Raw genomic sequence first — 72,089 nt, 5'->3', positions numbered from 1 at the left:
CTGTTTCACTTCTTTTCACCTATAATATGACTGAACTTTGAAATCATATTTGCTCTTATATCTTTTTGAGGAACTCTATCATTTTTGTGGCCTTTATTAACAAAATTAAATATTTTTATTACAAGCTTTGAAATATGAACTCTCTTCAGGGTTGTATCAGGTTTCATTCTGGAGAGAAGTAGTGATAATACTGGCAAAAAATTGTTCCAAAAGATATCTGATATGAGATTAGATAAACTTTTCTTATCATAGTGCATTTACTTAAAGCAAATTATATTTTTCAAGATGTTTGATCCCAGCTTCTCTACAAAGGACCTTTGGACAGAAAAGTTCATGCCATATTATGGTGAGTGAAAAACAAGATGAGGCTCTGCCACCAAAAAAAAAAATTATACCAAGCAGTGAAACTGTTGTTTCACATATACAAAATGTAGCCTTTCAACAAACAATTAGCACAATAAAACTAAGAGTTGTGGTAAACAATAGAAATGCAATGATCAACATAAGGAGCAAAGACCCCCTTTCCCAGCTGACACCAAAAAACCACAAGGTTTTGTTTACTATGAACATTCTCAGCAAGGTTGAATGTGGCATTTCTTTAGCTATCACTCAAGTAATCTCTTTGTTTGAGACCTGCTAGTAGAAACAGGAAATGATTATTCAAAATCATCAACACAAACTGAAAATACATTCTCTTCAATGAGAAAAAATCTACCCAGCAAATAAACACGTCTTCATTTTCTAAGTAAAATCAGTTGAGAGGCATAATTTCTCTGAAAAGGGCTGTTTTCCTTCCTTCAAAATACAAAAGTTGCTTAAGCTCTACTTCCATTTCAAAACTCTATTATCTTGTGTACATTTTTGTTTGTTTTCGTTGCTATGTTCCTCTCCTAAGAGATTAGTTTCACTGATCTTCAAAGAATTTCATAACAGCAAAATCCATTATTTTACACACAATTTCAAAAATGGTAGCTTTGAGCTTAAATTTTATGCAGCCCATCCCAATTTAGGATATTGAAGATGCACTTGCCAGAGTGTTGCAGCATGCACAAACATTCTTTCAAGCACAATTACCTCTGAAGTATGTATGACTGCACAAATACTTCATTAATTAGAAAAAACTGTTGCTCTTACAGAGTTTAAAAAATTTACTTTGAAAGACAAAAGTTGTCCTCAATTGATTTGGGGGGGAATTTTTTGCCTTTCTGGAAAGACAATTTTTTAGATTGTTCAGTTCTATTCTAAGGTAAAGGTAAAATCACACTACTAGAGAAAACCTCCTAAATCTAAACTAGTGGTGGAATTTCAGATGCTGAACATGTTTCTTAAAATCCTCTTATTCAGACACTTATACCTAGAATATATGTACTAGCTGCTTGCTTTCTAGATTGCTTGCTGAACTAACTAGGCCTTTGTCATAATTTAAGAATTTAATGTATCTTCCTGTAAGTGCTCAACCAGGTCCTTTAAACAGAGAAAAACATATTAAAAAACTAGAAACCATTACATATGGGTCCAGCTACCTGTATCAACATCCCAGCCACTCTCTGGAACATGAGCTAACCAACTAGTGCAGAATCCCTTAAAACTTCTGAGAAGTTTTATCATACAGGGGTTTTTTTCTGGTTCAGGCATCTGTAGAAGAACCATTTTCTACTTCGATGGTTGATGTCATCAGATGCTTTACACACAACCACTTCTTCTGAATACTAGCAGAGAGGTCAAAAGGGTCACAAGTTTTCTTTTTCCCAGTACAGCTTAACGGCTGTTCAGCGGTAACATTTTAATAATGGTTATCTCTGAGAACAATGCAAAACACTATATATTCTTTCCTTATCTTCTGCATTTTTAATTTGCTTTGCAGAATAAGTTGGTAAATGACCCAGGCAGGACTCAAGGGTATTATCCTGACCTACAGAGGCCATGTTTATCCCAGTAGCAAAGTATATGCAAACAATCTCAGTTATAGTTTTCTCCTCCAGCTCCAAAAAAGAGGTTACATTTGTCAGACAGTCTTGTTAGACACCAACAGCACTGACTTCCAAGCAAGGGCTTGGAAGAAAACAGCAAATGGATAAAGATAGCTCTTGGAGTGGAAAATTATTCTATTGAAGAGCCAGAGGACTCTTAAAATCCTTGATGTCTTGATATCATCCTCTTGCACGAATACATTGGATACACATGGGTTTATGGAAGATAGAAGGATATACATAAGGTTAAGACATCCACATCTTCTATCCACAGCTGCTGTGTAACCCAAATTTTCATAATTCCTTGGTTTATTGCAATCCCTTGCAGCATGTCATGATATGAAACAATCTTCTACCAAAAGGCTATACACAGCTGAGAGGAGCAGTCCACTTGCTCAGCATCACATATCACAGAGAATACACAGCTCGTGTTGTTCTCACTCTGCAAAGAGCACAGTCAAATCAGAAACCTTTGTAGATACTCACCTACATGAGTATCCCTGTTTACAGCCCTGTCCTTACCACTCCAGAGCAAAGAAGCTGCTAGCCTTGAGAGAGAAACACGTTTCTTGAACATAGGGAACTAGTACATGAAGCTGAAGTCCACGTCTGGAAGAGATCAAAGACACAGTACAACCTCAGACACAGCTTCCCACCTGTGTACTCTGAGGTCTATGTCTCACTGATTTGGTAAGGAATCGGGGAACAAGACAAAGAGAAAATACTTCTTAACACATATTCTTCCTAGTCTAGGAACTCATTAGGATACTCTGGAAGACTCCCTAAGAGCCTCAGGGAAGGTAGGTGGAAATTTCAATATGCTCAGTCTAATAATTGTCCTCAAGAGGTATTTCTTATAACTGAAGTTGTAACGTATTATTAGTTTTTTAGTTTGTCTGTTTCGGGAGGATACGGGAGTTGCTATTTTTGAAGTGCTAGTTGACCACATAGTGTACAATGAAAGTAGTTGAGTTTGCTAATTTGAAATGAGTCCTAAAGACTTTAATATTCCTTGCACTATAGCAACGCAGAAAGTCATTCCTGTTTAATTAGTTAGGCCAAAGTATTTGCAAAACAATTAAGAATGTAATTTAATTTTGGTGTTTGGTAAACATCCAGGGATTCATTCATTCTGAACTTATGACCTACATGTTGAGTTTACTTTGCGAAGTATCGTTAAACCAGTCAGTTAGAACTCACAATTATAATGCATGACATGGTAAACCTAATGAGTATATATTACAGATTAGAAATATGTGTTAGAAATTTACTTTTTAAAAAGTCTTCATTGCTGAGATAATGAACAGTAGGGTCAAATCAAAATGGTGTCAATGGGGAAGTCCCTTTGGAAAATTTCCATGAAGCCTGAGGCATTTAGCCTTTTAAAAAATTATTTTACAAGTTGCCTCCTCATTCCCATGGAAAGACTAATTCAGTGAACAGGGCATTATGTCTACACAAGCAGCTCCCACCAGGGCAGATGTAGGCAGTGATAGCATTGCTGTGTGCTACAGTCAGCTGTTTCTGTGGGGAGATAACAAGGAAATTCAGATGACAATTGGCAATTCAGCCTAGACACACAGCAGCAGCCATGTCTTAACTACCATGCAACATACCTAGATTATTAAACAACATAAAAGCTACATAGAAGGACACCACATTTACTCATACAGGGATTAGGGAATGCCAGAATTAAGATTGTCTACCCAGTCTTTATTATTCTCTTTTGTATATGTAGCATGATTGTCTTCACTCATGGTCACATACTTTCCTCCCCATGAGACTTCCCCTGGCACAGACTAAATGGATGATTATTCAAATTTTCATTTCATCTTCTTTATTGGTTATTTGAACTTATTTAATGCCTATCAAAACCTGCAGTGATTATAAAATTATTCATCCCTTCCAATTCCTCATTAGGTTACTCACAGTCACATCTAAATCCTTCTCAAGCACCAATCTTCACAATGTCCTGAAGGGAAGAATGAGTATTAAGAGTCCATCTTACAGCAGAAAATAAAGGAGAGCAAGTCCAAAATTGTCAAAATTATCCATTAGTTTTCTGTGCCCAAAATGAAACATCAATACATCATGTATTTTACAGTTTTTATAAACTCAAATTATAGTTCTACTCGAAATGCAACTGTGAGTACTGAACAAAAGGCCTCTTCTCTGCCTGCAGTTCCAAACCTTGTTCACTCTTCCTTTCCCATCTTCTGCAGTTCAATGAGACAGATTTGTAAAAGAAGGGGACCACTATGAGTACAGCAAAAAAGCAGAAATCAAACTCAAATTTCTCAAATCCCCTTCTGTACCCTCAGTGAAGTCAGACACTTCAGTGACAGACCAGCTATGAGCATTAAAAATCTAAATTATACTAATGACTGCAATCAAAGTTACACTTTGGAAACAAAATAAAGCTTCAACAGGCTATTAAAGTTAAAGCAGTCCTATACTAAGAATCATATAAGGGTTTATATCACATAAGCAACCAGGTTAACCTCCTGCATAATGTCAAGATGCTCATTCAAAGCATAAAACATCTGGAGCTGCATTTTACAAAATGGCTGAAATTATATTATTTTCCCAATTTATAAACACATAAGATATTTTTACTCATAAAACTCTCATCATGAACTCAAGCACAAACTGAAAGCAACTTCCTGAATGGGTAATTCTGAGAAAAAGGTAACTGTGACCCTGGTTTCATAAAGGCATGTCCTGAAAGGCATTCCCTGTAAGATTTCGGCAGCTACAGAGAGAAAGAGAAGCTCAGTTCTTCAAAAGTGTGCATGCACCCGGCTGCAGTGGGAGTCATGCCCCAAACTCTGCTGTTTGGGTCGGGTGCCCGCGTCAGGCAGGCTGCAGCGCAGGGCTGCGTTTCCTCTTGCGGATGTCAGCGTGTGCCCGTCCTGCCCACGCCTGGCTCCCCACTGCTTGAACCCTGAGATTTCCCTAAGCAGAAACTGCCAGGCATCCAACACATATCAAATTCAAGCCTGTTTTCTGTGATATGGCCAGACATCCACCAGGGACAAGGCTGAAACCACCAAACCCATTTTACAAGTGACCTAAGCCAGAATCCAGCTCTCCAGAGGCAAAAGGCTAGTAAATTAACCTACTGTGTCACCTAACCCTTCACTATTGATTAGTAATTATTCTTTTCAAATGAAACAAGGACATAGGACATAAGGTCATCTACAGTATATCCTGAGAAAAGCCAATGTTTCCCTACATCCTTCCATCAATCACTGTTGAGCACTGACTTGAAAGAAAAGGTTCTCATTGAAATACAATTAAAAAAGTAATTTAACTCAGTCTGCATAAACCAAGAAGAGCTTGAGGATGTGAGCTGTTTCTGAGATAGGCATGACAGGCACAAAAATGGTCAATTTTTCTTCAATCTGAAGAAGCCACTGGAAAATTTAATAAAATAAGTAGTCAGTGAGTAAATAAAGCAAGCAGGGACTGGTGGTCTTAGTGACGCTAGCTTAGTGATGCTCAGAATTCTTCCATACTGGCTCCCTTTTGGTTATATTGACCTCCCTCCTCCTTTTGATCATTCCTTTCCTTTGTATCTTTTCCTACCTCTAATTAACTGCTAATTAATTGATTGAAAAACATGCTGCTCATACAAATGCACCCACTGAATTATTTTATCACCTAAAAAAAACCCCTCACTCTACTGTTTTTTGAACTATAAATGTTGCAGGTAAAGGAACCGTTGAGAAAAGAAATATATCTATATCCTTTATGGATACAGCACTTATAAACTTGAGGTAATCAGTGACCCCATAGTATCCTCTGTGATAACTGATGCTGTATTTTCCTGAAGACTCACTTAGAGCACAGATCCATCTGTTCCTTTTCTATTTCTGTAGACTGAGTTCTGAATCTCCAGAATCTAACTCTAAGATAGGTTCCATGTTTTGAATGGGCTTTACTTAAGCCAAGATCCCAGGTCACAGCTGCAGTTTCAGACATCAGAAATTTGTTTTCAACCCACCATATACACAAACTTTTCTGCAGTAGCATATATTCTGTGGTGCAAATTCTGAGCAGATAGAAACATCGCAGTCTTTAGGACATTCTTTCTGCAACATACTTGACTGCTAGCTTTATTGATGAATTAGTGTCATTGCTTTATTTCAAAAAAAAGACAGTCAGTTATAAGTCATCACACCATTTTCCCAAGATTTTGAATGGTTCTGCTTAAGAGAAAATATATTATTAGCTTACAATTTCTTCCATGACTTCAGAAGACATACAAGAATCCCATACCTAAGTTACATAAGTGCATGTGTAGCATGGAAAATGCAGTACACAGTGTTCTCGATACATTAATGCCATAAGTTTACAGTAACAATTAAAGCACACAGAGTAAAATTTATATTTTGATTAAATCCTGTCAGTCAGGATATTTCTAAGGTAGTGAAACTTGTTCACTGTTTCATGGTGAGTTTATGATTTTGATATCTTAAATATGTATGAAGTGTATTTTATCTGAATTAATGTCTGACATATAAAAATAGCAGAATCTAAATTTCAACATTTTGCCTATGGCCACAATATGAAGCTAATTTAGAGTAAAGGTTATCATGCTGCTTAGTTTGGTGGCATTTGGGTTTTATTATTGTTATTATTATTATTATTGTTATTATTATTACTCTTTTCTACAGTAGAAATCTCAAAACAGCTATATGTGCTGGATCCAATTCTCAGACCCAGCTTAGGCTGTTGCTAGCAAAGTATTTACTTAGAAAGCAAGCTAAAAACTGACCTAAAAGAAAAGACTGGTCTGAAGGGTAGCCAGGCTTTATCTAATGTGTAAGAAGAGAGGAGTGTATCACTCCTGAGGCCGAAAGCAAAGAGCAGAGCCTCCCACCATAGCAGTCTGCTTGACTCAAACCAGAACAGCCTTCCTTTTCTACCTTTTAATGTGCTCCTTATTTAGCTTTATATCACCTTTGATATGTATCCTTCTTTCTAATCCCAAATATCAATTTTTTTTTCCAGTGTATGCTAAGGAACATCCATGTTATGCACCTTTCTCTAGATATCCCAATCCTGTGTTCCACAGCTCCTAAGTAGCGTTTCCTACATAGATTTCTTCTCTACACACATCAGTTTTTGTCTATACACATGGAACATCCCAATCAACTGATTCTGCCAAATTCTAATTTCTTTCTTCTATCTTTTCAGCAGCATCTTCTCTGTTGCTGCAATAGAAGGTATTTAATTCCTTTCTTGTCTTCTTTTACTTCATCTTTCTGAATACACCCATTGTCCTTGTTTTTATTTGGATTGTGCACTGCCGGACAGGCAGCTTCTCTGGCATACATCAACATATATAACATAAAATGATGTTGGCAACTTTTCCTCCCCATTTCTGAGACTTATTCAAATGTAGGACAAATCATATTTCTCTTCACTTTTGCCTATTTCCACAATCAGACATTAATGTACTGCATCTTTCAGATTCTGACCAAGATAATGTAAAATTAAAGTACCCTTCACTCAGAGTTTACTCATTTTTAAGGTTTAAAAGTTTTTCTGATTTCTTCCAATACTATTGAGCAATGAAAACTTCATCACTTATTTTCTTACAGAAAATACTCAGGTCAAGAGTTTTGATGTCCTGAAGATAAACATTTGAGTGCTTTCCCAGATTGGTGTGGGACCTCCTTCCTCCAGCATTTGTTCAACATGTTTTGGAACAATGCTTGCAGTTTCTCTGCTCATTGAAACTAGAGCAATCCTAGCAGTTTTCTCAGTTCAAACTTCTGGAGTTTTATCATTACTGTGATACCACATTCACATTTAAACTTCTGATTTGTGATTCTCCTGTAAAGTGTTAAAATCTCTGTTTCTTGGTGATAACATTTGTAATGAGCTATGCCTTTTCAATAGTTTCTAACAGGAGAGGAAAAAAATAGGCACTATGATGATACCAGGAAGTTGGAAAAAACAGTTTCAATTTCTTCAAATATTATTCCCAACATTTTTAATAGCCCTTCTAACATTTTCACATTACTTGAAAATTTGTATTAGATATTTATATAGGCTTTGAGAAAAAACACATGATGCTGTGCAAAAAGGGATTGATAATAAAATAGGGTTAACAGACAGGAAATGTTTTTGCCGTGGATGAAATTGCATTGCTGCTCTTTGTTGCTCTAAAAGAATGACCAAACATAAATTTGATTGTGATTCCCTACAACTCCTAATGAACAGGTATGAAGATTGTAAATAATGAAAAGAACAATTAATTGCATCTGAGAGTTTAAGAAGACAGTGGACATGAGCAAATTGAAACTAAATAGTTGCTTCAAACTGAGGCCAAAATATTAGCAAAGCAATATGAATACCTCTTTATTGCTTACACTAATGCTTTCTTTGAGCAAACAGATGTTCTAGAATTGTAAATCCAATACATCTCATGAATGCTAACATCCTCTGGAAAATAGCTAGTTTGCTAGAGTTGGATTACAAAGTTTAATTCTATAAAAAGGAATTTTGTAGCTAGCAGATTTACTAAATCCAAAAGTTCCCTATAGTGATATATTTTTAAATTTTTTTAGAAATTAAAACCAACATTATTAACATAAAAATGTCAGTTCCCAAGTATTTAAAATTACCTTCTTTAATAATTCTTTTTAAAAAATGTGTGCATCTGAACTAGAATTATAATGGCTTCAACACTATGAAATAATATCATACAAGAGACCACAATTATGTCAAAGCAGCCATTTCACTTTGGTAAGGACAAAATAGATATTTTTGAATGTGCAAGTCAAGTGAACAATCTGTCATTTATATTTTCATGCTTTTCAATGGTAGGTCCTTCCCTCTCTGACACTTGTGCTTTCGATGTATCACCTGCCAGGAAAGGACATTGTTCTGGAAGGTTTAACAAAAAAACTATTAAAATGTAACCACAAAAATAAATTCAAGTAGCATAAAGGATCTGATTTAAACCCACAAAAGAAATTAAACCTAAGTGTAAGTCAATTATGACTGACATATGTCCCTTAACATATGCTAGATACTACTTGCTGCACATGCAGGAAGTTATTAAAACCATTTAACAATACACTTTGCATGATGACAGCCAGATCAAGAAGCCCTGTCAATTTTTAAAAAAGAGATAGATTCAAAAATTCAGTACAGGGATGCAATTAAAAGTCCAGGTGATCATGTAAACCTTTGTAGTTCATTTTTTGGACTGTCAGTCGCATGGTAACAAGCTGAAGGGACCCTGCAAAGAACTATAACTTTCCTCCTGGCTGCCCACAACAGGTCCTGCAAACTCAAAGAAAGAGCTGTGTAGAGAGGTTATTTTCTGTATAGAAATGTCAGTCAGTGCTAATCCTGCTAAAGTTACTGGGAGCTGCAGGAGGTAAAACTTTTTTATATAGGAGTCTGACTTCTGAAAATTTTGTTTGTGGATATTAGCATTTGGTCATTATGAAAACTGATACTTAGTACAAAGATGTTCATGTTGCTTTAAAGAAAGAAAGAGGCAAAGAGAGCCCTGAAATTTGGAGCCTATATTTTGGAAAACCCTTAAATAACAAGGTGAGAGTCTCTACAAAGATTTCCAGGGGAGAGAGAGAGAGAGAGAGAGAGAGAGAGAGAGAGAAACAGAGGAAAGAAAAGAGGGAGGGAAGTGGAAGCAATATGTTTTTGGTACTCAGCTTGTTTTGCAGGAGGTACAGCTCATTAAAGCACATTCAGAATGGTGCTGCTAGGAAAGCAGATTTTGAGTGAATGTTGGTGAGGTCTGCAAATCAGTTGAATTCTGCAATGTAAGCACATTCACTACCTCCTGCAGTCAGAGGGGCTGTGGTTTAGCAAACATTTTTTTGCTGAGAGACCCAGAGTTGCTCACACAGAGAGACCAAAGCTCCTCTGATAGCTCTTGTCTAAAAGCCATCCAGCCACGCTCACACCAGGCTCCAACTAATGAAATTATCAAACATCTCTGGCAGGGTGGAGTTTCACTGGGTTCAGGACAGCTCTATTTCTATCTGCCCATGTAGAGATAACAACCAATACATTAAATATACATTCTTTTCCATATTTTGATATATAAAACTATTGTAACTTTAATAAGAGACTGTCCCCTCTCAACGTCAGTGTCTTCTCTGTCCCTTATTTCCTTGATTTTTACTACTTAAATTGCAACTTTTTCAGTACAGCTTCTATTATGGCACCTAAAACAGATGTTCATTTTTGCATTTAGGCTCAATAGAAAGAGAACTACAACTTGTGGTATAGATGGTAAGAACATGCTCTAACCCTTTCCTGGAACATTCCATTCACCAGTATGGAACACCTTGCCATGAATTGACACTCAGCCTCATACAGGTACTGTCTCCACTTCACATTGGAGTAGGACACAGAACAGTTACAAAACTTCCCCAAGGTCATTGTGAAGTCTCTGTCAAAACAAGAATAGAATACACATGATTGTCAGTTTCTACTTTAGCTGTATAATGATTATTTCCCTTCCACACAATATCTCTTTATGCATATGTCCTTAGTAATAAAAAATAGGGAAAAGAAATACATCAGATATATGTGATGCAGTCTGTAAGCAGAATTCTCTCTGAACAATATGTCTTTCAAATTTTTCCATGAGGCATCAACATCTCTTTAAGGACTTTATCATCATTACTGACACATAATCATTCCTTGCAGGTGGAAAACATTGTGCTGAGAGATAATTGGGATAGTTATTGGATATGACTCCTCACTGGTTTTAAGGCAGTATGAAGGCATGATTGCATTCTGCTCAAAGAAAATAATTAATATTCTCTGCATTTATGTCAGATTGGGTGATTTATGGGTATTGTAAGTACTGCATCAGATTATAAGGTCTAACATTATCTGATAGGATCCAGTGCAAACTTAAAATATGGATGCTTTTTCCTGTGAGAGAGGAAAACCTGTTTTGGCTGTTTGAGTCATATTTGCTATTGGTTTATCTGGGTGGGGTTATTTGATCCCAACTTATGTGGAGGAAACTCATCTTGCAGTGCCACACTCATAGTAAAGGGAACAAATATTTTGAAAACCCTTCCCAAATAATTGAGCATATTAATGAAAAAATTCTGGTCTCTAAATGAGCAGTTTGCTGACACATTTGTGAGCAATACACCACTCTTAGGAATCCTGTTTGTCATTGACAACTTGGGAAGAAAATGGCTAAGAAAACCCTGGTTCCCCAAATAAGGACTTGAGAGCATGTGGGAGAAAAGGGGGGCATTCAGAGGAAGACACTTCTCAATCCTACAAGATCTTTTGAGGGGAAATCCCTGCCCAGGTACTTGCAGAGGGGGAAAAATTTCCTCTGCAGAACAAGAAAAATAGTATTTTCATATAGCTAAGACACCTCTAAGGAAGCATTAATTTTGTTTATTCTTAGACTAATATTCACATGTGCTATGTGTGGAGGTTCAGCTGTTTCTTTTAATTCAAATTGTGTCACACCTGAAGAAGATTAAACAGGTTAAAATATGTACACTATGTGAACAGCAAGTATGGGATGCCAAGCAAATGAGGACAAATACATTTCTGTAACAAAGCTAATATTTTGTCTTTAATTCAAAATTGGTCTGATCCAAAGCCTGCTAGAATCAATGCAAACTTCTGCATTAACTTCAGAGGGTTTTGGATCAAGGCCAGTATCATTCCTGTTGTTAGGGCTCATTGTTTAATTTTAGCAAAAGAAAATTCTTTAATTTCCTTTTTTAGAATAAAAAAGATTACAAGACCAAATGTCAGTTGTGCCTATTTTTTAATGACATGCTTCTTCACTGGATATTTTGTCAATAGAATTGTTAAGTTGTGGTATATTTTTAAGATTTTGTTCAGTGCAAAGGGATGTTAGAAATTAACAGCCCCAAAATTTGCATCTCATGCTATGGAAGCATCCCAGGATGGGAAGAGGAGAAAAAGTAAAGAAACCAGACATAATTTTATTGCCTAGGAAGAATTTTGGCTATTGTTCTTTGCTGCTTTCATGGGATATAATGTCACTGTATGCAATTCTGCAGGCATTTCCAGTCATTGTTTCATATACAGAATTCCCATTGAAGTCAGTAGCATGCAACCCTGTGGCAGGATATGGCTGTAAGGGCAGTGAATTTTATCCTAATGTAACAAGTCAGAGGACTGCAAAGTCATCACTAAGCCAGGTGATGATACCACTGGAGCTGAATTTCCTCTGAATTAAACAAAAAAACATGAAGATACAAGACACCAAGTCCAGCTCCGCCTGCTGCTGCTCCACAGCCAGAGAAACTCAGGTGAAGTGTTTGTAACCTTCTCACTCTTCCAGTCACCTCAAAAAGCTGAAGAGGAGAAAGCAAGCTCTTCCACTATACAGGCAAAACATCTTTGATTCCAAAATTCCCGTTCCATCTTTCCCTGGAATAAACCAAAGCTTGCTGCAAAGATGTCATGATGTATCTGCTCAACTTCATAGACCTCTGACAAAGAAAATCACATGGACCTTTGAAAGATGTAAGAGACATTGAGTTTTTTACTTGTTTGGGGTTTTTTTGGGGTTTTTTTTTGTTTTTTATTACAGTCAGCACTTTATTGCTAGATCATTATTACCTCCAAAAGTCTGGTTTAATGGTAGCTGTTACTAACTCAGCCTAATTCTCAAGTGATCTGCTACCTGCCTCACTGAAATAAAAGTGTGATCCACCAATATATTTTCAGTTTTTAATACATCTGAGTCCTTAACCATGAGATGCAGGGCAGCTATCAATAAATAAGTCCAGAAGAAGCATTCTGTTATTGGAGGGCAAAACTCAGCCAGCCACACCTTGGACATAGGCTGCTGGGAATATTGCAGGCTGTCCCAAACTGCTCATGGCCATTAATATGGCTGCCTTCTAAGCGGCCTCCAAAACCAAATATGTTGCACTTAAGACATCAGTGCCATAGATATGATTTCTCCAAACGTTCAGTCTTAATGGCTATTTTCAATTTTTCATTATTATTTTGTGCCTGAGGTGATTCTTAAAAAGAAATTCTGATAGAAATTATTTTGTCAGTTTTATGAGGAATGGAAGAATGAAGGCTATAGTCTCATTGTAAAAATAAAAAAAAAAAGGTGGTAACACAGCTCCTGCAAAAATGTCTGATTCTGAGATGTGGAATTTAGCATGGGTCTCTTCTGCATAGTTTCAGGGGAGAAAATAGATTGAGTGATAATAAACAAGAGAAAAATCATTCTTGTGCTTGCTTGGTAGACAAGTAGCCTGAGGAAGAGCATGTGTGATATCACCCATGACAAGGGAGAAAGGAGATACCACATCATATTGGTTGTTGGCAAATCTGGATTTTGTTCCCCTTTCTGCCACTGGCTTCATGGGTGACACTGAGAAAATCACTTTTCTCTACTCTTGTCTCTGCTTCCCAACTTTAAAATTAGGAAAATATATACCTAGCATTTTTTCTTCTTTTTTTCTTTATTTCCTTATTTTCTATAAACCCTCAATTAAGGATGCAGAAAAGAGTTAGTGTTAATATTATTATTATGAATAGCCTAAACTAACATGAGAATAAATCAGAAATTATGACTCTACCATTTCTTTTAACACAAATTATACAGAGTTCAGTCTAGCAAAAAATTATTTTGTATAAGAGGATAAAGAAACAACAAGGCTACTTGTTGGGTACTTTTCTTAAAGCACTTATTGATTTAGGTTACTTCATACTTATGAAGTTTGTGTGTCTTTTATGTTTTCTTTAGTGAGATTATACAACTCCACCCTGGGAAATGCAGAGGGTTGGAAACACCAAAAAAATGAAACACAGCATTTGAAGTCAAGTTTTTCAAATGGTAGGTGGTTCCATTTTATGTCTATTTTAAAAATACTTAAAATTTTAGGAGATAAAATGCTCTCCATTTAGGACTACATCTGCATATGTGTATGTGTGTATTTGTGGGCACACATGTGCACCTATATAATTTAATAAATGTTTGGTTCTGTAAAGCATTTTAGAAGCAATAAAAATAATAAAATCTGGTCTCTCAGCTTCTTTAATTGACAATATCTCATTAAACTGAAGGATTCATTATATTCCAAGTGCATGGCAAAAGACAAGTCAAAAAGCTTACTTGGAGCCAAGGGCAACAGGGGAGTTGCTTTTTTCAAGAAACATGGCTGTACAAAACCTGCAAAGTTTATGGAATCTCTCTGGTTTGTATTGCTTTATGAGATTTGACAGAGGAGTATTGTTTCCAGAAGTGTAACTTCTTAATGTGTTTCCCAGAATTCTGAAAATATTGTACGTAGGCAGTAGTGGTCTAAGGGTCACCTGCATCTGCTGGAATAAACCTACCTATACATGGATAGAAGTGCATAATGATATAAAGATACTTTTTTTTTTCAATAGATTCTTAAGAATTACTCAAAGCTGTTGAGATACCAAGGATGTTTTTATCACAAGAGAAGTATACTTTAAAAGCTTTTGTCTTAAGCAAAACTTTCTACTTTGTTGTTTGTTAATATTTAGCAGACAGCACAACACCCTTCTTCCCCTGCCTCTTCATTTCATTAAAGGCCTCACAGGTAGCATTCAAATGAGGTCTGAATTTCTAATACAAATTAACTTGATCCAGAAGTCTCTTCTCAAATAAATTATCCTGATCATCAGTACAGTCTCATATGGTATTTCCATGGACGTAAAGCACACACAACAAATATTTTAAACCACTGCTCCTCTGTACTGGCCATGTGCAAGCAATTGATTGCTTTTTTCTTTTTTTATTTTTAATAATTAGTTCTTTTTTTTTTTTTTTTAATAATCTGTGAGCTGTAAAGCACTTATCATGGCTGCCACCCAGACTTTCCAATAACATTAAAACAAAGCAAAACAAAAGAGCCCTCAAATATTGACTCAGTAATCTATCTCCCTCCCTCAAGGAAAGCTCGCCTGCCATAAAATTCCAATCAGTTGCACACACACAATTATGAAAATATGGGCCTCAAAACTTCATTCAAAAGCCTGATTACACTAAATATAGATCAACACGTAATTTCTCCTTCCTTTCTATTTTTAAATCAAGTTTTTGACAAACGTTGAAATTATAATGAATGGTTTAGATTGTTTTTCTTTCTTTTTTGCACAAGAGGGTTTGTGGAGGGTTTCATGGGTTTAATAGCTATGTATTCTTTATTACTCGTTTAAAATACTAATAAAAGTGATGAAAAGGCATGAAAAAATCATCACTGATTGCATAGGAATTCACTTAAAATACGATCTTTCCTTTGCTCAGTTATCAGCTGTGGTGGTGTTTCCTTACAGAAATGGTAAAGGGCTAAAAGTTCTTAATAAAAAACACATGCTTTTCTTTACCTCTCCACCTCACTTGAATGTATTCCCCTGAGGAAAACTACACCAGGCTAACCACTGCAAGGCAGCCTTATGGTAAATCAGATCCTTTTTTAAAACATATTCCCAGAAGACTCAGTTTAATACACTGTTTCTGAGAATACCTCTGTAAGGTTGTCTTTTTCCTTTGATAGTCTTGCTCTTTGTATTTTGAAGCAATCTCAGCTGGTTAAAGGCAGGAACAGAAAACCCCATTTTGAGACAATTAAGCACTGAAGACCAGAATTACTGGTCCAAACCTTAAAATATGGAGACATTGAGAACAAGCTCTTTTCACACTTACGGCCAGGTCTCATTTAATGGACACTCTAGTTCAAAAGTGATAAATTTGTTGGCAAGGGGTTTTTTATTTATGTTTTGAAAGTTGATATTCATTTGAGAAAATATCCCCCCCACATAAAATTGGAATTACTCTGGACTCAGCAGCCAGACTTGTCTTGGAAGAAAAAAAAATTAAGCCATATCTTCCCATTTGAAAATGGGGTGTTGAGGTCTGCCAGTGATAATCGATTCCACATAAAACAGCTTCACTTCCTTGCTCAGGAGCAGTGATATAGCCTTGTACATTAAAGGGGGCAGAGGGGGAGAAAAGGATCTTAATCCAAAGACAGAGAGCCTAGAACAAGCATTTGACCTTGCTCTGAAGGGAAAAAATAGTAAGTGCTAAATGAAATTAAAAAAAAAAAAAATGTGATTGGAGAAATGAGAGTATCAGATCAGCTGGCTTTCTGCTTTCCATAACAGTTAGAGGGACAAAATGCCTTACAATACACTCCCCCATTGTCCACCATGCAAGAAGCTTCAAAAGCACACCAGGAAGGGACTTCTTCATGATGGTGGTAGGTACAAGGAAGGTTACTGGGTTAGGAAGAGGCTTCTTTCCTTTGTAATTTCTCTCTCAGACTGTGAAAGGTTAAAATGGTTAAGCAGTTTTCTTTCACTCTGTATTATGGCTCATTCCTACAAGCAATAAAATGAAGGAATTACTTGTAAGGGCAGAAATGTCATTATTTTTGCACTCATCCTGACCCCAGCATCTAAAAATACAAAATGCTGGAATCTGTGGAGCAGGTGACATTTTAAAAAAGGGCCCAGGGAAGTCTAATAGTGTAAAGGCTAAATGTACTTAGGAGGTGGAGGAACAGAAATAGAGAGATATCTCTGCTTCTGACCTAGGCCTAACAAGATTGGCCACATAATTCATTTCAATGACTCCTTGTCTGTGCAGTTTACCTCTGGGTTTAGACAGAAACATTTCTCTTTAGCATAATGGATCACAGTGTCAAGTTGCCTACCTTCTGCCTCAGAATGGGGTTAATTTGAGCCTGATCCTCATGTTGAACACACAAGGAATATATATGACTCATCAACCTTTGCCAAAAGCATAAGATACATTTCTGAAACTCAGAGGCTATCTGCTATTTGAAAAGGTTTGGCTGTCTTGTATTAATCGAACTGAGCTTCCTTCAGGTCTCCAGCAGCCCTACAGGAGCTACACAAGAAGGTATATAAAATTTCTAAAATACTGTATCACAGTTCAGCAATTCCCCTTTTTTTTCCTTCTTTTTTTCTTCCTAACAGCCTCACCATACACCCAGCCAAAATCAACTACTTAATTCTGCTTCCACAGGGATACTGCATTATTTCTAGTGTATTTGCTAGTATTTATCCTGCAGGCTCTCATCTCTGAGCATGCTACAGCCTGGAGAATTATGCATTTGAGCAGGTGTTAAAGAATTAATGGAATGGTAAGCAAAATATCTTTTTACTCATTTTGACCGGAAGGCAGACAGGGCTAAATACTGAAGTACACAAGTAAAATTTCAAGGAGCCTATGAGAAATCCAGTAAGGATGGCCATGTAATTTGAGACCAATTAAGACATTTTTCTGTATTTCCCTTAGTTTATTTAGTTATAATCAACAAATACCTGCTAACACTGACTGCCCTCCACTCTAATTTCCAGTTCTTATGTGGAGTCAGGCCACCTACAAAGGTGTAAGCAAAGTATTCAAAGGGCAGAATAGCGTAATCTTAGTACAGGAATTTTAAGCACTTCCCGTCTCAGAGGACCTACACTTTTTTTTTTTTTTTTTTTACATTACTTTTTCAGATCCGATTTGGCATAAGGCTAAAGTCTCTGCTACACTGCAGGTGATAACAAAAAACTCATGGGCTTCACCACAGTCAGGCTTTCACTTAAGGACCCTGTAGCTTACTTTGTTGCTGCAAACCAGAACTGAGTCCAAAGAGCAGATGTGTCAAGCAACCTGGTGTCATTTCTTAAGAGGCATCTCTTTACCTGCCACAGTAGCAGCCTGTTTGGCAGCAGGAAAGATGCAGCTCCCTGTGACATGATCCTGTATTTCACACAGGCTGTTCTGCTTCCCCAAAGCATAATGACTCATCAGATTTAGCCAGGAGCCCTATCAAAAAGCTTCAGTCACACATCGCTTTGCCATTTACTGCTGTATTTACCTTGCCCTCCTTACAGGAATGCTTTTCCCTGTGCCCATCCTCCCAGCAGAGAAACCAGGCAGACCAATGCTGGGGTGCTGCAGCTTTGGCAACATGCTTATCTAGCATCATCTTTCTCACCTTTCCTACTTCAGAGAACATCAAAGCCCATCTCTTCTTCTCTAGCCCCACAACAACCCTTTAGGGACAACCTTTTAGTCAAAGCATGGCCACTGCTTGCTGTCAGAGCCAGCTCCCATCAAGGGTAACACCAGCTTTTTGCCACTTCACCCCTCTGTGCCAGCTGCAGTGGGGGATACTGTCACTGCACTGATAATTTTTTTTCAGAAGCAAAAGTCAACCCCTCTGAGATGCAGAGGACCTCCTGTTATAAACTGGCATAGTTCCATTAAATTTATGCTGAGTTACACCATTTGCAACCCTAAGTCTATCCTCTTGTGTATATGAATTATGAAACAGATTTTAGTTACAGTATCCCACGTTGCTCCTCAAGTAATAAACCATATAGTACTCCCAATCTCCTTAGATGCATGTTTAGTAATATCTTTTAATGTTTTTTATAGTTTTCCTACCTTCACTAATTTCATTAACTTAATTGTCAATGTCTTTATGCTTATTGAAAAACCTCAGGTTAAAAAACGTTGTTACAGAACAACAGAACTACAAAAGAAAATCACTGATTGGAATACAACTGGCAAAAATAAAGAGGTTCATTTTTTAGTTTTAGTAATAGCAGAGCATATAATCAAGCTCCAGATTTTGGATGCATATGAAATATGAACCCTAATCTAAATGAAAAGTAACCTCCACTATAATGGGATGAAACAAAAACCATAGCTCCAAACACTCCTAAAATTTGGGGGTTTCTAAATCTGGTTTTGAAATTTATGGCTTGTGCCTACTCAAATAAACTTCTATTTAAAACCATATTTCAATAAACTTCTATTTTGTGGTTTGAGCCTATTTAAGTAAGCCCTTTAAAATTGACTTCTATTTATAGGCCCCAAATTTATTTAGAGTATCATTTTTTATGATTTTAGGATTAGCTATATCTTTATGTAAATAAGAACCTTTGTTCAGAAGATATTTCTCCTTTCTTCATCCATGACCATAATCTAGGGGATACAGCAGAAATGGTTGCATCATCTGTTTATTATTAAAAAATAAATCACTTATTGGCAGTGGTTCAAAATAAGAACATAGAAGAAAGATGAGAGGGTGAGAAGATTCTAGTTCCTCTTCTTTCCATAATTTTTTTATTTTCTTCTTATCTTTGACTATTGCTAAAATTTATGACCTTTTAACACAGTGTTAAAAACATCACCCAAAATGAAATTCTTACATTTTTTAAAAATATTATTTCTGACAGAATATCTTTTTAGGAGCCATTCTTTATTATTGACTGCCATCAATATTTGCCTTTCCTTTTTTCTTATGTCCTCATGTCTTTCCTTTCATTTTACCTAAATCTCTGTCAGTCTTTTTCCTTATGTTAGTACCCCTTCTCTCCTGTTTGGGACCAAAAAACAGTGGTGAACACAGGTGATTCTCAGAGATCAAAAGTGTATGTGACTGTGCTAGAGTCACCTTGCAGTATTAAGGCTTTTATAGCTTCCTTCTTATCTCCCCATTAGCACTTGAACTATATCTCTTTTTCATAAGGCTCCAGGCTCTCTCTCAGGAGAGATGAGCAAAGAAATAGATGACAGTTACCACTTCTAGGTTTTCCAAAAGTTGGCAATCAAAGTGAGAAGTCATGAATCTACAGTACTGCTGCAATATCATTTTCTGTAGACCTAAGACACAAATTGTTATATGATTCCTTTAGGCTCCCTTACCTCATATGCTATGTTTTTGTTTTAACAAAGAAAAAGGTCCATCTTTTTTTCCATTTCAACTGAGGAGATATGACAAAAGGCAGTTTTCATGAACTAATTACAGTCCTTTGGAAATTACCTTTTGTGCTAGGAAAATATTTTTTCCTACTGATGAGAAAGTAAGCAGTATGAATAAAAAGTACTATTTAAAGAAAGAGTACAGTTATATAACCTTTCCACAAAATTCAGACAATTTTTTAGCTCCACTTTGCAAGAAGAAGTATGCTACTTCCGCAGAATTATACACACAATAATCTATAAAAAGGTTCCTACACAGAAAAAAAATAATGGGTTTTTTCTCTTTGAAAGAGAGTATTGCCTTATGTCAGTGCACATTCACCATTCAATAAAGCCATCACATTTTGCCATATCCTAGCAGCAGAACATGCCTGCATACACTGTTGTGTCCTTAGCTTGAAAACCAAGGAGAAATGTGTGCACATACTTAATGACAGACTCCTCAGGGTGCAGGTTCACAGTCACCATAAGCTGATATGGGGCCCCACTATCACTAAAACAGAGCTCTAGGTCAGAAGGCAGTTGGCTACACTGGAAAACTGTGATCACTATTTCTTTTTTTTTTGTTGCTGATGAGGTCAAGAAGGACATCTGAGTAGTCCTCCCAGCTCAGCATGGCGTTTACCAGCACCACTGCCAGAAATTTGGTTGAAATGCAATCAAATCTGGTGACATTTAAAGAAGGTATGTATGTACCAAGAGGGGTCATGTAAGTTAAAATGCAAGTTAAATTATTTCACATTTAAGATCTACACAAGAAAGCATTTACTACAAACTGTGTTTGCAGTGTATTCCCCACTTAGAGGTAGGGCCAAGAAAGCAAAGGCATGAACCAGTACTCAGGATAAGAACAGGGCTGAGGATTTTTCTACTGCTAAAAACTGTATGCAAAAGTGTTGCATACACTATTCTTCAGTGTTTGGCCAGTGTGTTAAAGAACTCCACAGGTAGTTTCTAAGCATAAAGGTGTAGCTCAGGCTTTCAGGTTCCCTCAGCAAACCCAACTATCATGGAAAACAGACCAAGATGTGTATGGTACCCTAAAGACATGAATTATTCACGTCATTCATTTTACCTGCTATTTCCTAGAACCTCTGAGTGAGCATTTCCTTTTCAAGCTGTATGTAAAGTGCATTGAGAAAGACCCAGTTGTTTGGATGAGGTACCAGATTTGCATCTGTATTAGAAATATTCTCCCCCTCTCTCTATCTCCCCCAATGAAGCGACATGAGTCATTATTTCTCATTTTAATAGAAAACAGGATGGTAATTTTTATACAAGATAAAACAAACAACATGTGAATCATGCACAAAATCTTTTTATTTTTCCAGGAAGGGTAGAACCATGAAAAGAATTGTTAACAAATAGTGGCATACTACTTTTGGTGCCCTTCTGCCAGCCAGAAAAAAAACAGCAGCAACAACAAATAAAAGAATCACAAAGAAGCTCCATGGTTTATCAACTATACCACTGAGCCTCTTGGCCATCACCGTAAATCTCTTCAAATTCTTGCTCCTGTTTTGATGGAAAACATTCAGTTCTATAATAACAGTACTTAGATAACCTGTACTTGACCTGTCTTTGGATAGTGATGATTTTCCATACAAGATGTTTTACTGTGATAACACAGTGATTCAGACACTCTATCTTAAGGCAGCTGGTGTACAAGTGCTTGGCTCTGGAAATTTTTTTCTCCTCTGCTATTTGAATGTAAGCTGCGTGCTGAAGGCCTTTCATGCCAGGCACATTTTCAAAGTATTCTCCCAGTTAATGCATTTCCATTAGAATTCCACTGTTTTTTATTTCAAGAACACAGCACTGCACCCATGGGAACTGAGCTTTTCAGGTGTTAAAGAGGATTTGTTATAAAGAAAGTGATTATAATAGGATTTAATGTAATTGAAAGTCAAGGTACAGTAGCCATACTGTATCAGAGACAGCATTAAACTTGTTTTGTGAGTGAAGGAGTTTTGCTAAGTAAAACCTGGGGCCACAATGAATAAACCAGGGTGGAAGACCTCCTGCTGCTGTGCTCCGTTCATTAGGCAGTGCTGTCCTGACTGCTTTGCTCCCCAGAGAGGCAGAGCAAGCAGCAGAGCTGAACAACCAGAGACTTGTAACAGCATGAAAAAAACCTTCGGAAATAGCAGAGGCAGCTCCCACGGATTCAGCCCATCTACACAAGTCCCCATCCTGTGGGTTGTCACCAGCTCTGGAAGAAGTGTTTCCAGCCACAACCCCAGGTAGGTCACACAGATGGCCTGGCATTGCAGGGCAATGCTTTTGTGCATTTTGCACAGCACCAATGTGAAACTAATTTGACTCTTCCACAAATTCACTGCATTCCTCTGTACCATCTACCCTGCTGGCAATCAAAGGAGTTGTCAAAACTCTCTGGAAGAACCCTGTTCCCCTTAATTGCTTTCCTTGCATCCTTGAAATCCTGTGGACAGATGGGCTTACGGTATCTTACATATTTAAATAACCCTTATTATCAAGTAATTGCCATTCTTCAGAATTTTCATCCTCTTTTTTTCTTATCATAGCTTGCACTCTTTACTTTTGGCTTCATTCCTGCTCTCTCTCCATTTTCCAGAGGATCTTGCTTACCTCAAACAGCATTTTGAACTTCGCCATTTAATCATAATTTGTTTTCTCTTTCTTCCTGCTTTCTTTTTAGCTGCTTCTGTGAGTGCTACAATGTCCTTAGATAACTTCTTTCTCGACTGGATGTGGGTAGTAGAAGTCACTGCTATTATCTTTTATTACACTTCTTCCCTTTTTGCGATTCTTCAATATTATGCATTCAGTAACCTCTCCAGATCAGAGGTCAGGAATTCAGACTCACTAGTATTTGGGCACTTTTATACCCCTAGCTGACTTGGAAAAAATGTTTTTCATTTAAAAGATAAAAAAATCTCTTTGAATAAAAATGTACTTTCAAGGAAAGAAAAATACATACTTTACAATGTTTTTCACAGCAAAGAGAACTGTTCCAGAAAGAAATCCATTCAGATCAGACCAACCCCAGCTAGACTGAGGCTTTAACCAAGCTATTGCTGCATTTTCAGTTTTCACTTTTCACGGGAAATCTCAAACAAAAAGCCTGACATTTTTCTTTCAGATTTCCTAGAAATATAATTGGCATTTGGAGGTCACAGTAAACATAGGTGACTGTATACATCTACCCTTAAAAAAACAGTGACAGCTCTGTATTTTGGGTCTTCATGCATATGGCTCTTCATACTGAACAAAGATGTTTAGAAAAATGAAGCATTTTCATGCACTACAGTGAGGGTAATTTTCTCACAAGCTGTTCTTTCCTGACATAGAATGTATGCTTGAATTTGAGACAACCACAAATCAAATAACTTGGGGTTTGCTGCATGTATGCATACATGAACCAAAACCATAATCATCATTACACACCACTCCTTTGCTTGTTGCCATCCCTGAAATGCAGGAGGGGCCTCCGTCAGTGGTGTTGCATGGCAGCAATTCCAACAGTGTGAGCATCAACCAGAGAGCTCCAGTTTTAAATTACATGTTCCTGGATAGTTTGCTTCTCATGCCTCTCCCCTTCCACAGCTCAAAAGCTGCATGAATGTAAAGAGCAGAGGTTCTGCTCTGAGCAGGCATTAACCAAGAAAGGTAGGCTCTCGTTTCAGAAAGGAAACAAATTATGTACCATCACCTGAAGAGGTGGAGGTGTTGGGTCACAGGAGAGAAGGGTGGCTGTTCATTTCCTTGCTTCATGTCCTGCAATTCCACTTTAACATTCTCCTAGATGTGGCAAAAATTTGGAAATCCCAGATTCATCATTCCCATCCTTCTCTTACTCTGATTACAGTCTGGGCAGCATCTGCAACTCTGAACCACCTGTTTTATTACATTTCCCAAATGTGCAATGACCACATGCTCCTAGTATTCCTTATACACAGAAGAGAAAAAAATGTTTGCACTATTATTTCTTTTATTTCTGCCATTTCACCTCTCTTTTTTGAGACAGGATTTGTATTCTTTCTGAGGAAGAAAGAAAAAAAAAACAACAATTAAGAAAGTTAATGACAAAAAAAAAGTGAAATGTCACCAAAAATTAGTTAAGAACACCAACTTGAGAAACCAGTTTAGAACACACATAGACACACACACACATGCACATGCACAAAACAATTAGTGTTTCAAGCTTAAAATTCAGAACCTTTGATGAAAATGTGCAGTGGTGAGAGGATCAATTTCTGATGATGTTCTTGAAGGGCAGAAAGAGAGATAATAACTTTGATGCTGGCTCTTTGTTTAAATGACTATTGTTTGTAGTTAGCTGCTATTTAATCTCCACTACAGAGAGGAACCACTACACAGCTAAACTCTCTTCTAATGAGATCATTATTTTCTTACCACTCTTTAGAATGAATGTCATTTTACATAGCAAAACTACAGAGGCAGCATTTTAGAACACTGCTACCTTTTATCTAACCAGCATAAGAGGCACTTGAGAAAAGGACAAGGAGGGTCAAGAAGAAAATGTAAGCGGCAGAGCTTCTTTGCCTGGCAGGCAAGGGAAGGACAAAGGAAGAGGTCCATGATAACAAGACTGACCGTCATTATCAGTGGAGAGGGGTCCAAGCTGCAAAGTTTCATAAATACTTACAGCAGGTCTGGCCCAGTATATTAAAGGGATTTGTCTGGGTTTAATACCAACCTTCGGGGTTTAGTCACATTTTTAACTACCGCTAAATTTTGTTTAAGACTTCGACATTTGCCAATTATTATCCAGCCTGGAAAGATACCAGGAAGCTTAACAGCGTCAGAAACCTCGCCGCTTTTGCGTACTGCCCCTTTAATGAGAGAAGTCTCTCCCTCCCAGACAAAGGGGACATGCATGCGATATGTGCCATTTTGCATTTCATTTTAGCTGCTGCAGACTCGGGGATGGGAGCCAGTGCATTCTGCTACAGCGGTTTCAAACCCTCCTGCCCGCCCTGCCCCTGGTCCAGATGTTGCCTGCCTTCCGCTGGAGCTCCGGCGGCACAGCCCGAACCCGTGTCCGTGCCTCAGCCACTGCAGCCCCAGCTTAAAGAAAGGGCGGCTCTGCACTGACACACCGCATCGCTGTTCCGGCATGGGATCCTCGAAGCAGGGAGGGAGGGAGGGAGGGTGCGCACTCTTGGAGGCAGTCATGTTTTAAATTGCTGTGAGTCGCTGCTTTGGTGCCTGCCACCCGGATCACTCAAGCAGGTCATTCATATTCATGGGGCTGACACTCTACCTGTGCCCCTCTGCCTTGTTAATAAATGAATGGAAGATTCCGAACAGGAATTTGCAGACCAAGTAGCTGCCTAGAGCCAGCTAATCAGAAAAAGTAGTCCCAGGGAACAGGTAGAATTTATAGCGCCAACACTGAGCTTTCAGAATCGTGAAACTGGCCCAAGGAATCATGAGAGCTACTTAAAAATCATGTGATTTTAATAAACAATTCGCATGGGAATGCTTTCATTCGCTTTTGTATTTTACAGATTCCCAGGATCATGTTTATAAACTTTTAGCCAGAATTTAAGGCCCTGAAGGCTCTTGTTAAAAATGGAAAGAGAGAAAGATCTGCATCCCCCCCACCCAAACCACACCCCCCGCAATCCCAGGAACGAGCCACATGACAACAAAAGATGTGATCAGAAATCCTACCACTTGTCAGATTTCTAAAGCCACCGGAGCAAACCATCATTTAACCTCTTTCTCCCCCTCTCCGCTTCTCCCCATATTCCTCTTTAAAAGAGTGGAAGTTTTTGCATTTGCTCCTTCTGTTGTTTCATTTGTCCCCCCTCCCCGTGTTTCTCTAAATCTGAAATAAGTCATCTCTTCTGCCTTTTGTTTATGGGAGAGCGTGCTCGAGCAGCAAAAGAATCAACGCTGCACTCGTCAAATGGAGGAGTGTTGGGCATTCATAAGATGAATGGATGAAAATAAATGCCTCTGGCCGCCGCGCTCGGCCCCACCGCGCCCGAGCCGAGCGGTGCGTGGGGAAAGGGGCCTCTCCGGAGCGCTCCGTGCGGCGCTCAGAGCACTCAGGCATCTGCACACATGCCAGCCCTGGCCTGCGCTTTTTGTTTTTGTTTGTTGTTTGTTTTAACAGCTGCTAATAATTATATTATCCTGCTACAGAAGTACTTCTGGGAAATGGGGATCTTTGAAAGCACCGAAGTGATAGGAGGAAGATGCCGCTTCCCTCCCCCCATTCCCCTTCACCATGTTAGTGTTCAGATACAAACAGCATTCCTGCCTCATTCCCCTCTGAAGTTAAAAAAACTTAAATTCTTTGCAAGGAAGGTCATCCTTTCGTAGCCAAAACCCTGTTTGCTTTTGCCTTTCCACTTGCTTTCAAACGAAACAAAAAACAGCCCTGAGAGTGTGCAGCAGCCCACTTCACCAGCTCAGAAATTAAGCATAACAAGCTGGGGGGCAGGGGGGGCAGGCTGTGATTTAGTTTATTGATGTGTGTGTGTGTGTGTGTGTGTGTGTGTGTGTGTGTGTATGTTTGTGTGTGTGTGTGTGTGTTTTGTGTGTGAGTGTGTGTGTGTGTGTGTGTTTTTGTGTGTGTGAGTGTGAGTGCATGAGTGTGTGTGAGAGTGTGTGTATGTTTGTGTGTGAGTGTGTGTGTGTGTGAGAGTGTGTGTGTATGTGTATGTTTGTGTGTGTGTGTTTTGTGTGTGAGTGTGTGTGTTTTTGTGTGTGTGTGTGTGAGTGTGAGTGCGTGAGTGTGTGTGAGTGTGTGTGTGTATGTGTATGTTTGTGTGTGTGTGTGTGTGAGTGTGTATGCGTATGTGTGTTTTTGTGTGTGTGAGTGTGTGTGAGTGTGAGTGCGTGAGTGTGTGTGAGAGTGTGTGTAAGTGTGTGTATGTGTATGTTTGTGTGTGTGTGTTTTTGTGTGTGTGAGAGTGTGTGTATGTTTGTGTGTGAGTGTGTGTGTGTATGTGTATGTTTGTGTGTGTGTGTTTTGTGTGTGAGTGTGTGTGTGTTTTTGTGTGTGTGTGTGTGAGTGTGAGTGCGTGAGTGTGTGTGTGTGTGTGTGTGTATGTGTATGTGTGTGTGTGTGTGTGTGTATGCGTATGTGTGTTTTTGTGTGTGTGAGTGTGTGTGAGTGTGAGTGCGTGAGTGTGTGTGAGAGTGTGTGTAAGTGTGTGTATGTGTATGTTTGTGTGTGTGTGTGTGTGTGTGCGTATGTGTGTTTTTGTGTGTGTGAGTGTGTGTGTGTGAGTGTGTGAGAGTGTGTGAGAGTGTGTGTGTGTATGTGTATGTTTGTGTGTGTGTTTTGTGTGTGAGTGTGTGTGTGTGTTTTTGTGTGTGTGAGTGTGTGTGTGTGTGAGTGCGTGAGAGTGTGTGTGTATGTGTATGTGTATGTTGTTGTGTGTGTGTGTATGTGTTGTGTGTGTGAGTGTATGTGTATGTTTGTGTGTATGTGAGTGTGTGTGTGTGTGAGTGTGTGTGTGGGTTTTTTGTGTGTGTGAGCGTGTGTGAGCGTGTGTGTGTTTTTGTGTGTGTGTATGTGTGTGTATATGTGTGTCTGAGTGTGTGTTTCTGTGTGTGAGTGTGTGTATGTGTTTGTGTGTAAGTGTGTGTGTGTGTGTGAGTGTGAGTGTGAGTGTGTGCGTGTTTTTGTGTGTGTGTGTGAGTGTGTGAGTGTGCATGTCTGTGTGTGAGTGTGTGAGTGTGTGAGTGTGAGTGAGTGTGTGTGTGTGTGTGTGTGTGAGAGTGAGTGTGTGTGTGAGTGTGAGTTTGTGTGTGTGTGAGTGTGAGTGTGAGTGTGTGTTTGTGTGCTCGGCACAGGGCACTTCCCACAGCCCTTGCACAAACGCTGTGCAGTGTTCCCAGCGTGACCCGGTGGTGAGTTAGAAAGCTCTGGGCGCTCGGGCAGCAGTCACACGGTGTTCGGGACCTCGGTGTGCTCACTCAAAGGAACACTGTCAACTGCCTTTAATAGTGTTAAATATAATTTATCGATTCTCCATTGTTTGTAATAATAACCTCCCTGAAGCTTGAGAATAATGTTTTCTTTTCCCCTGCAGATTTTGTCCTGTCAAACATTTATTTTTTTTCGTGGTGCTGCTAATAGACCTTGAAATTAACATCGCATTTATGTTTAGGATCTATACCACGATTGTTTGTGCTGGTGCACTGCACTCATCCATCAGCAGAGCAAAATAGGAGAAGGAAGATGCATCTGAGCCCATTACCACCCTGGGAAAAAATGGGTCAAATTTTGCCCTTAGACGTAGGCACAGAACTGTCATTAAGGTCGGGGGGAGACTGGCTGCATATGAGTCACTGAGGCAGAATTTGGCTCAGCGCTTACTAGCCAACTGGTTAATCTAGAGGGACACAAAATGAATGTTGGGGGATGTTTTAATATGTCCCATTTATGTCCCAACTGGGTGTTGGGGATTTTGTTATCATTCTGCAACATCAGGTATCTTTAACATGAAGAAAAGTACCTCTAATTACCTATGAAATTAAAATAAACCTTAAAGTGAATTAAGTTGGGATCTAAACCCTTTGAACAGTCACCTAAGAAAAATTACCAAGCTCCAAGTAAAATTGGAGGGCTGGGTTTATCAGACTTGCTTGTGTTTAATAAACCAGCAGTAATTCCACTTTACATTAGCAATTAACATTAAAAGAATTTATAATTTATTTTTTACTATTTTTCCCACTTTAACAAAACTTCAATAAAAGTTATGCTACTATTAAAATTACATTGTGTGAAAACCTCTGTAAAACACAGTTTCAGGGTTCCATTTGGAAGCAGGAATCAGGAAATATTTAAAGGGCCCCTTGTTATACCTGTTAGTATCTTTCTTTCCCATGGAAAATGAGAAATGAGCTGGAATGTAAACACGGGGGAGGAGTAGAATAAGAAATACACCAGAATGCATTTGGGATAGCCAAATCCTATGGCTTTGCACAAGGCCTCAGACTTCTAGGGAGGGGGTTTCCACCGCTTGTAGAGAGCTGATGATGCATGGAAGGCTGACTCTGCAAAACAGCCGGCACAGGGGGAAGGGAGCAGGGAGAAGGAGTAGTACATACAGCTTTTCACCTTTTGGTCTCTCTTCAATTCACTCTCTGTGCATGTTTTGAAATTACCCAGTGCAACACAACCTGAAGAAATAATCACACTTGCAAAACCTGTGTGTATCTAGAAATTGCCAGAAATTCATCTTTATGTAGTGCTCACAAAGAGGAAATAAAACTGGGTGATTTATGGCATTTTATTGCACTTCTTGGCCATTGCTAATGTTTTCTTCATTGAGAAATGGCAAAAGCTGCAGTTTGGATTTTTATTGTGCAGTTCACCAGCTTCACCCCAGACCCCTTCCCTGTTTTTCCTTTCCTGGGCGAACTTGCTTTGCATTTAGGAGATGAAAGTTTATGAAGGCAGATGAGTGTCAAGGGGACTGAATCCAAACACAGAGCCAATGAGCTTGTTGCCAGATTTTATCTACCCTCACTGAAAATACAGTATCCAGAAAAAGATGAGTGATTATAAAGGAGAGTGACTTAGCCTCTAACTTACACAAAAATTCTTGGACGGGTTTCTGGTTTTCTTTTTTAAAGAAACAAAACAATGTTTCCTGGTTGGCAGTTCCCAAAGTCTTTCTCTTTTTTTCCCATTTTTTGGCACATTGCTGAAAGGTCATGCTGATGTATTTCCAAAACATGCTCATTGAGTACAGCTTTGCAAAAAATAAGAGCCCCTTTCTTTAAAGCCTGATCCTCCTCTCATTTAAGGCAGGAGAAAATATTTCAGCTGTTTTCTGGGATACAGGAGTAGAGCCTAATCAGACAGTGAAACTCAGTGTATGATTAAATATAGACTGAGTAGCAGCAGCTAACTCCTAAAGCTGCTGACACCATTATACAATCCTGTTTACCATTGCTTGTGTCTGCCAGACTATAATGGTTCAGGCTAACAATGCTCGTGCTACTTTTCAGCCTCAAGTAAAGATTTCAGACAATGAGGCAAGGGCTAAATCAGCTGTTTCTCATGTTAAAATACTCAAGTGATAATTCCTTCAAAAGCCCTTGTTCCCCATGCACTTGGGGGAAAGAACTTAAAACCCAGTGTGCTTTATTCCTGGGACAAGCCACATTCCACCAGCATGTTGCCTGATGAAAATCCTTTTGAAGATTGCACTGTCCATATGCTCAATGGGCTGCAGTTTTAAACTGTTGAATTTGTTTAAGCACCATGCATTAGAATGCACAGAGACAGGGCTGCTTAAACTAAAGGTGCACAAGCACACTTTGCCTGCTGCTTCCAAATATTTGACTTTGTTTTTAGGAACACTGTTTTGTTGTCTTGTAATGTGTGCACATGTACGTAGGTACACGTGTGTGTGTGTGTGTGTGGCTGTGTGTGTGTGTGTGGCTGTCGTTGTTTATTTGGCTTAGGCAAGCAGGCAGGAGGATGGGTAAATGGACAAAGAGCTTAACTAGAACTCAAGGAACTTACACTCTGTTCTTGGCACAGCATCAGGTTTCCTGCATGACCTTGTATAAGTCACTTATTCTGTTGTGCGCCTCCATCGTCCTTGCCTAAGAACTTTCCTTCCTTCCAGGACTCTTATATAGTTAAAATCCATTAATGAACCATGCAAGAATTGGCCAGGGGGGCAGAGAGGAGGGGTGGGTGTTAAAGGAAAACTTTCTTATACTTGACTTGTAGGATCTCACTCCTTCCAGGTAACTTTAACTGAAGAATAAATAACATTATCAGTATCCACTGTTGTGTCGTAGTAGTGCTCAGAGGCAATAGTCATAAATTTGGAATCCATTGTGCTGGGTTATGTGCAAGCAAAGGACCAAAGTATGATATATTTAGCCTCAAAATTACCATCAGAAGGATTTTCATATTCGAAGTCAACATTGCAGATCTTTGTGCCCAGCATTTGTTTTTCTAGAATTTTCATATTTAAAGGAAGACAGTGTGAACTCACTGAACTCACAAACACTGTTATGAAGCCTGCTGCTCTTTGTTTTAGTTGTTTTCAGTAAGGAGTGAAATCTTGCTGGCTTCTGGATAGGGCTTTTGTCTAAGGAGTTAAAGCAAACACCAGTGTGTTGCCTTTAAACTCCAGTCCTGATCCCAGTGAGTTTGCAGAGGGCTGAGAGGCTTTGAAAAAAGGCAGGTTTTTTGTCACCTTTGACACGCAAACATCCTAGCAAGTTACCTTGTTGTTTATTTCCAATGTGCAACCCTGAACACACTGCTTTCAGGGTGCTTACCTTCCATAGCATGACCTTTCAAGCAAATATATCCCTTCAAACTTTGGAATTCAGCGACAGAATTAAAATCATTGACCTTTCATTCTCCTTTCCTTTTAGTCCACCTCCCTCTCATATGCTTTCCCTTTAACAACCAAGAAACATATCTGCAGTTTTTGCTCTAAACACTGCAAAAAGCATTAAGGTTTTTAAGGTAACCTTGGCAAAATCCAAATTAGAAAATACACTGCAGGGATTCACATTTAACCTCCAAGTTATTTCACAGCATAGCTGACAGCTTGCATTCTTCAGAACTTTGTATTGTTTGCTTTTTTTTCTTTCCCCATCTTTCTGTAAGCAACAGGACAAAAAAAAAAAAAAAAAAAAAAAAAAAAAAAAAAAAAGATAAACCCCACCACCACCACCAAAAAGCACAGGAACTTTTTCTCCATTAGCAGCCTGATACATAAAATACATATGAAGAACCAGTTCCTTTTCTGGTCACTGAATTAAAGGGACACATTTCTTGCAATATTAGAATAACTACCAAATCAACAACAACAACAACAAAAGCCTGGGTTCTTTTATAAAAAGTTGTGTAGCTTATTACTTGATGATTCAGATTCAGATTCCTCCCCTCTAGTCAGGGCCACTCAGCCAAGAAACAACATTCTCTGTTCAAGTCATCAAGGTACTGTCATCATTTCCTCCTAACCCTGCTAGTGCCATCACCTTGGATCATCCTGCATGGAAGAAGGGAGCCAAAATCAGTTTGGGGAGCAGGGCAGGCACAGCAACACAGAGGCAGTCATTCAGGGTGGAAGGCATCTGCTCAGGCTCACTGAGAGAGCACAAGACAGAGAAAGATGCTCCAAAGGCAAGAGGTGGGGTTCTGTTTTTCTCAGAAACGTGCTGCACTGTAGGGCTGTGCCTTTTATTTTTGGCACAAATTGCTGTAGCAAATTATATAGCTTATCAGATGTGGTTTGTTAGGCTCAGTAAAGAAACCACTGCAAGGACTTGTTTTCCTTGTTGTCTGCACCCGATTATGAGATCGGCACAAATCACATTCCTGATGTTGCACAGGAGCAAGTTTGAAACTCCATGGGCCTTGTTTTTCCTGTAACCAAATTAAGCCTGATTGGGTTACAAACCAATTCAGCTCAGTTGGGTTGATTCCCTCTCTGACTTCACACAAAAAGTAGTCTTCCTGTTCACCTCGACGCTCAGGGATTTACTGGTGGATGGGAAGCTACGTGCCAACTTCAGTCATTGCACAAGCTCACACAGCTCCTCTTCAAACAGCTGAGAGGGAGTGACGTGCCCTTGCTCCAGAGTTACATTTGGTCACTTAACTGTGAGAACCCACAGATTGCAGGATCAAATCCTGCAAGCCCCTGTTTTCTTCTCAAGAGCCCAGACCAGCCCTAAAGGATGTTAACATGAATTAGAGGAGGTGCAGAAGGGATTTCAGAGTACATGAATAAACAGGTCTTAGCTACAGCAACTAGGGAACAAATACACATTTAATTCAGTTCACCAGGAAAAATAACCTTAAAGTAAAGTGGTGGGCAGTGAGGCAATTGACACCGCCATTTAAACCCACTAGCACCTAGAGCCACATGTAGTGCCTGTCCCACACCACTAAGGCACTGTCACTACTGAAACCTGTTTGCCCCCATGCCAGTGGTCCCTAATAAGCAGATCAACTCAACAGTGAATGTCTAGTGCCAAAGGTAGAAGGGAACAAGAGGGAGAAGGTAGGTAAAATAAAAAATTCCTCAGCCACCCATCAGTTTTCAGGGGAAGAGAGAAAATATTTCATTTTCTACCTGTAAAGAAAAATGGATTCATGTCACATTCTTCCTTGATTATCCCCAGCATTATGCAACTCAATAGATTTGCTGTCTTGATTAGACAGGCAGAATAGAATTTTAATTGTGAGGCTCTGGAAGGCAAAATGGAGAGATTTGTCTGAAAAAACTGGGAGGCAGCAACATTATTGAAAAGCTGAGCTTTTTATAGTCAGTCTTTTTGCTTCATTCGACCATCTGCCTTTACTTGTGCTCTGCTGCTTGGGGTTGAGAAGTTGCTGGCTTTAAAAATGAGCCGCAAAGTTTAACCAGATAAATAGATGTGTGCAAGATCTCTCCCTACTAGAAGAACAGCCTTCAGCATTCCAGCTACATATGCTGACAAAAAGAATGGTTTAATTTTAGCATTGTTTTTACTGTTTATCAAACAGAAATTATTCATGTAGTTGCTTGCACAAGTCACAGTTAAAAGAAAGACCCTTTCATAAAGGCCTGAGAAATGCAGACTGACATTTTACTGGGGGGCAAACAGAGTAATTATTATTTATTTTTTTAAACTTATGCTTATAGGTATATTGGTAGGAAGGGGAGTTGGCTGGCCTCGGCTAGTGCTTGCAGGTCAGGGAGAAGGTAGGAGTGGATGAGTCAGAAACCAGTGCTAACTTAAGGAATCTGGGGCTTCGTTCATGTCAGAAATCAGAGCTGCACTCAGCCCAGGACCAGGTCAAAGCAAATGTGGAATTTCCGATACCTTAATTCTCCATCAGTGCTGAAATGTGCCAGTCATATTTACTGGCTAGGCAGGTGGGCAGAAAAGCCAGAAATTGCAGTAGACAAAAGAGTTTGAGTGGTATGTGATAGTCTCCACTACAGGGATTCAACTCATTTTGGGACATTAGCTGTAAACAGTGATTTTCTGAGATATAATTTTCTCCCTGTCTTTTTAATCATAAAAACACTGGAGACAGAATACATCAGTTCCACAAGTTCATACATGGATTGTCCAGAACTCAAATAAACAACTTGCAGCCCAAATAATCCATACTGAGTTCTGTACCTTCTTCTCTATGAAAAAATCTAAAAGCATGTTGGATTTGTTCCAACAGGAAAAACAATTTCAACCATAAACAGTTTCAAAGGGCTGGGAATAGGTTCCCTGCCCAGATCTAAGCTTCTCTATGGATGAAATAAATATGAAAATGCCTTGAAATACACTAAGCAAGCAATTTATATTATTTGCTACTAAGCAAGCAATTTATATTATTTGGATTTTATATATATATATATATTTGTGTGTGTGTTGTGTGTGTGTGTATGTGTGTGTATGGATTGGATTGTTTTGCTTTGGCCTGTAAAAGGGTCCTAGTGTCCAGTTAGTCTAAGCATCTAAAAACTCTGGAAATTTAAAGCTTCTGGTCTGACAAATTATGCTGGAACTCTCTTAGGACTATTCAAGATATGGAGATTTCAGGAATTTCTGCCTTCTTGATGGAAATATTTTGTGTACAACACCTTGTTACCGTTCTTGGCTGTGGTCCTGGCAGTACTGCTGGGACTTCCTGGTACTCAAGCACTGTCCAGTAACACCCTTGTTTCAGCCGCCATTTCACCCCACTTCTGCAGTGACCTCAGGGGAAAGGCTTGAATGGTTTTTGCACAAACTCTGCATGGGGTCATTTCTGCATCTGCACAGGAGATGCAGCATCTAACTATAATGCCAGCTTTTCTACACCACTTTTCACTTTTGTAGGTTTGCAACTATGCAGACTCTTGTGAGGGGTAAAAACCTGCACAATCACCTACTGAGCAGTAGGAAACAGGAACACTTTGGATTTTTTGCAGAGGTCAGCTTATCCATCACATTTTTCTTACAATGTTTTTCCTTATCTCAAGGAATAAAGTGTTCATTCAAGGGTTCTGCTCATACTTCACATGGAGTTTTCTTTATTGCTGAAGGAGTCTTGCAGTAAGGGAGAAAGCAAACTTCTAGCAAAAAAAAGTAAAGTAGCTATAGAAATTAAACTACACTGCCTTTAAACATTGCCAGAACAGTTGTAAATTTCATTTTAAGGCAGGCATAAGAGACAATTAGGGACTGACTCAACAAAATAGATGTATAAAATGTGGTGCTCTTATACAGCAAAGCACTTAAGTATCTGATTATATTCAGTCTTGCCTTTTACCTCTGCATTTATTTATGCATTTTGCTAAGCCTGATTTTGAACAAGAAAAGCTTGTCTGAATTTAAGACACTTTACTGAGAAGATCAAGATATTATTTCAACTGATTAGCCAGAGTTAAGGGCTTCTCCTTCTCAGAGAAATGAAGGATATGCTGATACAACAGAATTCAACAAAAACTGCAAATGCTTGCTGCCATCTCTGGAAAATGGTACCTTGTCTTAGGAATCTCAAATGGAGCTCTCATGCCTGATGTCAGGCACCTGCATATGGAAATGTTGTTATTGCTGTGTTAAACTCTAATCAGTTGCTATTACTGTAGGGGTTAAGCAATCGAGTTTGGAATTTGAACCTGCACAAACAAAATCCCATGCACAGAGCAATGGGCCATCTACAGCAACAAAGAAAATGTATGGTCCAGCTGTTCCAAGGCTTCTTCCTTCTGTGCCTCACAGAATCAGTACTGCTGTGCTTAATGATAACATATTTATCAAACTACACAGAAATATGTGTCAATCTTAAAATGTATCAAGTGTAAAAGAGAGAGAAAAGGAAAAAAGCATTTCTGCAACCTTCTGTTTGTGGACCTTCCGAATTTCTATTCTAAACACGAGTCTAACATCATTCATGGAAATACCAGCTCAGCACTGTTGAACAGCAGTCTGTTTCTTTATATTTATTTTGCCCCCTCATATTTTCTTCCATTAAAGTTTTGCAATGTACACAAACAAACTGCAATGAGAAAAAAAAAAAAAGATACAAAAATGGAACACATAAAAAGGCGGGCAATAAAAATGACCTTTGCCACTCCTTTGACAGTATTTTGCACATTTCTCTGCTAGTGGCTAAGATTTCTTTTTTTACACTTTCAGGCAACCGTAGATGATAACATGAATAAAATTGTATGGTGTCTCATGAATTTAACAGAAACATTTTAGAGGCAATAATTGCTCTTTCTAGAGTGTACTTTAATTTAGAGATGGAATTCTTCCTGTGATTTATGTAGCAGTATATTTTATGCCATGTAAGGTACGTTTTTAAAACTGCCTCCTCACATACACATCTATTTGAAATGCACACATACTCCTTCATACACACACTCATACAAACATAAATACAAAAATCCATGGATATATCGCACTTAGATAAAATGTGACTAAATCCAGGTATGAAGGCAGGTATTCATGTTTGTACAAATGCAGAAATTTCAAATTATTCTGTGCCTAATTAGATAATATTTTGGCATAATGCAGAGCCACAATAAATTATAAGCAAAAGATAACAGTCAATGCTTTCCAGGAGCAGAGGTTGGGGGCAAATTTTGGGTCTTTTTTGGAAACACCACAAACTTTTGATTGGCAGAAATAACCAGATGCTGATTGCTTTGTGGTTTCTCTTCCTTTCAATATACACCCAAGCAGAAGATACTCTGCATGTAATGAAATGTTAGGAAGACAGAAACATGGCATCTACTTGTCTTCAAGATTGTCATCTTCCACAAAGAGAGTAGCAGCCCATTGTATTAGTTATAGTACAGACTGCAACAAACAGATTTATACAGCTGATGTGCCCATTCTTTCCCTCTGCCAAAACACTTTCTCTGCCTGCTACGCTTGGTGCAGACAGCACCGTGTGTTTACTGCTGCTCTCCACCAAAGTAACATGTGAACATGCTAATGCCACTGACCCAGTCACACCCCACTATGGCTGGCTTAGTAGCCTGGGGACTAGAAGCCAGGAATTTTATTCCTTTTTTCTTCCACTTGCTGCCTTTCCGTTTTTCGTATCCCACAAATTTGACAAAGATTTCACAAATTTTCCCACTCTGCAGCAAAAGGAAACCAGCCTTGTGTCAATGTTTCCACATACAAGTGAGGATAGCCCATTGCACACTAGCCTTCAGATGGGGCAGTCAGCCAGGACATAACACTTTGTGTTATGCTGGATGGACATTTCCCCAGCTGCTAAATTACAGCCAGAAGACTCAAGCCTAAAGGGCACAATTTGTATCCCCCTGTACTGGAGAACAGCAACACCAGACTGTCATTGTCCCTGGAGCAGCCTTAGGACCCTGACATCCTGCATCCCTCATAAGCTGGTTGACTAGTGGGCTAATGATCTAGCTTTCCTCCACTGCAAAGATATTTAATTAGTAACAAGAGGTGGAGTAGTTGGAATGGAGGGGCAGAAACAAAGAGCAGCAGAGTAGCCCAGTGCTTCAGACACACTCCTTACTTCATTTTCAGGAAGACAGAGAAGTAAACTCATGTCTGCTATCTAAGTGAGCTATGAAGACAGTTTTCTTTAACCTGAGAACCAATTCTGTTAGCCTTTTTCACATTCACTATTCTTTCAAAAAATATTCCCATTTAAGTCAGGTACCTGTAGAAGAAGTAACTATTTAGCATGAGAATGATGGGCCAAGGCCCCCTACAACCTAGGCATAAAGGACTGGGGCTTTTTCATTTCTTTTTTCTCCTCCATGTGTCCTTCTGTGAGTCCCTCCCTGGAAATGGAAATGGTGTATTGTAATGCAGATTTCCTGCAGAATCTCACAGATCACTCTCTGCAGGGATTTCACTCTTCAGCTGAAATACTTTTCAGCCATGGTATTGTTCATTTATTCAACAGCTTTATTTTTAAACATGGAATACTATAATTGTGGATTACTAATTCCTTTTAAAAGCATTATAGTGTTTATTTTTTGATTGAGGATTGAGGACTCAAGATCATTTAGCTGAGTTTTGTTGGTGTCTTTTTATTCCATTATTTATGAATTTAAAATACACTATGAAAGGATTAAAAGTAAAGTAAAATACCTCAAAACCCTACAAGTCTTGTTTTCTTTACTTCAGTCCCAGCACCCAGTCTGTTTTTTCTTTCATCCTTTCTGCAGAGAACCATTTTCTTTAATGTAATCACTGTCTGATTGACTCTTGCCTCTGTTTTCACTTTGATCCTATGTTTGGAGGTCACAGAAACAACAAAGATTTCATTTAGCTTCTCACTGGAGACCACACTTCAGCTCCAAAGCACTCAAGAGCCCAGAGTAAGGCAGAGAAACACCATCCACCTCAGCCCAGAGCCAAGGTGTAAGACTACAGCAGGGAAGTGGGAAAACCCTTGGTCCTGTCCTGGATTCGCCCCCGGGAGCAGCTCTGCTCTGTGCCCTAGCACTGAAGTGACCAGCAGATGGGTCATCTTCAGCAGTGCAGTGCATCTCCCTTACTATGGTTTCAAAAAGTCAGGCAAGTGAAAAGGAGCGATACCATGTTGAAGAGCCTCTCTCTGGCCAGCAGGTAAAGGGAAGATCTCTGCCCTAACCCCACTAGTGCACCTGGTACAGAGGAAAGATTTTTCTGGGCAGCCATCTAAGCTTTTGTTGTGCAGCTGCCTCATAGAGATTAATCCAGTTTTTGTGGAGAAAGGAGAAGACTGACCCACAGAAAACAGGATCCCTGTGGAGGAAGGAGGGGGGAAGGGTGGTATTCACTAGCTTCCCCCAGTGCTGCAAAGAAACTTTTGGTTTGAGCCTACTCATCATCTCACAGAATCACAGAATTGTTAGGGTTGGAATGGACCTCTGGAGATCATCTTTCATGCATGCTGTATGCCATACACTTCAGCAGTGGGAGAATACATTTGTCCTGGGCCTGTTCTTGCTGTGGCAATCCATGGTAGAGCCTGGAGAAATCAGTGCTGTCTTCATAGCTCAAGCTTGCTCTCAGTACCAGACAGGATGACTCAGGAGATCTAAAGGAAATAAGCCCTGAACTACACTACTTGGGGATCAGTTATTAAATCTTTTTTTCAAAAAGAAGCAGGAAAGTTTGTCCTTGCAATGATGACTACAGCACACAAAATTTGTAGTCTGGCTCATGGAAAAATCCTGAGGCATTAAACTGATGTTCAGAAAGTTCTTTGCATCTCACTGTGCAGAGCAAAGTTTGAGATCTGTAGATATTAATAGGTCTCAAACATGCTTAACTAGGGAAGACTTCATCCTGCTGAAAGCAGGGCATGGGATTAGGAGTTTTGTTGAATCTGAGCCTCCAAAAATCTGAGTTGTATTATTGGTCTGGAAGTAATGACCACAGGTATGTTTTTATATCTCCAAAGTAAAAAATATCACTAACTGAAAAGGACTATTTAGACTTTACAGAAATACTTGCTATAGGGTAACAACAGTTATCTTTATACAGTGATCTCTGCTTTAATTTATCTATATACACTGAGCTCTGTCTTAAAATGTGCATGGGCAGTTTCCACTGATGCATGTAAACATAAATTATTTAATAAAGAATAATTGATTTAGAATTGTAAAAAATCATCAGCTTTGCAGAGAAAAGGGACAGCAGTAGACAGATACATTTTAAGTACTAATGACTCTGCCTTATGAGAGTAGCTTTACCTGGTGTATAATGTATGAGTGGTAAAATAGGTCAAACCCTGGGAGCATCCACATCTTTGAAATCACTATGAATACAATGGTTTTACTGCATCAACAATTGCATAAGAGCACCAAAGCAAAGGCACATGTGGAATGCAAAACATAATGAAAATCCTTGCTCTTGTGTTGCAGATTAGAGAACTACTACAGATTTTGGATCCTTTCCCAATTTTAATACAGTTACCTTCCTGTGGCCAGTGCTTTTACATTTTCATTTTTGTGTGTGACAGGAATTTGCTCCTTTGTTCTTTTTGTACAGTTCATAAGATTTCAACTGTTTGTGGTACACAACATTTGGCATGTTAGCAATGATAGTCATTTTTATTCAAAGAAAAGTTTGGCCATCCTGTTTGTATTCTGTTAGAGCTCGCAGGGACAGGGGGGAGGGCTTCATCCCATGACATCCCATCCCCCACAAACAGGGGAAGTTAGTTAACTGCCTACCTACCACTGCAGCTAAAGTTATGTCAGTGCCAGGTAATGAAAAGGCTTTGTTACTTAACAGGCAAATAATAGAGAGCCTTTGTGCAAGGATAATTACAGTGGTTTGGATATTCCTGGATTAACTCTTGGGATGAACGCTCATCTCAGTAAATCACTAATAAATACACAATAGCACCACATCTCTCTCTATTTTACACTCTAGTCATCTTGGTCATACTACTCACAGGTTTATCTAGGGCTGATTATGAAGTATGGGCTTTGATGCCCTTTGCCCATCCTTGCTTATGACTGTAACATAACAATCAGATCTTCCTGGATTTCACCTCCATCAATCTGTCTTCTGACAAAGCAGAAGGTTGCATAGTTTGCTGGCTGCTGGGAAGAGTAACTGGCAAATATTTGCACAGTATTTCGAAGAAGTAAGGCCTGACTCATTGCAGCATTACTTCAGTTTTAACATCAGTATTAACCATTAAAATTCATCTCCCTATCATCTGAAAAAAAAAAAACAGTGCTGAGAAGCAAGCCCATAAAGGACCATGTGCAATTGCTGCTCTCCTTGCACTATTTCTTGCCTAGTATTTTTACTGAGTTACCATTTGTTTGAGCCAGTTCACCATACAAGTCTATGTGGGGTTTCTGAGAACAAGGGAAGGGATGCAGGGCATTGAAGGGTACTGGAGATGCCTGGACAGAAGAGCAGAAATCACCTTTCCCTGGGCTTCTTTCTAGTGTAAAAACACTCCAGGTCAAAGACTGGCTTCAATGGAAAGAAGAAAAGTCTTGAAATCATATAAGGAGCCCTAAATACTGATCACAAATATGTGCTGCATGTCATGCCTTCATAATTTATGTTTGTGGAAATCAGCAAAAGCTCGACACTTGGCTCTACAGGCAGCCCCTTATTTCACAGCTTGACCCATAGATTCAGGCAGTGACATTTTGCTCAATACTGTTGCCCTGGACTTGAGGTCTGACTGAAGAGTTCTTGAGAAAAATTAGGAGGCACAAGGCCCAAATATTTATCTTATACTTACAAGCAGTATTATTTAAAGTAAATTAGGCTACCTGACAGCCATTTTTGATCAGAGGGCTACAAAATAGCCCTCTTTGAGGGAAAAGTAAGACACAAAAGTTTATAGAGGGAAAAGAAAAAGTGGGCAAGCACTGCTATTATTATGGAATAAGAGTGCTGCAAAATTGCAGTGAAAATTGGAAATCCATAATTTTATTGCCAAACCTGGTTTTGCCTACAATAATAGTTATGAACAGTGGAGATGGAAAAAAAGACCCATTCGGTCATTTTTCCTGTCTTCTTGTTAATTAAGAGTGTCTCCTTGACAGGATTTTGACTGTTTTGTTCATTTTAAAAATAACTAAAGCAACAAGGGTTCAACTTATTCCCTTGGGAGACCATTCAGCAGACTAACAGACCTCACTGCTATGAAATTTTTCCTCATTATCAGCATGGATTTTTCTTTGTTCACTTTCATCCCCTTATTTCTAGTTATACTTAGTTGGACTATTTCTGTATTACATCAAATTCCATCATTTCTTTTCACATACATATTTCTTTCCCAAGGCAGATAGTGGGCTAAATCTGAGCTCCAGTGAAGAAAATGGATGTAAATTCAGAGTAGCGATTGGCTATAATAGGTCCTGTTTTTACTACATATTGAGCACACAAAGAGAATTGCCTTTAAATTCTGAATGGGAAATCTGAAAATCAATTTTTTTCTTCAGGGAATCTTTTTTTTTTCCTCAAGTATATGGCTGTCTGGTTCTCAAATCCACTTAAGCACTTAAAAAGCAGCTTACAGACACCAGATTCTTCCCCTCCAAGAAAACTGAACTGACATGCTGGAGCTGCAAATCACATAGTAGTTCACATTTAAAGGGAAGAAATGTCTTTTATTTACTACAGGACCAGTACCAGGCATATCTTTGCTCAAATAGTTAGCTAAGGGTAAATGTGTTCTCTGCAAAAGGTCACAACAGGATATGTACCACTTAACTCTCAATTATGCTCTATTTATACCTCCCTCTGAAATTTTCCCTAATTGGGAGATTCGGGGAATTTTTCTCCATTTAGCTATATTTTGGATATTTCACTCTCTCTGGGAGAAGGCATTTGTAGAAGAGTCAATTAAATATTATTGATGATGAAGTGAAGTAGATAGTGCAGGAAGAGAAAACTGTGTAGGCACTTTAATAATATTTTTAATTAATAATATTCATGTTGCCCCTCTTCATTTTCACCCATTCTCAGGTCTCTAACACCTTTAACATTCAATCACCTGTAAAGAAAATGAAAGTTTTATTGAAAATTGTTTTTCTTTTACCTCAGGAAACAGTGAGGAAAACACATGAATAAATATACAAGTTTTCCAACCAGTATTCAGCAGGGAGAATGGGGAAGTAGACTGCCAACAAACAAATGAGTAAACATATTTCAGAAGCTTAACATTAACTTTAAATTGAGCTAATGAAATTATAAAGATGTTTCCTGCTGTTTATCTGAGAGATTTATCCTTTTGTTTGAAACACATTTTCCATAAAAGGGTATCAGTCTCACCATGACACCTTCTTTCAAGCTGACAACTCTTCTCAAGAGGGAAAAATAAAAAATAGCACAAAATAGTCATGCCTGTAGCCAGACTCCTAAGACCAGGTACCCATAGTTTGGGTAGGAAGATACCTTAAGGACCATCTGGTTCCAAGCCCCCGCCATGGGTAGGGATACTTTCCACTAGATCAAGCTGTTCACAGCATCCAACCTGGCCTCGAATACTTGCAGGGCTGGGGCACCCACAGCTTCTCTGGGCAACCTGTGTCACCACCTCACTATCCCCTGAGTGAAGAATTTATTTTTAACATCTAATCAAAATCTCTCCTCTTTTAGTTTAAAACTGTTCCCCTTGTCCTATCACTATCTGCCTATGTAAAAGTCCTTCTCCTCTATTTTACAAGCCCCTTTTAAGTAGTGGAAGGCCGCAGTGAGGACTCCCCAGAGCCATCTGTAATGCTTCTGGTTAGTAAGGCATTGTTTTTTCTGTGTTGCTAACTTTTGGTGGGGGATAACTGTCAAAATACATTTCTAGATCCTTGCTTTCTGTTTCTGGCTAACTCCTCCCTTCTCTTATGTTTTGCAGTTCATATAAAATGAAACCCTGATGATTTGTAAACTACAAGTCTTTGTGAAAATAAGGACTGTCCCTGGTTCTTGTGAAAATAAATCCATTCTGCTCAACTTTCCCTACATTATATACATTCTGGGTTGACAGATTACTCCACTGTGAAGCCTCTGGGTCTAGTCAGCTGCATGGCAGTCAAAAGAGTGTGTGGATTACAGATAGCAAAAAATCAAAGTGAAATAAATAAAGAAATGGTTAAAACTACATTAAGGCACGTGTGTGTATATCAAGAGACAAAAAGCTCAATGCATTCTGGAGAATGATACAGTGCACCTGTGAATTTCCTAGGCTTGCTGTGTATACAGCAGACCCTTGAAATTAGCTGGTGTGAAAAATGTTCTTGTGGTTTCATTTCCTCTGCAGGGTTTTGGGTCAGGGTTTTGTCTTGTGGTTTTGCCTTTTGAGGGTGTTTGTTGTTTTTTCCCTCTTTAAGCAATGAAAAATGTAAGGGAAAGAAATTTACCAGTTCCAGCCCTCAAAGAGTACACACATACACATTCTCACCCTGTGTTTGTCACCATTTCCTAGCTCTGTCTATTACTGCACAAATCAATCTGATTTATCATTCTCTCCTGAGAGCATGGTGCACAGCCTGGGATCTGTTTTAGAATATGTTTAAGTATTACATACACATTCAGGTTTTGTCAGTTTATTTTATAAAAAGCAAGTTCAGGGTAAAATTCACAGTAGTCTTTAGATGTTCTAGATACACCTTCTACAGTTCTTGGCTACAGAGAAGGAAAGCTCTGTCACTCATTAACTTAATGCTTGATGTCCTAAATGACAATGGGAGGCAGAAATGCCTGCAAGGGTTGCTCTCAGAGTAAAGCATTCCATTCCTCAAGGAGCAAATTATGTACAGCACTTTTTCCAGAGAAGGGACTCAGGAAAAAAAAAAAGCTCAGATGCTGCAGCTCAGACTGTGAAGAAATTTTACCTTTCTCCTTCTCTTGTGTGACTGACAGTAGGGAGCTTTAGAGTATGTTCTTAGAGGCGTGTTTTCCCTGGTATTCGGATGTCCCCAGTGTTCCTTTGGACCTTTTAGGAATCCTCACATCAAAAGATGTGTAGTGGTTGAGACTGCTGACACTGGAAAATGTGGGAGGGCTCCCTGGGACCTTGATTATCTCCAGCAGCACAGAACAATAAGGTGACTTCCTAGGAGATTACCTTGAAACTGTATGAAACAAATCATTCCACAAAATAATTTCCACAGTCAAAACTTGGTGATATTAGTCCATAAATCAAACTTGCATTGCATTCAGTCCCTCCACTCCACTTTTCTTCTTGAAGACATGTAAGCAAACCCAGGTTTCCTTACTCCAAACAGTAAATACCAGCCATTGACTTCTAAATTAATTTGAGATGTCTGTCCAGTTGCGGTTGTACCAGGGGATGAAAGGGAAGTTCTTGTGATCATCAGATCCTTCGATTCTGAAAGTACGGTCAAGTCAAATATTTAGATTTGCTTCTGGTAAGCACTAATGTTTTCAAGAAGTTCCACAGATAGGCTTGGCAGTCTTCCTTTCACTCCAGAAAGGATTTTGTGTCATTAGTTACACCCTAAAATACAGAGGAGCAATGCAAACTAACCTTTGCAATAGCGCTGCTGATGTGAGGCAGCAGTATATATAGATATATATAATGTCTTGACCAAATCTATACCAGTACAACTATAGTCTTAGCTTTTCAACAGTAGATTAAGACAGTAATAACAAAAATAATTAAGTTCAAAAAACACTACAGTATGTTCTTAGCAAGATTCTAACAATATCTGGTGAAATGCCAAAGAGACCAGTCTCTTTTTTTTAGTTTTGGACAAACTAGCAGTTTAGGTGGCTTGAATTTACTGAAAGAAAGTCTTGTCTTACTATCTAACCAGGCCTTCCTCCCAGCATCACTCACTGTAGGGCAGCTCCAGCAAAAGTACCTGTAGTTCCCAGTGCAAACTACTAGGGACAAGATCACAGCAGGTTCCTGGACATTGTTTTGTCTAAAGCTACTCAGCCATCCCATGCAGCAAAGCAGCTACTCTCTTAGAACTCCTCCTTTTGCTGTGACCAGAGAGGCTGCACTGCTGTTAGCAGTGGGGAGGGATAGGGACAATTTTCAGGAAAAAAGTAAAAAAAAGAAATAAAAAAAAATAGGAAAACCTTTATGCAGGCAAGGGCATGGAAGTGACAGTTCAAACCAAGCAGCTCCAAAGTGCTATTACTAATTTCAGAATCCTCTAAAAGTGAGAATAAAAGCATGAATTCAAATTAATCAATTGTCTTTTAAAGTCGCTGAGGTAGCACTCTGACTATTACCTGTGCTTTTAGAGTGCATCTCAAATGTGTCATTCAGGTTTCTGAAGACAAGAAAGATACGAATGAATCACCTTGTTACAAATTAATCAACCTGGGATTAGAGCTAAAAATTTCAAAAGCACCTTAAAATGACTTAGAAATCTAATTCCCATTTTCAGAATTGACTTAGGCAGTTACATCCTGACTCTAGTCAAAAGTCAATGGGATGATAACTCCTAAATCACTCTAATACATCCAGAAATGTTACTCACTTCTATATGTAACACAACACCAAGCATCTCCATAGTCCGTTTGCCCTTCAGTGGGCATCCGAGGCTTCTGCTTTTTCATCCCTGATTTCAGTCCACATTTACCATATGTCATGTCTTCATTTTCATTAAACATTTTGAAAGATGGAAATTTCAAACAGTGAGGTACTCATTCATTCATCTTTCCACACAGAAACCTAGCATCAGTAAAACACCAATTTCAGACATTATTTTTAACTAATGAGGAAGGAATATTTTTCCTGACATTGACAGCAAAAATCTGTCCACCCATTTGTATGTTTTACATGATATAGCATGTACTATTGTCACATCTCAGACTAAGTGTGTATTTTGGTCTTTTTCCAGTTACATGCCTTTTTCACAAGTTAATGGGCAAACATAGAATGCACAAAGTTTCATTTGAGTCCTAAGGAAATAAAGCATTTGTTAAACTATCTGGATGCTACTTCTCTTCCATTGATAGATTATGATAAAATAAGTCCATTTTTATTCTGGGGGCATTGGAAATATCTTTTTATTTCTCCATCTCTGTCCCCTTCCACCCTGTGTCTGTCTTGTCCGTGTATGTGCAACATTATGTTGGGAGCACTTCTATCACAAATGTTTGATTCCACTATGGCACAAACTGTAAAAAATAAACTAAGGAATACACATGTCTAGATTACACCTATTCAGAGGCATATGCAAATATAGTATCTTGCTCTCTGGCACAAAAAAACATGAACTTCCCAGTGCTAGTAAATGACCAGTTAGAAAAAAGAATTAAGATAAGGCAGAGAGGCAATGAACAAAAGCAAAAATCACATTCAGATCTGAAGGAAAATTATATTCACAGTAAGTCAGCAGTCACCCTGGCTTTCAGTTCTTTTTATGATTTCTCTTCCCCGCCCCCACTCACCTCCCACTTTTTTCATTGCTTAATTTTTAGTTCTTTTGCCCAGGACTCTGTATTTTTCACTCTTTTGTCATCTTCCCTAGACAAAAGCACAGGACTTGGGGAAAAGGATCAGGGAAAGGGAAATTCCTATCCTGACATTTATTTCTTCAGTGACCTTGACAAAGTCACCTAATTTATTGTTTCCCTTACTGTAACAAAATGGACAGGAATGAAAATGAAGTCTTTTTCTGACAGTCACAACTGCTTCGTGATCCAACCCTGTTGTCTGAGCCTGCTCTGAAGCCCCAGACTAAGTTAGCACAGAGTGGAGCTGTAATTGTTATCAGCAATGCCTCGCCTCTGCCCTAGACACACTTTCTATGGTGGTCAATACCTGTTCAGCAGCCGGTCATGGTGGGAGAATAGCAATCACCAGAATAAATGCTATGCCCTTTCTCCCAAGCCTGTTGCATCTCAATAAACTTCGCAGTGTCTCCAGCAAAGGGGAATTCAAAAGGGTGGTCCCAAATCAGGACTCTGAAGGGCTTTGCATTCAGAATAAGACACTGTGGGAGTATCATGATGACAGCTGCACTTACATCACTGAAAATAATTATTCTGATCCATGAACACAAGCTAAGCCGTAAGAATGGTCTTGTAAGCAAGGTCTGTTTTAATAGAAACATAAGTATTATGCATTACAGTCTATTATAAATTGGTTGTAATTTTCTCTTGACACTCTGTGAATTAAACTAGTTAGGATACAAAAAAAAAAAAAAAAAAAAACAAAAAAAAAAAAAAACCCAAAAAAAACCCCAACAAATGCCACAAAGCAGAAAGCAAGCTCAGTGTCTGAAGGTTAATGATTGCTCATGAAAGCTACAGAAATAAATTATCTGCCTAGGGACATTGTCACATGATCGGCACAAAAGCTGCAACAGCCGAAAATGTTTATGTAGAGAAAAAAACACTGTCAGCATCACAGCACCCTTCCCCCACCGCCAGAGCGGAGTCCCGAGCCAAACAGCTGCTCCTGACTGCTTACATTAAACTAATTTGTGCTGCAACATTGCAGCTGCTTAATTTTTAGACTGAACTTTATCACCAAGAAGTGTTACAATAACAAGTGATCCAGCCTTATCTCTCAAGAAATAGCAAGTTCCTCAACAACTAAGGCAGCTTAAGGTGCCAAAATTCAAGAAAGAAGTAAGAGGACAATGACCAATACAGTATTTTAAATCTTAATTATCTGCTCTTGCTTTTACTAGGGGCTTAAAAACGGGTTTACTTCTGAATTAATTAGGAGAGTCAGACTGGGGGAGTCAGACTACGTTCCTAAGCAGACAGAGATTGTCCCATCCCAACATCGGGGAGCCAGTGACCGAGATCCATGGCACAGGCTTGGAGCACCAAGGTGGAAGCCGGGTGAGGCGCTGGGGCTCCAGAGGGTCATCCACTCCTGCCAGCCGAGCTCCCCTGCACCTGGCGCTGCGAGACTGCACTGCAGAGCCCCATCATTTGCGCCCCATCCCCTGCAGCCTTGTCCCCTCTCTCCGCTCCCACTGGTTTGGGGGTCGGTGTCTTCTTAAAACATTTATGGCACTCAATATGTAAAAAAGAAGTTTTTCTAAAAAAAAAAAAATGTGGGGAGTGGGGGAAACCCTAGCTCATTCATATCCCAGCAGCTTGAAAGCCCTGACCTCCCCCTCACCCCTCCCGCTGCCTCTCCCCCACCCCAATCCGAAAAAATGCGTCCTAAGGCACTGGCACGGGAGGAAGTGTTTACAGAGTGGTGCGCCTTGGGTAACACAAGTGCTGCTCTTACAAAATGTCACATGTTGTTCCTCCCCTTTTCCTCTGAATTATTTTCCTCTGTTAACATGCAGGGCTTCGTCTTTTGCTGAAACAGACACTGACCTGAACTGGTGGCGATTCCTGCCAAATATGCAGGCACTGTTTTGCTACATTTTGGAATTCGGCGAAGTCCATGTGTCAGGCATTTGCTTGCCTCAGGAAACGCCAGTGCTCAGACCAAAGGCCTCCCCGCCCCCTCCCACCCCCAGTGCTTGGAATGCACAGAAACTTTTCAGTTTTTAATTAGTTTTAATATGATTAATGTTTTTAGCTGCATATCTTGTTACATCCGGTATGCTTGTCAAAAAGAAGTAAAAAAAAAAAAAAATAAAAGAAAAAGGGAAAAGGACCATTTAAATGTACTGGTCTTAGTTATTAAGAAAACAAATGGAGATGGGGAAAAGAAAACCCACAACCCACCGAGAGAGCAATTATACAGTTAAACAAAAAGCTGTAGTTGCTCGCAGTGGTAACCAGGTTGCAGATAGACTGTTGTTTGCCTGTGTGCCTCTCTGTGCCTGGGGAGGAGCAGAGGCACAGGGAATTGTTAATGTGAAAAAAGGAGTGCCCCAACACTACACCCCACCTTTCCCAGCCTTCCAAACACGAGCTAGAAGGATGAGATGCTAAATGAAATGATGACTCCGTTCTGTTCAATTTAAAAGCATAAAATATAATGCAGAATCCCCTGGGGGGAAGGGGTAGGGGTCTTTGGTTTTTATCAAAATAACATTAGTCAGACTTTTACCCAACAGCAGGAGCTGATGGTATCTGGAGTCTATTTTATTGCACCCCAAATTTGTAAGAATAGGGGTAACTGGATACACAGGTCCCGGGGCTTCTGACTGCTATTCATAGAAAAAAGCTGCAAATGGAGAAATATTTTAAGAAGAAAAAATTGGGGTAAAAGAAAGAAAAATAAGGTCCCTTGCACTCTTACCAGATCTTCCTCTCAAGTTTGGCCTTTAAACCTTTATGGATATCTCAAAAGAACATCTCTGAAAGGAAAAACCCAGATACAACACTGGAACTCATCTGTACAACACAGAAGAGCAATGTGAGGAGATAACTGCAACTGAGGTAAAGAAAAAAGAAGGAAAGGCACTTAAGGAGTGTTGGATCAGGAGTTTAGGGAAAACAGGGCAATTGGAAAAGGAGGCTACCTCAGGTCGAAAGGATCTATGACAGAATACAGAAGTATGAGAACACAAAGGGAGGAATCAAAAGGAAGCAGCAGCACACTGAGGAAGGAGCTTAAATATGCAGTGGGACTAAAAGCAAATATGGGGACCCAAGAATAGGTTGCAAAAATAAATTGAATTTTCTCTCTCTGAAATTTCAGTCAAGAATATCTTTGCAGATTATAAAACAAAACCAAACAGAAAAAAACCCAAACAAACAAACAAACAAGAAAAAATCCAGCATATGAATATGTTAAATGGTCCAATTTATAAAGCCAGCAAGGTGGGGAAAGGTATCCCAGGCAAAGGTGAGAGGATCACCTCCTCTAGCCAGGTGGGCCCATGGGGTAATTCTGTACTCTCTTGCCCACATCTGTGCCAGGTGCCTCAGCTAGTGCATTATTCCAGTGAAAACTCTGGTCCACCCCTGCCACCCTAATTCTCTCTGAATACCTAAAAATATTCCCAGCCAAATCCAGGTGAAATTATGCACATGTCTACAAAAAGATTTGGCTTCACTGAATCAACATTTTCCAAATATTCTTCAGGAAAATCCCATTCCAGCATAATATTCATGAGAACAATGAATACTCAGCTCTACACAGCCTGAGAATACATACACATTTGTGTGATTCACTCATTATTATCTTGACTGACCTCTAATTCATTCTTTTACCCTTCTTCCTCCAGATGCATTTGCACACTGACAAACCATTTTCTTTTTAAATCAATCGGCCAGGAGAAATGTTTCTTCATCTGCAGAAACTCCTGCACTCACCATTCAATAAATTTACCCAGCTGTCACTGTAGAGTGACATGGTAAAATAGCACATTCAGTAAAAGCCACATGAGAAATTGACTGTGTAAAAAAAATACCTTTATCAAGGATCTTTGACCTCTGAACATTAATCCTGCTCTCTGGGACTTATTTTAATATTTTAGGGTAAAAAGAAGTTCCAAAAATCTTTATTTTTTTCACATCCACAAATTACTTCTATCGACAAAAGCAGACTATACATACATACATACATACATACACATATATATATAAAAGAGAAATTGTATATTAATACAAATTATAACTTGGAATCTGCAATTTTTCCATTGTATAGTAAAGGTAACTGAAAGGAGAAACCCTTTCTTTCCCAAGAGATCCTTGTGATTGCATTTAGCTCTTAAAATTTCTTGAAATATCAAATTTCAAACTCACAATATTTTAAAGTTATTTTTTATGGCTGCCTCAAAGGCTTTGGATAGATATGCAGGTGGAAAGTACCAGAGTTTACAAGCAGAGAGTAAAAATTTTTTTCCAATTTTTTAAATATAGCTGCTTTGAAAATATTTTTTCTGTTGGCACAATACATGCATCATATTTCATGTACCAAATTAAAGGTATAGGGTACTGTTCATACCAGCAAGAGATGACTCACTATATTTTAATCATTAATAATGTGGCTGTCCCAAATTCACACTGAAAAAACCACCTATCATGATATAATATATTCTCTTTATGTACGTATACAACAAATATACAACTGTACTCTTTACTGTCTAATTTTCCTATTTAGATATTGCACAAGGTGTACCACATTTATTTTAATTTCTAGCAAGAATATATGGCTCTTTTTCTAATTACAACATAGGCTTAAGCAGTTAATAACGTATGCATTCATTTCTATTTCAGAGCATTAATGCCCATAGTTACAATACTTACATGTATTTTTATCACAATACATTATTGGTGTGTTATTTTTTTAAAGACAAAATAAGAACTAATTTATATGAAGCACTTACATTTTAAACCTCTTATTTTATACAGCACTGAATTTCAGCAATAAATTTTGTTTTCAAGCTACTTAAAATACTTAGTGATAAGAAGGTACTAGAATTTTGACCAGCTCTTGGCTTTTGTTCTTTTTCTCTTGAAAGAAAAAAGTATTAAGGAATAAAATTCTCAACACCTAACCCTTTGAGACAAATGAAGCCTTTCAGCTACAGCTGTCTCTCTAGCAGGAGCAGATTTCCTTAATAGTTATAGATATTTCCTGAGTCAGTTCTGCAGCATACAACTTTGCTTGTTCCATCACTACCTCCCAACCAAAGTCAGGTCCATTCCCTGTGGCAGACATGTGGGACAATTGTAGGTTTAGCCAACCCATTCACATTATAGTAAAGATGCTTAGGTCCAGATTCTTCCCTCTGCAATTCTGCACTTCATCTAAGTTTATTTTCACATGTTCCCAAATCACTCAGCTCTTGTATCTATTGTCTATAGTCAGTGGAGAAAGACAAATTGCATCAATGTGCATCCCAGCCCACATAAACCAGACTTAAAATCCTTCTAGATTTACCAATCTCGCTCCCTTGACTGCAGAGAGAATCCAAAAAAACTGTTTCAGGTTTTGGCAACTTAGTTAAGCACCTAAATTTTCATAGATCTAATCTCTGCCTCTAGGAAAATTTCATTGGAAAGAAATCCTTGATGAAAAATGAAAGTGAATTTTTATGAGAATGTTATTATGATTTTGGCCCTTTTATCTAGATCAGCTCTAATTAAAACAAATAACTTCATCTTCAGTGAGAAACTCCGTGCTTTCGGCAACAGGATGTCATAGGACTTCCTTAAGAACCCACTTCAATAAATCAAGCAGCCATAATAAGCTCTGTTTTGAGAACTCAAGGTGTTGCTTGGAGGAACATTTCTGTTGCACTACTCAGAAGGTAAAAATGTCTTGCAAGGTGAAGATCTGAAATAAATAGGTCCATTTGCCTTATCAGCAGGAAAAACACAAATGAGGGGACATGTGCCGCAGCAGTTTTCTGACTAGCCAGAACTAGGTAAGGAGTCTAACAAGCACTGTCCACCAAGGACTATCACTTCTCCTTCACCAAGCACATTATTTTATGCATATGTTGGAGTTGAGGGATTTCTAAACTGATGCTTAAAACACTCCTGTAGAAAGTGCACTGGAATATAGCACTCAACAGTGTCCTCCTAGACCATCCAAGAAGGAAGAAAAAGCACCTCAGGGCAACCATTTTCACATTTGCTTTGTGCTAGGGTGGTTCAGCTGGGTGAAGCATGTAAAGCTACACCTGAAAGAATCTCTGTTGAACACCCTGTTTTACCCATACTCCATCAAAAACCTCCAGCTGCAAAACTGAAAATGAGACCTGCTTGGACAGCTGGCAAGATTGTCAGAGGTGTGCCATCAATTCTGGAGCAACCTGAGCCCCACACCATTGCCTCTGCCGTTGACAAAATACCTCCTCCTAGCAATCTTTCATGGAGTATTAGTAACTGCCCAAGTAATGCAGTGAATCAGCAGTGGCTTTCACTAGTTAGGAAAGATAAAGGTCCAAACTGGTGGTGCCCCACCAAATGGTCAAAATGGTCCCAAAAAACCCAGAAACCTCAGAGACAGTGAATGACCAAACCTGAAGGAGTAATGATAGCGGATGTGATTTCTGAGATAGTCATATGTTAATTCTTCTTGCCATTATGAACATAGAAATTGAAAATTACTAATTGCAGAGATGAACTCTCAGATGTTTTCAAAGGGTTTTTTCATCACATAAGACCATAGTTTCTACAAAGACAGCTTTAGACACACGAATATTTTTTTTTGCTGAAGGGGACCTCTGATTCAAAAGGGAGGGGAAGATTCAAAATGGGGAGGGGGATGTTTTAAGAAAGCCAAAGAATATTTCTCATATATGTGAGATCTGAATGCCCTAAAATATAATTTTAGAATAATTTCAAGAAAGAAAACATATTAAACCCCCCACATTTTATATTTCTTAAATAAATGGCTACGGTTTTGGGGCCATAATAAGGACATGGAGCATAAACAACAACGTGAATAAGGAAAACAAGAGATCTCTCTCCTTGTCTAAAAATCCAGCAAATTGCAATGAATCTTTAAAACAGAGTACAAAAAGAGGAAATTAACTTCTAAACAGTCTCATACTGAATCTAATCACTGTTGCAACTAGTTGTTAAGAAGAAAGGGATCATTAATTTCTTTTTACAATTTTTTCTTCTAACATTTTTGACCAAAAGCTGAAGCTGATGCTCAAAATATTTCTGAGAACAATCTCTAAAAAATGAAATGTAAAACCTTGGAAGGATCCCTTTTTATGCTTTATCATTTAAATTAGGAAGCACCTATATGTCCTAGGACTGTGATAAGACAAATAATATATTTAATTATATAAGTGTGTGAAGATTAGAGTGGGTTAGAATCTACCTGGCAAAATGTCATTTTTTTAAGAAATGTTGACTTATCAAAACTTCAGTTTAGTTACAAAGAAGCGGAAATTTTGGCAACTTTCCCAACTCATAGAACCTATAGCAAAAAAAAAAAAAAGCTTGAAGATCTGATGCCATATATTTATAAAACTTTTTATTAGAGTTTTTAATTAGCATATATTACATGAAGTTCATAAAATTGTGCTATTAAAATTTTCCTGCTATTGATTTTGGCACAAGCTCATTTACATTCAGGTCTGTCTAGTTCAATATAATGTAGATACATGACTTAAAAAGAGAATTTCAAAAAGAGGTCTGTGCCTTTAGAAGACATAATTAAAAAAAAAAAAAAAAACAGAATGAACAAAGCTGACCACAGATTATGTGAGAACCTCTGCAGAATTTAGAGAAAAGTGCTTTTCAGACTAGAAAAATTCACCTGATTTTGAAGTCCCATTTTCCAGCTCTGTCCAGTCCCTCACATCCAGCCCCATTCTTCACCTGTCTTGCTGCACGCTCACACTTCTCCAAAATACGTATCCTGAGGAATGAGTCTGCACACAAGCTGTTACTGCTGAGCAACTGGTATTAGGAACAGGACATGGGTCTATGCGTGGGGACTTGGAGCCTAAATGTGACTCACATCAGCCTTGATTATAAAACTTTGTCAAGCTCCCTCAGAAATCAGGAGCACTAGCTATGGAAATGTAGTTTAATATGTCAGGATAGATACTAAAAAAAGCAGGAATAAAAAAATCCACTAGATTTGCATTAAGTATGCTTTGAAAAAACTTAGTGGTTTACTTCCTTCATTTTCCACAATTTCACAACTTTCTAAACAAAATATGAAACATGTTCCAAAAAAAAATGTGGAATAAATTCTTTTTCCTTTGAGTCAGAACTATTCATAAGCAGCACCTTCATCTAAGACTATATTGCTGATACAGTGATGTAACTTAAAAGAAAATATCCTATTTTTCAAGGGCAGTAGAAACTGGCCTTCACCATGAATTGCCACCATCACTAATGAAAGTGGCTAGCTGGATGGCTAAGGAGACCTCTCATCAGGGAATGTTAATGGAGAGGAATCAACCTTATATGCAATAAGTGAACAATCAGGTAATGGAGTCAAGGAACCATATAGGCAAGGTGGAAAATAAATGCCAGGGACTTGAGAAATCTAATCAATGCCTGATTAAGCTAATTGAAGCCTGGCCACTGGAAATTAATGATTCAGAAAATTGCTCCCAGAACAGAAAAAAGCAAAGATTGCTGGATCTCACATAAGAGACAGAAGGTTCAAATGTGAAAGCAGTTATCAGGAGATTAATACATGGTACCCAGGGTACATAAAAGTTTGCTATCTCACCTTTTGCCACACTAAGTGTATTGCTTCCCTGCTGCTTCTCCCAGACCAAGCACCCAGCAAGACTCTGAAGTCCACTACCTTGATTTTTTTTAACTGTAAGAATAAGGGGAACACTAAAGCTGAAAAGAGCAGTAGTGTTTTACTTACTCCAAAATGTCTTCCTTTCCAACTTCAGTGAAAACAAAGGGCTTGTGTTCAAACTGAAACACATTAAGTAGTGATGCTAAAAATAACTATGGCATGAAATGCAAAAGACACTTTGTCACAAGCTTAGGTACAATTGCTCTAATCCTAATTATCAGTGTTTTCAACTAAAGGATCCTTTAGAAACCCTTATTGAACTGTTGGGCTTTTGTTTTTGTTCCTGTCATGTGTGTATTACTGGATATATTTGGGTGACTTCTGGGATCTGTAAGAGGTCATTAAAAAAATACCTTAAAAAGCAGGCCTCATATCAGAACACTTGCACTTATTACACAAAAGCCTTCACCTCTACAAGAAATTTCCCAAGGTATTTGGTTTTGAAACCATTAAGTTGTAAAAATACTTACAATTGTACCTTTCAATATTTAGTGCTTTCTTAGGCCAGGAGATCCCAAAACAAATTCTTGTGGTTTCCATGGAGTTCATGCTAAGCCATGAAAACTAGGTTGTAGACTGTCCATAGAAGTATATCAAACAGTACTATAATTCCTCCATTAAAAATCTGATGAGAAAAAAAGTGCATGCCTTTACTAGTTCTCATTTAATTCTTGAATTTCTTCTGATTTTTTTCTGATTCTTTCATCTGTACATCAGTACTCATTTGAGATGCTGTCTTCATTGGACTCACATTTTTAAAAGCCACCCATGACAAAATTGAAGGTGTGACAACAGCCCTTTGGCATAAAATGATTTAGGGATCACCATTTTCAAATCAATGCTGATTATATCCTGCCATTGTGACAATTTTGCTGCCAGCTTTGCTAGTTCCACCTGAAGTTTGTCCATATTTCTTCAACCTTAATTAAATTAATTTGGAGCATATTTATAATTTAATACATCATTGGTCTTCCATTTTCCAAATTATTAATAAATAGACCAACTTCCACCCATAAACTGGATTCTGACATACTCCAAAGGTTATTTTTTTTTCCCTGAGGAAAATGAACTCCTTATTTTCTTTCCTTCTGCTTTGTACTCATTTATCCAGAGAGGATGCTACTTTCTCAGAGTATTACTCTGCTCAGAATATCAAAGATACTAAAGTGTTACTACATTTAACTCAGACATGCCCTGATGCATAATGGCATACTTGCATGCAATTAATATGCAGCTGAAGAGATTCCCAAAGCTGGCTGAATGTGACACCGCTAAGCAGTGAAACAGAGGAAATGGGTGGGGTTTAGGCATCAATTCAACTGAAGCAGGCATTCTGCCAGGCACTGTAAATCCTATCAGAACAAAGGGAACAAAAAATTAATTCCTTGGGATCTCAGAAATCCACCAATTTTAACAGCTATTTTGAATACAGAGAATGTAAGATCAAATCTATCTTCTGCACTGATTCAGAAGGAATACTTTAATCTCAGACTTCTATCTCCTCTCACCACATTTCTAGGGAAATTCCATCCTTTTGTCTCCTTAGTTGTCACTTCAAGAAGTATCAGTGATTACATACAGAAATATATTTCATCAACTGGTTTTCATTCATCTATTGTATCATTTATACATTTAAGGAACTAGTGAGGTGCAATGATCCTTTACAAAATTTGTGCTATTTTTTCCCTACTGTATCATCAAACTCTGTTTCTGAGATTTTTTTTTATAGATTCTGTATTTTTAATCATTCTATCAGCTAAGTTGCCAGGAACTGAAGTAAGTCTTACTGCTCTGTAATTCTCCAGGTTATTATGCAGGCTTTTTAGAAGTATAATATTTGCTATTTTGCAATGTAATTGCAGACTTAAGTAAGAGAAAAGCAAGTGCGTACTTCAGTTAGTAGCTATTTTACTCTTAAATTCATTAACATATCTATTTGTGCTCCATCCATCTTGATGCTGTCCTTAACCCATTGCTTTGCTAGCTTTGGACTCTTGAGCAGACTTTCACCTTCCCAGAGGGGTAGGAAGAACTTCAAAGTCTCCTTTACATTAAAGATGAAAATCCTTGACTTGACAGTTGTCAAAACCCCATCTCTTGAATAGAACTCTTTCCTTCAGGATCTGCCCTGTCTTAATCTATCAGCTACCAGTGCTGTGCAGTTTGGGTCAATGTTTGTAATGGAAATAGAACACATATATGGAAATAGAACACATATATGGAAATAGAACTCACACATAAAAATATGTGGGCAATCCTCCTCACTTGCAGCAAGTTCTGCCATGTGCCTAACATCTTTTGAACAGAGAATACTGCAGTGACTATGTTGGAAATAAAACAGGAGAGAGAACTAAACCAGCCTTCCCTCCACAGTGGGCAAAGTACTGTACTCTGCAGAAGCAGAGCACAAAGGTCATTGGAGTAGTTTTGGAAAGGCTCTCCCCTCTGTTTGCATCTGCCTGGTTGCATTCATTTCCTCTAAGTTACTGCCCTGCGTCAGAATACCTTCTTAATTACCAGTGCATCAAATTTCTCTTATTTATCTGTCTGACCTTTAATGTTGATTTAGGAGGACACCAGATCAAAAGCCAACTAAACATACTGTTCCAAAATAATAAAGGAAAGCACTGTATGCTGAGCTGCTATCAACTCCTTTCTCCAGACTGTGCAATCCTCATATGCCTTCTGCCAAGTGCTATTGCACAAGAAACCCTTTTATGAAAATACTGGTAATTTCAAGTAAATCAAATAGACTTTGTAACATTCCTATGAAAATCTATCAGCTTTACTTCCTAAGTATGGGAGTCTTCCCTAGCTGGTGTAAGACTACCGAATTTTACCATGGAAGGCTCTCTTCTAGATCAAGTCCTACATCTGACAGCTCTTTATAAAGACAAGCATTATTCCACTATGCCATCACAAGCTTTATTACAAAAGGACCAAGGGAATCTCACCTTGTTACTACCATAATACACATTTATTTCATAAAATCATCAGTCTTAAATGTTCTTGAAATGAACATTATTTCAACAGATTCTCAGCATCAAGAATCAAGTTCTTAAGTGTTCACAAACAGAAAGTATAAAAGGGCAGCAAACATGATTGAATTAAAATTTCCTATGGAATTCAAATTTGTGCATATATTTGGTTGGGGGTTTCGGTTTTTTCCACAATTCAGTCAACTTTAGTGAAATTTATCATTGATTTTGCAATCTACAGAAAAATGCACACAGGCAGGTACTTGCTGGGTGCAGCACAGTAAGATCATTACCTGGAATTTTAAAAGAAAATTTTAAAAACTGATAAAAAACATACTGTATTAAAAAAAAAAGCTGAGATTATTATTTCTGTTCACTACACTCAAAAATCAAACTGTATTTGAAATAAATAGTGAATACATACATAAATTCTATGTCATATAACAAAAGGAAGCATTTGTTTCATTTTAATTAATTTATTGTAATCTCTATCCACAACTACACTGATTGAAGTGGACAAGAGTAAGTTGCAGCTGGAGATCAGGTGTTAAAAGAAAAACCCACTGAAAAGCATACATTTGTTCTATATCTGCACTTTTATTACATGCAACAATGCAAAATGCCATTCAGGAAATGCCATCTCTGAGCTGACTGATAAGATCATTTCCTTATCTCTTTTTTAGCTCTTGTCATTCCTCCTTGCCATACCAGCCACAAAAAATAGGCCAAGAGGGGGTGGGGATAAGTAACATTTAATAAATCTACTAAAAAAAGGCAAGTGTGTGTGTGTATATGTGTGTATATATATATATATATATATATATGTGTGTGTGTGTGTGTGTGTGTGTGTGTGCTTTAAGAATATACATCTGACTAATTTTTTACCTATCTGTGCTGACATGTGAAAAAACAATATTCGTATTTATCTGTAAACAAGTGAGTAGTTAAAATGAGTCAGTTTTGCAAGCAGCCTACATGATGCTCCTGATAAGAGTTTCAGGAATCTACTGGTATCTACAGAGGAACTGAAATATAAATATTAAATAATACTAAGAATGTATTCCACCTGAGCCAGTAAATGATAACTTTCCAATCTGAATTCATCTTCTTACAACAAAGAAAAGACTCTCTGATTCTCATAACAATTTCATGGTGTATCCCAATGCTACCACAAGCCTTGAGAGATAAGGATTTTCCTCTGTTAAGAAAATCAAGTTATTAAATTGGTCAAAGATGACTCTACCAGAAATGTATTCAAATCTTCTTTATTAATTACCATAGGAATTTAGTTTGAGAGTCAGATATAAAATTTTATTCAGCTTTCACAGATAAAATATATTATGTACAAAAAATCCTGGGATTTTAATTTAGTAAAACCCCAACAGTACTTAACCGAGCAAGTTATTCTCAGTACAGAGAGGAGCTCTGCAGGACTGATTCATTCTTTTACAGTGCATTAGTTTAATCACCTAGGAGATTTCTAACAGACGATGAAATCTAAAGAGGAGCAGGAACTTCAGTTATCTTTCGATGAACATATTCAGTTTCACATTCTATCCTAGCACTGAGCAAAACAAAACAATTTAAATACACTTCAGTTTCATCCACACAATTTATTTCACTTTTCTTGGATTTAAAATGGCAGAACCAGATATTGTATCTTAATGCTGCAGTTAGAGTTCAGGTTCTCCTGTTAATAATTCTCTTGAAATAGAAGCCAATGGGATTTTTACTATCTTTTACTATTCTTTGATATACAGTAATTGCAATAACACAGTAAAATTTGTTTAGGATAGACAACTGAGTCAAACTAATGATTACAACAAATTAAAGAGCAGCCTTCTGTTATGCCCTATACCCTTTTGAAAATAATTTGTTATATTACACAGCCTCCCAGTTATCAAACAATAATCCAAAGAGACTCTCAAGATACAGTGACATATTGTTAGCAGCTTAAACAGAAGTAAACTCTAATGAGCAGTCAAAATCAACAAACAAATTAATAAAATCCTATTTTCCCTATACAAAGAATACTCTACTGGTAAGAAGATACTGGATCAGGCCCAAACTGTATAAAACCAAAAAACAGCTGATAATAAGATATAATAATCCAAGTTAATAAAGTGCATTAAAAAAGAATGAATGTTTAATGACACCTTGACTATTTCCTCTTTTTCAATGTCTCTAGGAGATGTAAATGCATTTTGTTCTATAAGATACATATTTTAATAGATCATGTCATTATTTATATAAAAAACTGCTCTTCTAGGTTAATGGTTTTCATTCCCATTTTTGTGTGTGTGTGTGTGTTTCTGCTTTGTAATAGAAGAATTGTTCATAACCAAAGAGCTCAGTCATTAAAAATATATAACATGCACTGACTAATTTTAAGACCTGTGTGTAGAAATATGTAACTGGGTGCTAACATACAGGAACATACCGAGAGGAGCCGACACGCAACCAAATTCAACTTACAAAAAAAGTTTTGAGGTTTAAAGTTCAGACAGTTCTTGACCCATAGTGGAAGTATGTAGCAGTAAATCTGTATTTCCTACAACTTCCTTCCCATTCTACATGATGCTGATTGTGTCAGAAGAGACACAGTCAAGTGTCCTCCCACCTACTCATCAGATGGCTGTGCCATCAAGGGATCATGGTGTTCACTGGAGAGAGGATCCTCCCTGCACACATGGGAGGTGAGGAAAACACTTTCCCATCTGGTTGCATGAAGTCACTTGCAAAGGAGATCTGAATCCAGAGAAAGTGGAAATTAGGCTAACATGTGGATGGCAGATATTTTGTTGCCTTAATTCCTAGGTCCAGTATATTTTCATTTATCATTCTCTGCAACTTTGTAAATTTGAATCTAATATTGCTTTTAATTGTTGACAAGAAAACTTTGCCATAAACTCATTATGCAAATCAAGCCGTAATTGTTAGTTACAAGGTTAGATGAGTTCCTTCCCTTCATAAAATCAAATTATATATGCAAGAAAAATATGGACAGGTCTTACCTATTCTATCCATCTTGATCTCTGTGCATTTAAACAACAGCTCCATAGGGAAAGGTCCAAGTTAAGGACACAACAGTAGCAACTAATATAGTAAAGAATCAATACAATATTTCTTAAAATGATCTGTGAGAAAAACAATAAAGTTGTTAACCTATTCCAGTATGTGCAGTTTTCAGAAATGTCTTCCTAGGTCACTGAAAAAGCAAATGTTTGGAGTAGGTTCAAAACTGAACTTTCACATAGGAATATTACCCTGTAAAAAGGGAAGGATAGAATATACTGCCACACATAATGTTACAGACACACTTCTAGTAAATAAACCTCCATCTGGAGCTCCACATTTAGGAACTGGATACTGAACTTTGAAAGAATAAATTGCATTTACTTTTAAATATTTTCACAGACATTTTTCACACTGATATAAGAATTATGTAAACAGCTGCTAAAATAAATCACCAGTATTTAGGTTGCAAGCTGTCTGGAGTACACACTGTCTTTAACTTTATGGTTGAGAGAACCCTATGCTGTGCACCCTGTCACACGGCCCCTCTCATTACCTGCTTCAACTGCAGCACTCAGTGGAAATGGGGATCTCAGTGCACAGATCCTTAAAATGCTTACATACATTTTAAGATATTACACCTGACAGAAGACCTTGTACATTAATTAAAGATAGCAAAGTCCAACAGAAATTCAGATTTCCATTGTACAGTCAGAGAAATAATGCTCCAGAGGCTAGCTAAATAATTAGGTCAAGGATTCCTTGACCCGTGTCACAAAATCATTTATCCAACCATAAATCCAGATAAGCTTTTGTATTGTGATTCTTGGTACAAATTGTGACGGGGAACAGAAGATACACTACTTCAGTGCATCTGTGTACAGTTTCTCTTTTCATTCAAAGTCATATTCAAAGATTACCATCAAGAAATTAATTCTGGGGCTGACCAGAGTTAGATTCACAAAATACCTGCTTGACTCTTTAGCCAAACATTTAAAGCAGCATTTGAACATTCAGTTCTTAAAATAAACCTTTCTTCCACTGCTGAACTTAGTAAGGTGATGTGGAGTACATGTACAACCATCTAAATAGTAATGAATGGTTGATTACTTGGTCATAAAAGAATTGAAAAAGGCACTGTACTTACATCTCTCTCTCAGGAGTTCACATCAGTAAACAGCAGCACATGAAATAATCATTCTAAATTCTCCTCTCCTTAATAGCTGTGGCAGTCCTTACTGCTTCACAGGTTTAATTCAGCTGTTGCATGACCATCATTATTTCCAAACAAGGAGATCACATCTCCACCCCTCTTGATGGGATTTTTCATTTTGTGAAATCTATGTAAATCTTTCTGAGTAGAAGCTGGAATGCCACATGTCCCATCCCCCCAGGTGAAGAAAATCCATTATTGGCCTCCCAGTGTTTGGGCTCTCACTTCAAGCATGACACTGAGGATGAATGAAACGTGACAGTCACAGAGGGATTTATTTTAACAGCTCCTTTTACATCCAAGTTCCATGACAGACTCTAAGGAATAACTTAAAGAACCAAAATGAGGGTCAAGGCAGAGAGAAGCCTACAGAGAACCAACAGGAAATATCAAGCACAGGGACTTTGATGGAATTCACCCTATCCAAAAATGACACACGGTGTTTCTGTACCACTCAGATTCTTAGAAAGCCTGCCTGTATCACATGAAGAACTCTCAGTAGCTAGTACCTCCAGAGAGGTGTATTGCACTGCACGGATGTGTCTACTCAGGTCCCAAGACAGTGCAATCAAATTAATGTAGAACATGGATCTAGTTAATAAGTCCTGCCCTTCAGCAGACAAATATCAAATTAGCAGTGTTATAGTGTGAGCATAAGACATTAATAGGGTTATATAATTTGGCAATCTCCACGTTGCATCCCATTCTGAAGTATACATGTGCTAAATCTCGCCTGGTGTACTTTTAAAAAAATATTAATATCTCTGACACTTCAGCAAACACTCCCATCCCATTGCCCACAGAACACTTTAAGAACAAGCACACTTTATTTTAAAGCCTTGGGACCTTACTTCAGGAAATTGTCTCAATCCAAATACACTTTGCTGAGTGTAAATTCAAAGCTTGGAGCAAGGCCCATCGGGTAATGAACCTCAGAGGCTATTAATCCACAACCTACAATTTGTGAATGTGCAGGATACTGACTCAGTAGAAAAAAATAATTTTAAACATCTGTGGTATTCTTTCAATTCCAGATTAATTACACTGCTCAGATTGTAATGTTAGCCAGAAATTTCAAGTCTCTCCACTGCTATGTAGAGAATGCTGCAGTTTCCTTTGTGTTTATCACTGCTCTGCTACAGTAGGAGGCTTCTTGTCCAACACAAGCTTATGTTCAGTTCTGTGTCCTACATTTATTCCAGAGCTCACCTTGCCTGCCTTTTCTTTCTCTCTTTGTCTGAAGTCCTTCTGAAACTCTTTGTTACACAGCACTAATTATTATTATTACTACTTTTAAGACAAAGGCTGTGTACATACCCCCACATCACTCCATCAAAATGGTGATATAAATTAAAATCCAAACAGGCTGTTTAATCCTTTTGAGAAGCTAATAATTATTTTCAATCAGCAAAGACTATTCTGCCATTCCAAAGAATGATTAATGAGAGCAAATGTGTTTGTAATTTATTAGCAGCAGCTTGGGGTGTGGGGGGAACAACTTAGGAATGGCAGCCATAGCATCAACATCTGATGATGTGAAGGCACTTCTGTTGCATATTATAAAGTCAAACATAAGGCTGCCTCTTTGGTGATTTATACTCTGCACAGTGATACCGAATGCCTGGGTTTTTTTCATTAATGGCTTTGCAGTTTTTGTGGGTTTTTTGGTAGAACTGTCATGGAAAAAAAAAGAAATCAACAAGTATGTACCTCTTCCACAACACTCACCCATCAGTATTCATCAACATATGTTTCTCAAAGAACAGAAGTATATCGCAATAAAACAGGAGGGAAAAGGCAAACAAGCAGAAGGAAAGCAGAGGATTGACTGGACTGAGATAGGAGGAGCATTAAATCCTTCTATCACAGTACCTGGTGAAATAGCTTTATGTCCTGCACACAGTATAGTGTCTGAGAACTCTGTAGACTTGAATATGTAATTTCATTTCCACAACATCCTTGCAAGAATGGAGTATATCCATGTCAAAAACAGGAAATTGAGAGAAGGCAGGGCTGAAAATTCTTTAAACCACATTATGTTCTTATCTGTTCACTTAGTTGCCTAAATACTGCTAGAAACTTACTCTTGAGGTTAGACCCCTGCACAAGAGGACTTTGACAATTAAGTGGGACTTTATGTGCCTGGATAACCTACCTGACAGTAGCCAGACTCAGCTTTCATTTTGTCCTGAAAGTACCTTGCTTCTCAAGCATGGAGCTTTCCCCTAGTCTAAACTGCAATGAAACTTAGAAACTAGAAAGGCAATTCCTATGTCTAAATCACCAAAGCATTGCAATTCTCAAATAAAGTAATACATGCAGTACATCTAAAGGTACAATAATCCAGCCTGGGCTGTTTCACACATATTCTACTTGTTGTAGGGGCAAGAAGAATGTCTGCAAATGCAGAAAATCCTCAAAATTCAAAACAACAACATTTTTGCATGCAGAAATATATCTGTGGGAATATTCAAGTTGATACAAAACCACCTCTGAATGGATAGCATATTCCTCCCAAACAAGTGATAGGACCAAGCTGGAACTATCTGAAACCCCTATCGCTTGCCTCCCTCCCAGGAGGGTGTTTCTTTGATAGCTGGGATCAGTAGCAGCACCATCTGCCCCTTCTTTTGATGTCATGTCACTAACCAGAAAAAAAAAAATAAAACTGAAAGAACCAAAAGGAAAAATTAAGTGCAGCATCACAGCATCTCTCTTCTCCCTTCTAGTAGCCCCAAAATCTTGTTTTTCTTCTTTGTCTTTACCTTTGTATTAATGTAGAGGGATGAGAGGGAAAGCAATCATGACCCATTTTATAAATAAGCAATTATTCCTGACAATTTAGTGCTTGAGGGACCCCATCTGGAGCACTGTGTCTTGTTTGAAGTTCCCTAGGACAAAATGGATACTTACAAACAGAAAAGTTCCATCACTCTGGTGAAGCACATGACATAGGACAAGAAGCTGAGGAAACTGGATTTGTTCAACCTAGATAAAAGGCATAAGGAGAGTCTAGTTTCTATTTTCAGCTTCCTAAACAAACAGGGTAAAAGATACAGAGAGAAGTCAGAGACAGGTTCTTCTCAGCAGCGCACAGCAAAAGACCAAGACGCAATTCTCAAAACTTACATCACGGGAGACTGAAATGACATGCAAAAGGGAAAAAAAAACAAACAACAAAACATAAGAAGAATAGGCAGAAAAAGGAACAGGCTCACAAAGAGGTCATGAGACTTCCATTCTTGGTAATATTCAAAGTTTTCCTGGACACGATCCTAAGCAATTTTACCAAATGTTAGCATCACTTTGAGGAGTGGAGGGTTGACCAGATAACTTCTAAAGATGCCCTCTGTCCTAGCTCATTCAATGACTCAGCACAGACTTTCTTATAATATGATAATTAGGAAGATGCAAGTTTGAAGTGATGCAAAAATAAGGAGGATATGACACACAGGATTACCTTTGGTGCTCAACTTTACATCCGCATTTTGAGGAAGCAAAGCCTTAGCTGATGAGATGTTGTCCAACTTACGCAACAGTTCCTGCACAAAGGAGAAATGAACGACAAATCACAAAGTTTTCTGAGCAACCAGAAAAAAATTAAGATAAATAATTCCAAAGAAGTTCCCCATGCAAACTTGGCAGTTTCTGTTCAAGGCAGACATAACCCATATAGGCACTGAATGTGGCAGCATTACAGGAATAACACCTTCCTAAGAACGGACTAGTCTTATAGTATTTTGCCTGTATGTCAGACACAGATACACTTCCTTCACATCAACTATCAAGTGGCATTCATGACTTCTTGTTTCACCTCATTCTTACTTAACCAATGTATTTGCATTGAACAACACAAGCAAAAAAAAACCTTGGGGGAGGTTTTTGTATGGCAAGCTATGAATCATATTTTTTGGCCCTTCTTTTATAATCAGAGGGTACTGGCCACAGCTGGAAGCAGAGCACAGCTCCATTCAGATCAACGGTCTGCTCTGATATGACAAGTTCTGTGTTTTCATTCTGTTCCCTTTGATGTCTCTCTCTCCTCAAGTCTCATCTTGTTTTCATTCTATACATTGTATTTGGTGAATTAGACTACAAAGTCTTGCAGAAGACATTGGTTTGAACAAGACTTCAAAAAATGGCTTAGTGCATCTGGATACCTCCAGTTGTCTGACACTTTAATATAACTGGATTTTTACAAAATGATGGACACCTGCTCTCTGAAAATCAGAATCCTCTTAAGCTGTATGAAGATATGCACCACAGAAGTGACACACCTGAAACTAATAGACACTTTTGAAAAATCCTGTGCCTTTACTGTGATTGATAGAGAACTGTGTGCATTTACAGCATCCTTTTAAGAAAGAGCCACATGTCTGGATCAAGGGTAACAGCCCCATCAGTTTCATATGCAACAACCTATCGTAGTGCACCACTATGTTAATCCATTCTGAATAAATGAGAAGAGTGCTAAATTTTTAATGAACAGTGTTTCCACCTGTCGCAAAATAATGAAAGAATGTAAAGCTGTTCTTAGAACTTTACAGACAGCAAGAGTAATTAGATGGTATTGGCACCTATAACCTTAGACTGATCACACGATCACATTTTGTGCAGAAAGAGGAATTTTTTTTAATGGATCAATTTTCCTAAAAGGAAATTATTCCTTGATGATAAGGAAATGATTACTCAGGGCTGCAGCATGAGGGAAAATAAAGTTCTGTTCCACAGATCATTCTGTACTCCCGCTGTTCTATAAGAATACTAGGGTCCTATGGTCAAGGGACAAAGACCTACAAAACCAGTACATGGGCTCACACTCACTTCCCACCTAAGAGAAAACCTCAGCCACAAAAGAAAGTGAATGTCCAAAGAATTGCCATCTGAAACTCTCCACCTTATAATATGAAGTTCTGGAATGTTTTTCCTACTCATTGCTGTTACACTGGCAGGGAGATGACAGGCAGTACAGAAGCAAGAGCTTCATGCCCACCTTGGCAAAAGCAGACTATCCATTAACAAACCTCTTGTTCTGCTTTATCATTTGAAACAGCTTGTGTGCATTATGGATGAAATGGTATCTCTTTGCTAACAGATAAAGTAGAGCATCCAGTCTATGACAGGACACTTGTATGCTTCTCTCATCAAGTCAAAATAGTGTCAAATTTCTTTTGTCTGTGTTTTAAATGCAGCTTCCTCCTCCAAGAACATTTTCAAGAACACTGATCATGTAACTCACACCAGATTGTGGCACTAGGCTATGCAACTTACATTTATGAAGCAGAATGATTGTTCATCGTCCTCCTACCTAATGAAATCAACTACATGAATAAATCCAATGCTAATTAAGAATACTATTTATCAGAGTATGGATTACAAAAAGACAGAATTTCCAGTTGACTGAGTTGTGAGAAAAGAACTACCTTGCAGGTCAGCAGGTGGCCTGGGGCTGCTTAACTGATCCTGCTGAGCTGCTGTGGATGCTGAAGTTTGAGGACCTGCTGGCAGCACCAGCACTGCTCATAAAATGTGGCTCTCTGGCTGCTGAACAGACCAGACAGAACTCTTCAGATGTGAATTAAAAACAAAGTTCTTACTCTACATACTCATAATGCTTAACTGAAAATGCAGTGCAGTATTTCAGTGGTAGAAAAATTAAGTTATGAGGGGATGTACTGAATTTGGTTCTATGTATCACTCAGAACAGGTTTGTCCTGGTTGTTAGGAACACAAGAAGGAACATAAATGAGCTTATCAGAGAGGTTGAAGTTATATTGTAGAAAAAAAATCACTATAAAAAGTGGGAGAGTACTGAAAGCAAGATGCGCGAATGAAATGGAGACTGATTTTAGTGAGTTATGTAGGGCATATATAAGAAGAATCACTGAGAAAAAAATGTGCAAAGGGCATGGCAGTGCAAAATAATATGATGTAGGAATACTGAAAACTCAACTAGCAGAGACCTTGACAGAGGACATAAGAATGTCTGATGATCTGAAATAGATTTTTACAAAGGCCAGCATTAAAATAAGTAGATAATGAATATGTCCTAAAATACGGTTTCAGTGTACTGGAGAATAAGAGAGAAAAATGGTGGTATAGCATCTGCTATCATCATGGTCAAAAAAAAAAAAAAAAACAAGGCAAAAAAAAAAAAAAAACTAAAATTAATGTAAATCAATAAGAGCTTGGTGTACTATTGGTCTTAAAGGGTTGATACCTGAAAATATTCAGTGATAAAGTAAACAAGTTAGCACAAATAAGAAACACATGCTATCACATAAGGTGTTTATCAAAGAATTACTCCTATTTTTGCCTTACCTGTAAAAAAAAACCAAACTGAAGACACTACAGGGAGATGAATCTTTGGCTGTTATCAACAGACATTAAAATCTTTTCTTCTCTCTCTCTTTTTTTTTTTTTTTTTTTTTTTTGCATTAACATGGTTGTGCAGTGGTTACACACTGATAAAAGTCCTCCATGTTTCAGCTGTCAGATTTTAAATATGAAAATTCAATATAGTCCTAGAGAGAAAAGTTATGCACATGTTTTATTTGATTCGGAATGAAGTACTTTGCACATCAATCAACTGTTCTAATAAATGTGAGATCAGACAAATTATAGACAAGTAATTTCTGCATTCAGAAAATCTCCTTTAATTTGATGGTTGCCCTGGGAAAAACTGAATTCAATATATATTTTGTAAGACATTTGACACATAATTCAGGACAACTTGTATTATACAGGACAACAGTCGCAACAGTACCTAAAGCAGATGCACTACCCTAGTGAAAAAGGTGGCACTAGTGGTACAGTTTATTCTGAGGGTTAACTGTCTGGCTCAGTGCAGAACTAGAAGTCCACAGTAAAGATTACATGTGACTGCAAATACATCAGTTAAAAATTCATTGTGAAGAGAGCCTAGATAAAACTGTGGAGTCTTCCACAAAGGCAAAAGTGATAGGCAGGTTTATAAATAAAACAAAGACACATTGTTTTACAAAAAAATACTATGCCAGCTTGAAGTGGGGGGAGGTGGATGGAACCTAGCAGCTACACAAAGAGACTAGTGATGCACATTGCTGTCTTCTTAGAGCTTTTGTCAAAGTATATTTTTCTTAAGCTTTAGACAGGACACATTACCTTTGAAACATGCTGAACAGACTGTCTTAAAGAATCAAGGGGAGCCTAGGTTCTAACAGGTTAGCATGGGTTAAAATTGGTTGCACAGGCTATCATCACACCTCTAAGTCTTTGTCTAGACAGAGCATTAGAATAGATAACTTGTTTATAGGGTGTAAGTATACAGAATTAGATAACAAACAGTTCCAACAGCAGTAAACAAAAAGTCAATGTGCTAACAGTGGATTGAAGAAGACAGAAGTAACAAGTTTGGCTCCTTGGGAATGCCTGTTTAGCTCTCTGTTGCTTATTATAACCTTGAAATGAATGTGGCTAAAAATATGTGGTAACTGTAAATTACAGGAATGACTCATTTACTTAGTGAACGTGACATAGCATTGAAGCATCTGCATTGACAGAGGAAATGCCATCAATAAATGCATCAGAAAGACTTGTGGGAGTTCATCCCCTTCACCATTAGCTCCTTTGCAAATTCCTGTCCAGTGTTCAGTGAGAAAGCACAGGCAATTTGCCCAAGTATCTCTGGAAAAAGTAAGGGGATTGTACACTACACTGGAAGGACAGAGACACTGAGTGTAGATTACCTGCAGGGAAGTTGAAGTTATAGATTCAGCCTTTCTCCAGCCTTTCTCACCAGACAACTTATCAATGTACCAAAGGGAATGGATTCCTAAATTAGGTCAACTAACCTCATTTTGCCAATCCAAGCTTCCAGTCAAGGAAGCCTAGGTTTGAATGTTTACTTTCATAATGGCTTTAATGGGCAGAGATGTTCAATGAAAAGCTCTTCTGGGGCAATATCAAACCAACCACTCCCTGATTTGTATATAAAAGAAAGTTTATCCATACAAAAAAATATAGAGATGTTTTCAATTGCAAACACCATCACCTTGCTGCTCAAATTTCTAAATGTGCAATGTTTTAATTAAGGCAACATCTAAACTCTGCCAGACATATCTCAGGCACAGATTTGAGCTAACCTGGTATCAGACTGCCATCCGGAAGATCTTTTCCCTGTGATAATAGTTTGCCAAAAGCCAAGCCATGCTCAGTCCATTTCCTTTGATATCAGAATTGCCATTTTCCTTTAACTACGATTTTTGAGGGTTACTGTTAAATCTCCTGAATCTTTCCATGTTTCTGTTTAACTGATCAGTTTGGGTTCTGAGTAGTTTAACCCCCCCAGAATACATTATAACAACATATTCCCCCGGGTTTTCAAACCTCGATCTGTGTAATGTACCTGAGTGGCGTAACCGTAGCCACGGCATACAGTAGGGTGGTCACCTGTTAGTTCAGTGTCCTTATGTCCTGCTGAAACAATGTGTGAAAGGAGAGATAAATGAATGGTGCAAGTTGATAATCATCTTTTGTCACTGAATTAAAAAAAAAAAAAAAAAAGTAAAAATTAAATATATGCATATAGCTGTTACAGATAGATAAGTGCACCGGTAGTTTCTCACCAGGTAAAAATAGCCTGTGGGATTCTCTGTAGTTATAAGATGGGCAGGAAGGCCCAGAAGACTGTTGAAATACAGAGGGAGTGTCCTCAAAATGATCCACGCTTGATAGCTGGCTTATTAATTGCAGCATGTTTTATCTGACTGTACCTCCCTCTGATTCTAAAAATAGGACTGTCAGAAGGCATCGCTGTATCAGCTGGTTCCTCTCTGCAAGTTAATCTATTATAGAAGAAAAGGACTTTACAAATGGATACATTAAAGACATCTAATGAAGTCAAAGCAGCTGTTTTAAAACATATTCAAACAAAATCTAGTCAATGAGATTTGGCCTCTGAATTTCATGTTGTACTATTAGGTATGTAGAAATTGAGCTTTTCAGGGGAATGAATTCTTTAAATTAAGTGAAAAGTCAGGCTATTTGAGCACCTCATTATACTGTGTATTGAAGATCTTTCTCATCCATATTATCCTATTAAGGATTGCATTGATACCACAACTGTATTCACTGGTGTAATAAAAGGACACACACAGCACTCAAACCAGTGCTTTTGATACTTCTGTCCTTATTCAAGCTTGGTTCCTATTTATCCCAACAGAAATTTTTTCACAGAAATTAAATTAAGCCATGTGTTTTTAACCCAACAATATATTACATCCTGCAAAAATGTAATTTTCTGCGCCTTACAAAATATCAAAGCTTCAGATCATTATTAATTACTTATGCATGCATATTATCCCTCCTTCCTACAGACAGATCTTCTTTGAAGCAGAATGGGGTGCATTTCCTTCAGGCTATTCTGCCTTGAAAGGGTCAGCTTGAAAACTGAATTTTTGTTACGCCTATCAAATGTGGTATCCACAACAGTGAAAATAACACTTAAGGCTACTGAAAGAAGCAAAAAAGAAATATATATTTGTATCTCTGACATTTGATTGTGTGCCCATCCTAAGTAACCTCTTATAGGAATGTTTTGCATGTTCAA

The 72,089-nt window shown here is 38.2% G+C and overlaps 1 long non-coding RNA gene across 1 annotated transcript; it reads right to left on the bottom strand.

The window, feature by feature from the left end:
* Positions 1 to 23,652: 23,652 nt before the first annotated feature.
* Positions 23,653 to 66,016, bottom strand: LOC116183406 (uncharacterized). The gene is made up of 3 exons (XR_004148031.2): positions 65,961 to 66,016; positions 65,414 to 65,533; positions 23,653 to 23,784 (listed from the first exon to the last, which is right to left on the bottom strand). It is a non-coding gene; the product is annotated as an uncharacterized LOC116183406 (long non-coding RNA).
* Between the last annotated feature and the right edge of the window lie 6,073 nt (positions 66,017 to 72,089).

This window comes from Lonchura striata, chromosome 3 (assembly GCF_046129695.1).
Source record: "Lonchura striata isolate bLonStr1 chromosome 3, bLonStr1.mat, whole genome shotgun sequence".
Lineage (NCBI taxonomy): Eukaryota > Metazoa > Chordata > Aves > Passeriformes > Estrildidae > Lonchura > Lonchura striata.
The sequence above is the reverse complement of the archived record's forward strand: the minus strand, read 5'-3'. Positions and strand labels throughout refer to the sequence as shown.